General features: G+C 44.4%; 4 protein-coding genes and 1 non-coding gene across 7 annotated transcripts; 1 reads left to right on the forward strand and 4 right to left on the reverse strand.

The window, feature by feature from the left end:
* The first annotated feature begins 11,856 nt into the window (after positions 1-11,856).
* LOC121543005 (transient receptor potential cation channel subfamily V member 6-like) lies at positions 11,857-17,946 on the forward strand. Its single transcript, XM_041852676.2, has 16 exons — positions 11,857-11,931; positions 13,543-13,703; positions 14,270-14,490; positions 14,602-14,742; positions 14,828-14,926; positions 15,019-15,194; positions 15,280-15,426; positions 15,512-15,591; positions 15,690-15,825; positions 15,936-16,022; positions 16,128-16,204; positions 16,320-16,485; positions 16,636-16,702; positions 16,833-17,101; positions 17,305-17,411; positions 17,539-17,946. Exons 2-16 carry the CDS (start codon positions 13,573-13,575, stop codon positions 17,747-17,749), a joined length of 2,115 nt encoding a protein of 704 aa, XP_041708610.2. The 5' UTR covers positions 11,857-11,931; positions 13,543-13,572; the 3' UTR covers positions 17,750-17,946.
* trnat-ugu lies at positions 12,528-12,601 on the reverse strand. The gene has a single exon. It is a non-coding gene; the product is annotated as a tRNA-Thr (tRNA).
* Positions 17,947-24,079: 6,133 nt separating the features above from the next.
* Positions 24,080-43,875, reverse strand: LOC121542988 (CD209 antigen-like protein E). 2 transcript variants are annotated; one of them, XM_041852655.1, is made up of 7 exons: positions 43,330-43,875; positions 43,006-43,107; positions 26,172-26,276; positions 25,569-25,736; positions 25,200-25,351; positions 24,925-25,022; positions 24,080-24,844 (listed from the first exon to the last, which is right to left on the reverse strand). In XM_041852655.1, exons 1-7 carry the CDS (start codon positions 43,406-43,408, stop codon positions 24,718-24,720), a joined length of 831 nt encoding a protein of 276 aa, XP_041708589.1. In that variant the 5' UTR covers positions 43,409-43,875; the 3' UTR covers positions 24,080-24,717. The 2 variants fall into 2 exon arrangements, with proteins under 2 accessions (XP_041708589.1, XP_041708590.1); XM_041852656.1 differs by lacking the exons at positions 43,006-43,107; positions 43,330-43,875 and adding an exon at positions 32,742-32,899 and having other exon boundaries at positions 24,082-24,844.
* Positions 43,876-43,958: 83 nt separating this feature from the next.
* On the reverse strand, positions 43,959-47,442 carry LOC121543001 (gamma-aminobutyric acid receptor-associated protein-like 1). Its single transcript, XM_045208608.1, has 5 exons — positions 47,233-47,442; positions 45,433-45,522; positions 45,031-45,109; positions 44,703-44,821; positions 43,959-44,437 (listed from the first exon to the last, which is right to left on the reverse strand). Exons 2-5 carry the CDS (start codon positions 45,520-45,522, stop codon positions 44,372-44,374), a joined length of 354 nt encoding a protein of 117 aa, XP_045064543.1. The 5' UTR covers positions 47,233-47,442; the 3' UTR covers positions 43,959-44,371.
* Positions 47,443-47,945: 503 nt separating this feature from the next.
* On the reverse strand, positions 47,946-58,215 carry LOC121542948 (rho guanine nucleotide exchange factor 5-like). 2 transcript variants are annotated; one of them, XM_045208609.1, is made up of 14 exons: positions 56,015-58,215; positions 53,641-53,689; positions 53,332-53,381; positions 51,837-52,255; positions 51,484-51,644; positions 51,188-51,340; positions 50,911-51,040; positions 50,683-50,757; positions 50,484-50,573; positions 50,198-50,340; positions 49,903-50,046; positions 49,716-49,786; positions 49,499-49,603; positions 47,946-49,256 (listed from the first exon to the last, which is right to left on the reverse strand). In XM_045208609.1, exons 1-14 carry the CDS (start codon positions 58,131-58,133, stop codon positions 49,114-49,116), a joined length of 3,852 nt encoding a protein of 1,283 aa, XP_045064544.1. In that variant the 5' UTR covers positions 58,134-58,215; the 3' UTR covers positions 47,946-49,113. The 2 variants fall into 2 exon arrangements, with proteins under 2 accessions (XP_045064544.1, XP_045064545.1); XM_045208610.1 differs by lacking the exon at positions 56,015-58,215 and adding an exon at positions 55,226-55,440.
* Positions 58,216-70,485: the final 12,270 nt, after the last annotated feature.

Below are 70,485 nucleotides of genomic sequence, written 5' to 3' on the forward strand. Positions count from 1 at the left end.
GGTCAGCTGCTCCACTCCGGAGTCAGAGCAATCCGCTCCACCGGGGTCCGGTCCAACTCCAGTCAGCGGATCCACTCCGGAGCCAGAGCAATCCGCTCCACCGGTGTCCAGTCCAGCTCCGGCCAGCGGCTCCAGTCCGGAGGCGGTAAGGTTTGGTCCACCGTCGTCGGGTCCAGCTCCAGTCAGCGGGACCAGACCAGGGGCGCAACGGGGAGGTGGAGAAAAGGTGGTGGTCACGCCCGGAGCCGGATCCGTCTCCGAGGCGGAACGCCCACCCGGCCCCTACCCTCTTGTGTTTGTGTGGCGCGGTCGCAGTCCGCGCCTTTGGGGGGGGGGGTACTGTCACGCCCTGGCTCTGGGGACTCTTAAATGTTGAGCCAGGGTGTGGATTTTCATTGTTTAGTTTTCTATGTTTTTGTTCTAGATCGTGTTGATCTATGTTGGCCAGGGTGGTTCCCAATCAGAGACAGCTGTAGCTCGTTGTCTCTGATTGGGGACCATACTTAGGCAGCCTGTTGGCACCAGTTAGTTTGTGGGATCTTGATCCGTAAAGGTTTGGTGTGTGTAACCTCAGGACTTCACGTATCGTTGGTTTGTTGTTTTGGTTTTGTTCGTGTGTTAAGTACTAATTAAAGATGTACGCTTATCACGCTGCGCCTTGGTCCGTCTCATCTAATAACGATCGTGACACTCCTCTTGACAGTTTAAAACTTTCAGAAAATTGCCATTATTTACTATTTTACACCTAGGGTTACTATACATGATTTTAACCAATTTTATAAGAGATTCTCCAAAATTGAAACGCTCCAGGCATTTATATATAAACTCCAGTCGTACTTTATCAAATGCCTTTTCAAAGTCTGCTATGAATAGCAGGCCTGGGTTCCCAGATGTTTCATAGTGTTCTATTGTTTTTATAAGAGTCATTTTGTCATTCAAACTCGCCCTTACCGAGTGTCAGAAATTAGTTATTTGTGGTGGGACATTTATGGGAAATAAGACTGACAAATTAATTGTATGGCACATCCACATTTAAAATCTTAGAACCTCAACAAAAGACATAAATACATTTCTTACATTCACAACTTTTAAAAATAGAGGATGAGATGGGATAGTTTGTGATGTGACAATACACACACACACGCACACTGCAAAGCAACCTTGTTATTGTAAGTCGCTCTGGATAAGAGCGTCTGCTAAATGACGTAAATGTAATGTAAATGTTATTGTGCCTAAATAAAGATTATCACAAATGATTGACCTACAATTGAAGTCGGAAGTTTACATACGTTTAGGTTGGAGTCATTAAAACTTTTTTTTCAACCACTCCACAAATTTCTTGTAAACAAACTATAGTTTTGGAAAGTCGGTTAAGACATCTACTTTGTGCATGATACAAGTACTTTTTCCAACAATTGTTTACAGACAGATTATTTCACTTATAATCTGAAGTTTACATACACTAAGTTGACTGTGCCTTTAAACAGCTTGGAAAATTCCAGAAAATGATGTCATGGCTTTAGAAGCTTCTGATAGACTAATTGACATCATTTGAGTCAATTGGAGGTGTACCTGTGGATGTACTGCAAGGCCTACCTTCAAACTCAGTGCCTCTTTGCTTGACATCATGGGAAAATCAAAAGAAATCAGCCAAGACCTCAGAAAGAAATGTGTAGACCTCCACAAGTCTGGTTCATCCTTGGGAGCAATTTCCAAACGCCTGAAGGTACCACGTTCATCTGTACAAACAATAGTACACAAGTATAAACACCATGGGACCACGCAGCCGTCATACCGCTCAGGAAGGAGACGCGTTCTGTCTCCCAGAACAACAGCAAAGGACCTTATGAAGATGCTGGAGGAAACAGGTACAAAATTATCTATATCCACAGTAAAACGAGTCCTATATCGACATAACGTGAAAGGCCGCTCAGCAAGGAAGAAGCCACTGCTCCAAAACCGCCATAAAAATGCCAGACTACGGTTTGCAACTGCACATGAGGACAAAGATCGTACTTTTTGGAGAAATGTCCTCTGGTCTGATTAAACAAAAATATAACTTTTGGCCATAATGACCATCGTTATGTTTGAAGGAAAAGGGGGGAACTTGCAAGCCAGAGAACACCATCCCAAACATGAAGCACGGGGGTGGCCGCATCATGCTGTGGGGGTGCTTTGCTGCAGGAGGGACTGGTGCACTTCACAAAATAGATGGCATCATGAGGAAGGAAAATTATGTGGATATATTGAAGCAACATCTCAAGACATCAGTCAGGAAGTTAAAGCTTGGTCGCAAATGGATCTTCCAAATGGACAATGACCCCAAGCATACTTCCAAAGTTGTGGCAAAATGGCTTAAGGACAACAAAGTCAAGGTATTGGAGTGGCCATCACAAAACCCTGACTTCAATCCTATAGAAAATTTGTGGGCACAACGGAAAAAGCGTGTGTGAGCAAGGAGGCCTACAAACCTGACTCAGTTACACCAGCTCTGTCAGGAGGAATGGGCCAACATTCACCCAACTTATTGTGGGAAGCTTGTGGAAGGCTACCCGAAACGTTTGACCCAAGTTAAACAATTTAAAGGCAATGCTACCAAATACTAATTGAGTGTATGTAAACTTCTGACCCACTGGAAATGTGATGAAAGAAATAAAAGCTGAAATAAATAATTCTCTCTACTATTTTCTGACATTTCACAGGGAAGTTTTACTAGGATTAAATGTCAGGAATTGTGAAAAACTGAGTTTAAATGTATATGGCTAAGGGGTATGTAAACTTCCAACTTCAACTGTATACACCTGAATACACAAACCAAACCATGGCAATTGGAAAGTGTTTAGGGTGTCTGGGTTGTTATGTAATGTATTGATAAATGGTCATCAAATATGTGGAAATTAAAATACTGTATGACATTCAGTTTAGAATATGTGCTTTACTGCATAAGAGGATTGGTTCGTAAGAAACCAAATGTACTGTCAAGTATTTTTGTTAAAAGGAAGAACATACTGTCATAAACGGGTTAGCTGACAATGTCACGAAAACGATGCGCACGATTCAAGGTGACTGGGAATATGGCAGAATACAAACAGTGTAGTTATTCCCTCCGCATGGCAAAACGTCAGTATAGGGACAAAGTGGAGTCGCAATTCAACGTCTAAGACACGAGACGTATGTGGCAGAGTCTACAGACAATCACGGAATACAAAAAGAAAACCAGCCACGTCGCAGACCTCGACGTCTTGCTTCCGGACAAGCTAAACACCTTCTTCGCCCGCTTTGAGGATAATACAGTGCCACCGACGCGGCCCACTACCAAGGATTGTGGGCTCTCCTTCTCCGTGACCGACGTGAGTAAGACATTTAAGCGTGTTAACCCTCGCAAGGCTGCCGGCCCAGATGGCGTCCCTAGCCGCGTCCTCAGAGCATGCGCAGACCAGCTGACTGGTGTGTTTATGGACATATTCAATCTCTCCCTATCCCAGTCTTCTGTCCCCACATGCTCCAAGATGGCCACCATTGTCCCTGTACCCAAGAAAGCAAAGGTAACTGAACTAAATGACTATCTGTCATCATGAAGTGCTTTGAGAGACTAGTCAAGGATCATATCACCTCTACCTTACCTGCCACCCTAGACCCCCAAGCTTGAGGCCCTGGATCTGAACCCCGCCCTGTGCAACTGGGTCCTGGACTTCCTGACGGGCCGCCCCCAGGTGGTGAAGGTAGGAAACAACACCTCCACTTTGCTGATCCTCAACTCTGGGGCCCCACAAGGGTGCATGCTCAGCCCCCTCCTGTACTCCCTGTTCACCCATGACTGTGTGGCCAAGCACGCCTCCAACTCAATCATCAAGTTTTCAGATGACACAACAGTAGTAGGCTTGATTACCAACAATGACGAGACAGGGAGGAGGTGAGGACTCTGGGAGTGTGATGTCAGGAAAATAACCTCTCACTCAACATCAACAAAACAAAGGAGATGATCGTGGACTTCAGGAAACAGCAGAGGGTGCACCCCCCTATCCACATCGACGGAACCACAGTGGAGAAGGTGGAAGCTTCAAGTTTGAGGTTGTGGACAGGTGTCTTTTATACTGATAACAAGTTCAAACAGGTGCCATTAATACAGGTAACGAGTGGAGGACAGAGGAGCCTCTTAAAGAAGAAGTTACAGGTCTGTGAGAGCCAGAAATCTTGCTTGTTTGTAGGTGACCAAATACTTATTTTCCACCATAATTTGCAAATAAATTCATAAAAAATCCTACAATGTGATTTTCTGGATTTCTGGATAGTTGACGTGTACCTATGATGAAAATTACAGGCCTCTCTCATCGTTTTAAGTGGGAGAACTTGCACAATTGGTGGCTGACTAAATACTTTTTTCCCCCACTGTATTCTTAAATTCCATTCCTTACTTAGATTTGTGTGTCTTGGGTATATGTTGTGAAATCGTTAGATATTACTTGTTAGATATTACTGCACTGTCGGAGCTAGAAGCACAAGATTTTCACTACACCCGCAATAACATCTGCTAAAATTATATTTGATTTGATTTGATTAATGACATCTGCTGGTCAGCAATAAATAGCAGCGGGTGATTATCAGATCTACTTTTTATTTTCTCCACTGTTTTCAGCAAAACTCCTAAACTAATACAGTGGCCTGAAACTCCTTTGCGCAGTGGTAAGTCGTTGCCGTTAGTAGCCTATAATCAGTTGGAATACCAGGTCCGCATCTTACATCATGCTTCCCTGTTTTCAAAAATGGAATTTAAGGCATTATTTAGGATGCTTAAGACAGAAGCTTAAACTATATTAAACAAAACAAATTATTTGAACAACAGTGCAGAAAGTGTGATTTCACATAAATAAAACTATTTTCTAAATAGTGTGCCTTCAACAGGATTCAACCTCATACCCTCACATCCCTGAATGTTCCATAGTTCCCTACTGTACTTGCTAAGCTACCGATCAGGTGAACATTTTGGTACAAAATTGTAACTATATTTGTAAGTACAGGGTCCAGAAGAGGTCGGTGTTTGAAAGCAGCTTGGAATCGAGGAAAGCACCGGAAGCACTGAGAAATCAGTGGGATCTCACATTTTGCAACACACGGTTTGAAAAAGCATGTGACCAAACGAAGCTTCGAAGTACTTCTGATAAAGTGATACAAGCATCGGCACACCGCTTCGAAGGTAGCTGTTTAGCCATTTTGATGCATGCCTCAGAGCTCCGGTTTTAAACATAACATCACTACTTTTCAGTACCACCCATGACTGTGTTTGCTAGTGAAAGAGACGTGGTTGTGCATTAATTCATTTTCAGTTCTGTGTCCTAGTGAGATTCTAAGTGAATATGTTGTCATTATTTAAGACAATACATTACATATTTCATAAGGCCTTCTTTTGAGGGCCTAGTTTTACCCTAATACAGTGGCCTGCAACTCACATTATGCTGGCTTGTAAAGTGATGTGTAATTCCTATTGAAATCTAGCCAGAGTGGGGATATCCAACAATTTGAATATTTTAGTCACCCGCAACCTGCGTTCAGAATGACTGACAGTGCTAGGGTTGGGAAGACTAAGATATGAGACTACCTTAAACATCTAAACTGGAACAACAATTTCAGTAACTGGTGAAATAAGTCCAAGTAATACATTGGAATAGTTTAGAAAAATGTATATTATTTATATTTGATTAATTAATCAATGCAAATACACAAAAATATTGAAACAATTATTTATTTTTTAAATCAACCTTCAATAGAGCATGCTGGGACATATGATAATGATGGGCGTGGTTATGGTTCAACTCTGGTTATTAACACCAACACTGGGGTTAATTTACACCACTGAGTGTTAATTTAACTCTCTACAGTGTTAAATTAACTTTTGGATTAACACTAGTGTCACGGATTCTGCCGAGGCTGCTCCTCCTCCTGGTTCGGGCAGGCTTCGGCGTTCGTCATCCCCGGAGTACTAGCTGCCACCGTTGAGTGTTTCTATGTTTGATTGCTTTTGTCTGTCTGTTACACCTGTGTCCGTTTGTGTCTGATTACGTGTTCTATAAGTTGCCTGTGTTGTACTGGTTAGGTTGTGTGTTGTTTTTCGCCTGTCCGTAGTGCTGCGTGTTTTTCTCTGTTTTGTTGTTTTATTGTTTTACGCATAGTTTGCGTAATAGCTTGCCTCTGTTTTGTTTGAGGCCGATCGTTGTATCTTTGCCTTGTGGTTCACAAGTAAACTTTGTTGGACTAAGCTTTGGTGTCCTGCGCCTGACTCCCACACCACATACACCTCAGCCTTGACAGAACAACACACCAGTATGGAGTCAGCAGGAGCAGCGGCGGCACCCAAGTCGCTGGAGGATCAGATCAGCGACCAAGACACCATGATCCGGCAACTTGGGGCCGCCATGAACGAGGTGTCCAACACTCTGCGCCGGTTGGTTACGGGAGAGGTGCCCACGCCTTCCCACACCATACCATCACCAACGGCCAGTCCTCCTCTCCCAGCACCGGAACCCAGTGGCATTCGGCTCTCGCTCCCGAGTGCATATGATGGTTCTGCAGCCGGGTGTCAGGGATTCCTCCTGCAAGTGGAACTCTACCTGGCCACCATACACCCAGCGCCCTCGGGATACGAGAGCGTCTCCGCCCTCATCTCCTGTCTATCCGGCAAGGCGTTGGAGTGGGCCAACGCCGAATGGAGGGGAATAGACGCCGCTACCATCACCTACGCGGAGTTCTCCCGCCGCTTCAGGGCTGTCTTCGATCATCCACCTGAGGGGAAGGCGGCGGGGGAGCGTCTGTTCCACCTCCGACAGGGGAAGAGGAGCGCACAGGAGTTCGCCCTGGAGTTCCGGACTCTAGCGGCAGATGCGGGGTGGAATGAGAGGGCCCTCATCGACCATTACCGGTGTAGCCTACGAGAGGACGTTCGTCGTGAGCTGGCCTGCAGGGACACCAACCTATCCTTCGACCAGTTGGTGGACATCTCCATCCGTCTCGACACCCTGCTGGCTACCTGCGGACGTCCCGAGTGGGGGTCGTCCATTCCACCCTCCAGCACCTCCGAGCCGATTCCCATGGAGCTCGGAGGTGCTGGCGCTAGAGAGAGGAGGAGAGAGAACCCGAGGGGGGCCATCCCCTGCACCAACTGTGGCCGTGGAGGACACACCGCGGCCAGGTGCTGGGGAGGGTCTCCTGGGAGAGGGGACAACAGGTCACGCACTGGGGAGTCATTTCAGGTGAGTAGGCGCCCCACTTACCCAGAACTCTCTGTTGGTCACATGAGTATACCTGTGAGATTTCCACAGGTGACACCTCATTCCCAGCATAAGGCGCTAGTAGATTCAGGCGCAGCTGGGAATTTTGTTGATCGTGCATTTTGTTATAGGTTAGGAATTCCCCTTCGGCCGGTAGAAGCCCCCTTTCCTGTTCATGCCCTAGACAGCCGGCCGTTGGGGTCGGGGTTGATCAGAGAAGTCACAGCACCACTTAAGATGACGACGCAGGGGGGTCATGAGGAGATCATTCAGTTTTATCTGATTGACTCTCCTGCGTATCCCGTGGTGCTGGGGCTTCCCTGGTTAAGCACCCATGATCCTACCATTGCGTGGCAACAGAGGGCTCTTATGGAGTGGTCTGCCCAGTGTGTAGGGAGATGTCTAGGTGTTTCCTTAGGGGCGACCTCGGTAGAGAGTCCGAACCAAGTGCCCGAAATGCGCATTCCCCCTGAATATGAGGATTTAGCACTTGTGTTCAGCAAAACGAGGGCAACACGGCTACCACCTCATAGACAGGGGGATTGTGCGATAGATCTCCAAACAGGAGCGGCACTTCCACGGAGCCGTGTGTATCCCCTGTCTCAAGAGGAGACAGCGGCTATGGAGACTTACATAGCCGAGTCCTTGGCACAGGGATACATACGGTCCTCCACTTCCCCGGTTTCCTCGAGTTTCTTCTTTGTGAAGAAGAAGGATGGGGGTTTGCGCCCGTGTATTGATTACCGTAGTCTCAATCAGATCACGGTTAAGTACAGTTACCCTCTTCCACTGATTGCGACTATGACAGAATCATTACGCGGAGCGCGGTTCTTCACAAAGTTGGATCTCAGGAGCGCGTACAATCTGGTGCGCATTAGGGAGGGGGATGAATGGAAAACAGCATTTAGCACCACCTCGGGTCATTACGAGTATCTCGTCATGCCATACGGGTTAATGAATGCTCCTTCAGTCTTCCAATCCTTTGTTGACGAGATTTTCCGGGACATGCATGGGCAGGGTGTGGTAGTATATATCGACGACATCCTAGTGTACTCTTCTACACGAGCCGAGCATGTAGCCCTGGTGCGCCGAGTGTTGAGGAGACTGTTGGAGCATGACTTGTATGTCAAGGCAGAGAAATGCTTGTTCTTCCAGGAGTCCGTCTCCTTTTTGGGTTATCGGTTGTCCGCGTCTGGTGTGAAGATAGAGGTTGACCAGTGTGTCGGCCGTCGCGTAATTGGCAAACTCCAACCACTGTAAAAGAGGTGCAGCAGTTTTTGGGTTTTGCTAATTACTACCGGAGGTTTATCCGGGGGCTTTGGACAGGTTGCAGCTCCCATTACGTCCCCTGCTAAAGGGGGTCCGGTTCGCTTGCAGTGGTCAGCTGAGGCGGACAGGGCATTTGTCAAACTGAAAAACCTGTTCACCTCGGCTCCCTCTTTACCATTCCAAGTAGAGGTAGACGCGTCCGAGGCCGGTATTGGGGCAGTCCTGTCGCAACGGTCCGGCACGCCACCTAAGCTCCGCCCCTGTGCGTTCTATTCTAAGAAGCTCAGCTCGGCGGAGCGTAATTATGACGTAGGGGACAGGGAGCTGTTAGCTGTAGTCCAGGCCCTAAAGGTGTGGAGGCATTGGCTTGAGGGGGCTCAACACCCTTTCCTCATTCTGACTGATCACCGTAACCTGGAGTACATCCGGGCAGCTAGGAGATTGAACCCTCGTCAGGCTAGGTGGAACATGTTCCTGACCCGGTTTGTTTTTAAGATCACATACATCCCAGGGTCCCAGAACGGTAAGGCAGACGCCCTGTCCCGGCGGTATGACACAGAGGAGAGGTCCATTGAGCCTACTCCCATACTGCCGGAGTCTTGTCTGGTGGCTCCGGTGGTGTGGGAGGTCGATGCGGAGATCGAGCGGGCACTGCGTACCGACCCTACCCGAGTGTCCTGCGTACCGACCCCACCCGAGTGTCCTGTGGGGCGGACGTACGTTCCGCTCGAGGTTCGTGATCACCTTATTTATTGGGCTCATACATCACCCTCCTCTGGACATCCAGGTATTGGCCGGACAGTGCACTGCCTTAGCGTGAAATACTGGTGGCCAACGTTAGCTAGGGATGTGAGGGTTTATGTCTCCTCCTGCTCAGTGTGCGCCCAGTGTAAGGCGCCTAGACATTTGCCCAGGGGAAAGTTACATCCCCTGCCCGTTCCACAACGACCATGGTCCCACCTCTCGGTGGATTTTGTGACCGACCTACCCCCCTCCCAGGGGAATACCACCATTTTGGTCGTTGTGGATCGGTTTTCCAAGGCCTGTCGTCTCCTCCCAATGCCGGGTCTCCCTACTGCCCTACAGACCGCTGAGGCCCTATTTACCCACGTGTTCCGGCACTATGGGGTCCCCAAGGATATTGTGTCTGACCGAGGTCCCCAGTTCACCTCCAGAGTCTGGGGGGCGTTCATGGAACGCTTGGGGGTCTCGGTGAGCCTTACCTCGGGGTACCACCCAGAAAGCAATGGGCAGGTTGAACGAGTCAACCAGGATGTGTGTAGGTTTCTGAGGTCCTATTGCCAGGGCCGGCCGGAGGAGTGGTCTAGGTATATCCCCTGGGCAGAGATGGCCCAGAACTCTCTCCGCCACTCCTCCACCAATTTAACACCTTTCCAGTGTGTTTTAGGTTATCAGCCGGTCCTGGCACCATGGCACGAGAGCCAGATCGAGGCCCCTGCGGTGGATGAGTGGATTCGGCGCTCAGAGGAGACGTGGGACGCTGCCCATGTCCATCTGCAGCGGGCCATCCGTCAACAAAAGGCGAGCGCCGATCGCCACCGCAGTGAGGGACCGGTATACGCACCGGGAGATCGAGTCTGGCTCTCGACTCGGGAAACCTGCCCCTCCGCCTGCCCTGCCGGAAGCTGGGTCGGGCGGTTTGTGGGGCCCCTTTAAAGTCCTGAGAAGATTGAACGAGGTGTGTTACAGGTTACAACTGCCTATTGAGTACAAGAATATTAACCCCTCATTCCATGTGTCTCTTCTCAGGCCGGTGGTAGCTGGCCCACTCCAAGAACATGAGATAGGAGAGACCCCTCCGCCCCCTTTGGACATCGAGGGGGCCCCCAGCGTACAGGGTCCGGACTATCTTGGACTCGAGGCACCGGATGAGTGGTCTCCAGTATCTCGTGGAGTGGGAGGGGGTACGGTCCGGAGGAACGGTGCTGGGTGCCTAGGAGGGACATCCTAGATCCATCCCTCCTGACGGAGTTCCACCGTGGGCATCCCACGCGCCCGGGTCCGCGTCCTCCTGGCCGTCCCCGAGGCCGGGGTCGGCGCACGGCTGGAGCCGCGCGTCAAGGGGGGGGTACTGTCACGGATTCTGCCGAGGCTGCTCCTCCTCCTGGTTCGGGCAGGCTTCGGCGTTCGTCGTCCCCGGAGTACTAGCTGCCACCGTTGAATGTTTCTATGTTTGATTGCTTTTGTCTGTCTGTTACACCTGTGTCCGTTTGTGTCTGATTACGTGTTCTATAAGTTGCCTGTGTTGTACTGGTTAGGTTGTGTGTTGTTTTTCGCCTGTCCGTAGTGCTGCGTGTTTTTCTCTGTTTTGTTGTTTTATTGTTTTACGCATAGTTTGCGTAATAGCTCGCCTCTGTTTTGTTTGAGGCCGATCGTTGTATCTTTGCCTTGTGGTTCACAAGTAAACTTTGTTGGACTAAGCTTCGGTGTCCTGCGCCTGACTCCCACACCACATACACCTCAGCCTTGACAACTAGAAATGTTACACTGAAAAATCACTGGCCAATTTGCTGTGTGCTATGAAAGAGACACATCTGCAGATTTCCATACATTTCAAATACCTTTTAGAATTCTGAAGAACTGTAGATGCCATGTCAAAACCCCACACTTAACTCAAAGGTTATTCATCGGGCAAGAGTTCTCCAAGGAACCTTAAGAGCTGAGGAAGAACCATTTAAGAACCTTTATTTTTTAAATTGTAGATTAATCTAGAGCACAACCAGTTAAACTAGTTTCTATAGACCTGACAGGTAAGGTGTCTATAGGATCCTACAGGTGAAACAGCAAATATATGTCCAGTTAGACAAGCTCACCTCAATATGTGCAACACTAGCATTGAGACAATTGAAAGGTAGACGACTTTCGAACCGGTTATCTGAACGGTTCACTGAGAACAAAGACCAAAAAGTGTTGACTGTCATGATGTTGACATTTTTTACATGGGGGTGATGCAGGGGCTGAAAATGAGCCATGGAGGAGACCTATGAACCGTGGACCAGTCTCAGGACATCAACCAGGTAAACTGAGTGTGGCGGCCAGAGCAGTCTTTAGCGTTTGAGACGTTTTGGCAAAATGTCAAACAGCCTTGGTATACTGCAGTAAATGATTCCAATAAAATGATGGATCTTTCCTAAAGATAAAGCTTAAGTTATGATTACTACTCCTTTCCACCATTTGGCCCCTCCCTCTCTCCTCCCTCCTCTCTCTGACATCTATCCTCCTCTTGACCTCCTCCCCTCCTCTTGACCTCTTCTCCATATATAAAGATTCCCACCTGTGAATCCCCCTTCTCTTTCTCAAATCAGCTTGATGTTGCATGTTGACGTAGTGCCTGACTGTCAATTAGGAGTAAAGGACTAACTGTTTTCTTCCATAAAAGGTAAGTGGGTCATTCCACCAATTCGGTGCCTTCTGAGAAGTGTAACTTTATTTTTTTAAAAGTGATTTTACTAAATCTTTATATTCTGTCATCAAAAATGTTTTTCCCATCTCAAATAAAATAGAAAATACTATCTAAGTGCCAAATAAAGTAACAGGGTTGACAAATTCATCTTAAATCAGCCTTGTGACAGGCAAAATGGAAGCTTGTTGTGCGCAATAGAATGCAAGCTTCACAATAAAAGTGTAATTGTTAAAACATTTCTAGCCTGTCTACCTATGGGTAATAGTGTTGGCGTGTTGAGCTTGACCCGCTTAGTTTTCCACCACAAAACACCAGAAAATTGCCAAAAAGAGTAGAACCAGCTCACCTGCTTTTACAGGATGATTTGACAATTAGATGTTAAATGTTTCTTTAGAAAAAAAATTTTTTTAAAGGAATAGTTTTACCATATTGAATTGAGAGTTCAGTTCACGCAACAGGGTAGACCTTAAAATGAGGTACTAGGGCTTTACAATCATTTACATTTTAGTCATTTAGCAGACACTCTTATCCAGAGCAACTTACAGTTAGTGAGTGCATACATTTTTCATACTGGCCCCCTGTGGGAATCGAACCCACAACCCTGACATTACAAGCACCATGCTCTACCAACTGAGCCACAGGAGGCAATCATGGTGAGAACTTTGAGAAATGTTGGGGTTAAGTGGGTAACAATCTTCCTAGAAGTCACATAGGGTGCACGGAGGGAGATGTCAAAATACAGAATTTTGGCACTTTAGCAAGTCTTTATTCAAATAAAAAAAATCAGAATTATTGAATTCTACATGTGGTATATATTAAAGTGATAAGAGAAGGAAAGAATGGCCTTTCTAGGACTGTGTCCCAAATGGCACCTTATTCCCTTTTCTAGAGCACCACTTTGACCAGGGGCCATAGGGCTCTTGTCAGGAGTCTTGTACTATACAGGCTATGGGGTGACATTTGGGACACAATCTTGGATATGTGAGCGGTTGTTTTCTCGAAGTGCATCAGTTTCGTGTGTTGCTCAGTTGGTAGTACATGGCGCTTGCAATGTCAGGGTTGTTGTGGGTTTGATTCCCATGGGGGGAATTCAGTACGAAAATGTACGCACTGACTACTTTAATTCGCTCCGGATAAGAGCGTCTGCTAAAATGAATAAATATGTCAAGGGCACTTCATTTAATATAACAGGCTCTTAAAATTCAAATGGTGCACAATTTCTACTTGAAATATTGAAGGGACGCAAAAGGAACGACAAGTGTTCACCTTTTACATTTTACAGAACTGTTTAGAATAGAATAGAATAGAATAGAACATAATAGAATAGAGAAAAACTACGCTATTGCCTGTATTAATGGGGAAATGGAGACCTCTGGTTTCTGGTTCAGCTCTGGTCTGTGGGATGGTGCTGACCTGAACGATCTGTCAGTTAGTTTGCTGACAGCTCACACATTCTAGATTTGATTTTAGTCCCTAGTACATAATGAGAAGGATGTATTTCTTTATGAGTTAAGTCTGATGGTAGAACATCTTTCTGTTTCTGACACTCCATTTCTCTCACACACAAGCACCTCTCTCTCCTCCCAGCCGTTTGAAATAGACTCACCATATGAGAGGATGGCCCCGCCCTTGGCAAGATCTGCTCCAGGTGAGCTCAGCCATTGGTGGAGCCAGCTTAGGTTCCGCCTCCAGAACAGGAAGAGGTGGAAAGAGATGCTGGATGAAACTTTTTTGCTGCAGAACAAAAGGTGAGTTTCCTATTAGTAAAAAAGAACAGCTACTGTCAAGTATTGGTTGATATTATGCTGCATTCATAACAAGTAAATTATGTTTTGTTGTTGCATTTAACTGCAGAAAATGCTGTTATCGAGGTCATTTGTTAAGTATAACATTGGGCAAAAACGGGTTGAATCAACGTTGTTTCCACGTCATTTCAACCAAAAAAATCTATGTGAAAACGTATTGGATTTGGAAAAAGTCATCAACATCAGGGCATTTTGTATTTTTTTCTCCTAACTTTTAACCTAAACCCAATGACATAGAGAAATATTTTGTTGATTTCACGTTGAATTCACAATAGTTGACAACTCAACCAAATGTAAATCAAAATAAGACGTTGAACTGATCTCTGTGCCCAGTGGGATGTGACATCAGAGCTCAGCATGTGGGAGAAGTCTGAGCTCAGAGATGATAGACAGTTTCCCACTAGTAATTACCAGCTGGAGGGGCGTTCAAGTGGATTTGCTGATATTTACGAGATGTTCTGAACGCAGCATTAGATTTCTAACTTGCAAACACACTCTCTCTCCCATAGAACAAACAACGTCCCTCTCTTCTTTGCCGCCAAAGAGAACAGTGCAGGTTGCATTAAGAAACTTCTGGACTGTGCGTCCACTAATATCTTTGAGAGAGGTGCTCTGGGGGAGACCGCGCTGCATGTGGCAGTTATGAATGATAACATGGAGGCAGCTTTAGCTCTGATGGACGGAGCACCTGAACTCATCAATGAGCCCATGACCTCTGACCTCTTCCTTGGTACACACTCTCACACACAATGAACAAACACACACTATAATATCATAAAACTCACATAGACATTCAATCACGCAATCATACATTCTCTCTCTCTTACTCGCTCTCAATCAGGCATGACACCTCTCCACGTTGCCGTGGTGAATCAGAACATTAACCTGGTCCGCAGTCTGATTGGTCGAGGGGCGGATGTGGCCACGCCCAGAGTCACAGGCCTGTACTTCAGGAAGAGAAGAGGCGGGCTGCTCTACTATGGTAAAATGACTGTATGTGGTCTGTAAGGAGAAAATTAATGCATTTTGGGAAATGTGGTTGTTTGATGCTGTTTGCTTTACTTTAGGTGAGCACATCCTGGCATTTGCGGCCTGTGTGGGGAATCAGGACATCATCTCCATGGTGATCAACGCAGGAGCCAGCACCAGAGCCCAGGACTCCATTGGTATGAAACACTTCTCTTTCTTCTCCTCGTCCTCCCCCTCTTCTCTCTTCTCCTTTTTTCAGCAGTTGAATATCTCCCTCTCTCCCCCCTAGGTAACACAGTGCTCCACATCCTGGTCCTGCAGCCCAATAAGACTATAGCATGCATGGCATTGGATCTAGTGTTGGCACGCGACGTTGAGCTGGACCAGGCTGTGCCACTGGACATGGTGCCCAACTACCGTGGCTTAACGCCCTTCAAACTGGCTGCCAAGGAGGGCAACCTTGTGGTGAGGAAGGATAGGGGGATATAAAGAGAGGGACAGTGGGGAACATGGGAACAGTAGAAATATATATAAATACTGTCTCTCCCAGGCATTCCAGCACCTGGTCAATCGGAGGCGAGTCGTCCAATGGAACCTTGGACCGCTGTCCTCTAACCTCTATGACCTCACAGAGATCGACTCCTGGGCCAACAACCTCTCTGTGCTGGAGCTCATCGTGGGCAGCCAGAGGAGAGAGGTACAGTACAGTACAGTACACAAACATGATACAGTGTAATATACACTATAGGGAAACTGATGATGATGATGATCTCCTCCCTCAGGCAAGGAGGATACTGGAAGTGACTCCTGTTAGGCAGTTGGTCAGTCTCAAGTGGAACCTCTATGGAAAACACTACTTTAGGTAACAACACATACAGTGATCATGTTCTGATATGTTTGAGATTCTGCCATTTGTTTATTTCTAATGTTGTTTTAACGTTGTTATTGTGTTGTGTACAGGTTGTTGCTGCTGCTGTACGTCCTGTACATTGGGATCTTCACTCTGTGTTGTGTGTGTCGCCCTCTAAAGGATGCTCCAGAGAATTGCACTGTATCTGACAGGGACAAAACCATCCGAGTGCAGAAAACTCTGAAGGTGGGGGAGACATGAAGGCCCCTTCATATGACAGCCTGTGTGCAAATCTCAATCAAAGGTGTTCATATTAACCCTTTGTGATCCACGTGTCTTGTTCTCTGTCCCTGTAGGAGAGTTATGTGACCTATGGGGACAACTTGCGTCTGGGAGGAGAGATGATCAGTGTCCTGGGTGCCCTGGTTATTCTGCTACTGGAGGTAAAATATACATTATCCAATAGTTTTACATTTCACTTATATTTACACTGTAGATTAGATCAGATTATTGGCTGTCAATATAATCTGTTATTCCCAATCCCTAAGATCCCAGATATGCTGAGAGTGGGGGCCAAGCATTACTTTGGACAGACGGCCCTGGGGGGACCCTTCCATGTCATTCTGTACGTCAACCTTGGTACCTATGTATCCTTTATTACCTGCCTAGTGATGTTATTATTATGTCATGTCTATGTAGCATTTATACCCTGTGTAATAACCTGTGTGTTTCCTCCCCAGTATTGCCTATGCGATGCTGGTGGTGCTGCTGTGTGTGTTCAGGGTCAGTGGGGTGCAGGGGGAGGCAGTTGTCATGGCTGTGTGTCTGGTACTGGGCTGGAGTAACGTCATGTTCTTCGCCCGAGGCTTTCAGATGCTGGGGCCTTATGTCATCATGATACAGAAGGTATGTAAGGGCAGCAGACACACACATATGCACGCTCGCACACACACACACACACACAAGCATTTGCATGACGTTACTGTAGAATGTGTGGTTTTGCTGTTTTGATTCCAATATTAAACTGTTGTGGCGTTTTGTCTCATTTCCTCCTAGATTATATTTGGAGACCTCACCAAGTTCATGTGGCTGAGCTTCATCATGCTCATAGGGTTTTCCACCTGTAAGTACATTCTGTTTAAGAGAAACTCAAAAACCATATTAATAGTACAAATATATTAAACCAAATAGAATTCCTATTTTTATTTGCCAGTTATTCTCTCTCGCTCTCTCTTTCTCTCGCTCTCTCTCAGCCCTGTGGATGGTGTACATGACTCAGGACCCAGACTCTCTGCCTGCGTACCACTCCTTCCCCATCACTCTGTTCTCTCTGTTTGAGCTGAGTGTGGGTCTGATAGACCTTCCAGTGGACAACACCATCATAACGCCACCTATTGTCCATGTGCTGCACTGCACCTTCTCTGTGGTCGCCCACTTACTGCTGCTCAACCTGCTCACAGCCATGATGAGTGATACACAATGGAGAGTAGCCCAGGAGAGGGACGAGCTCTGGAGGACACAGGTGTGCCAGACACACACATTTTGACACACACACATGCACACACACACACTCAGGAACACACACACACTCAGGAACACACACACACAGTCTCTCCTACATACGCCATACAAATTGCTTAAAACCATGATTAGAGTGTATACAGCATCCCAATCAGTGCCATGTTACTGATCCTTATGTCCTCTGTCCCTGCTCACTGTGTGTAGGTGGTGGCCACTACCCTGATGTTGGAGAGGAGGTTGCCCCGCTGCCTGTGGCCCCGGCTGGGGGTATGTGGCCTGCTCTACGGCCTGGGGGAGCGATGGTACCTCCGGTAAGACAACAACACTCCTATTACTGTACTCTCTGTTTTAGGTGTGGTGGTGTTAACAGTGTTTCCCCATCCCCATCATATACAGGCTTTATATTATAATGACTCTCATACTCTGTCTCCGTTGCAGGGTTGAGGATCGCAAAGACCCACTGGTGCAAAAGATGCGTCGCTACATCCAAGCCTTCTCTAAGGATGAGGATCAGAGCAAGGAGCGGAAGGAGGAGGAGAAAGGACCTGGAAACAGGAAGTCCCTGGAATTCTGGCAGATGATTCGCCACAGCGCTCTGGGTTTAGACATGGAACAGGAAGAGCCTGAGGATGACCTGGAAGTAAGATAGGGCTGAGGTTTAAGACAGCAAAACAGATCATTATATTGTTATTATATAATATATGTGTGATGCAATCATGAATGCAGAGGCGCCATGCCCATAGGGGGCACAAGGGCAGGTGCCCCCTCCCCCATATTCTCCCTAGTAAGTGGTTCCTTCCTAGGTGCACCACTGAGCAAAGATACAGTGGGGGGGAAAAGTATTTAGTCAGCCACCAATTGTGCAAGTTCTCCCACTTAAAAAGATGAGAGAGGCCTGTAATTTTCATCATAGGTACACGTGAACTATGACAGACAAATTGAGGAAAAAAAATCCAGAAAATCACATTGTAGGATTTTTTATGAATTTATTTGCAAATTATGGTGGAAAATAAGTATTTGGTCACCTACAAACAAGCAAGATTTCTGGCTCTCACAGACCTGTAACTTCTTCTTTAAGAGGCACCTCTGTCCTCCACTCGTTACCTGTATTAATGGCACCTGTTTGAACTTGTTATCAGTATAAAAGACACCTGTCCACAACCTCAAACAGTCACACTCCAAACTCCACTATGGCCAAGACCAAAGAGCTGTCAAAGGACACCAGAAACAAAATTGTAGACCTGCACCAGGCTGGGAAGACTGAATCTGCAATAGATAAGCAGCTTGGTTTGAAGAAATCAACTGTGGGAGCAATTATTAGGAAATGGAAGACATACAAGACCACTGATAATCTCCCTCGAACGGGGGCTCCACGCAAGATCTCACCCCGTGGGGTCAAAATGATCACAAGAACGGTGAGCAAAAATCCCAGAACCACACGGGTTGACCTGGTGAATGACCTGCAGAGAGCTGGGACCAAAGTAACAAAGCCTACCATCAGTAACACACTACGCCGCCAGGGACTCAAATCCTGCAGTGCCAGACGTGTCCCCCTGCTTAAGCCAGTACATGTCCAGGCCCGTCTGAAGTTTGCTAGAGTGCATTTGGATGATCCAGAAGAGGGTTGGGAGAATGTCATATGGTCAGATGAAACCAAAATATAACTTTTTGGTAAAAACTCAACTCGTCGTGTTTGGAGGACAAAGAATGCTGAGTTGCATCCAAAGAACACCATACCTACTGTGAAGCATGGGGGTGGAAACATCATGCTTTGCGGCTGTTTTTCTGCAAAGGGACCAGGGACGACTGATCCGTGTAAAGGAAAGAATGAATGGGGCCATGTATCGTGAGATTTTGAGTGAAAACCTCCTTCCATCAGCAAGGGCATTGAAGATGAAACGTGGCTGGGTCTTTCAGCATGACAATGATCCCAAACACACCGCCCGGGCAACGAAGGAGTGGCTTCGTAAGAAGCATTTCAAGGTCCTGGAGTGGCCTAGCCAGTCTCCAGATCTCAACCCCATAGAAAATCTTTGGAGGGAGTTGAAAGTCCGTGTTGCCCAGCGACAGCCCCAAAACATCACTGCTCTAGAGGAGATCTGCATGGAGGAATGGGCCAAAATACCAGCAACAGTGTGTGAAAACCTTGTGAAGACTTACAGAAAACGTTTGACCTGTGTCGTTGCCAACAAAGGGTATATAACAAAGTATTGAGAAACTTTTGTTATTGACCAAATACTTATTTTCCACCATAATTTGCAAATAAATTCATTAAAAATCCTACAATGTGATTTTCTGGATTTTTTTTCCTCATTTTGTCTGTCATAGTTGACGTGTACCTATGATGAAAATTACAGGCCTCTCTCATCTTTTTAAGTGGGAGAACATGCACAATTGGTGGCTGTCTAAATACTTTTTTTCCCCACTGTATATGTGAAGACAGTATCATGAGTGGAGGAAGAGAGAGAATGTCGAGTGACACACAGCATTTCATTTGATTTTAGCTGCCGGTGATGGGCGGGACTGTTTGTAAATTAATTTGATCAAGCTATATTGATTCCTTCTTGATGAATAAATAAAACAAGCAATAAAGAAGTGCACCTTCAGAGGAGATGCTGATGACACTGACGAAGGCCGAAACGTTTGTCTATCTACCCACCCGTGAATTAAATAAATACTAAAAATAAACCTTGAATGTCTTTTTTGAGTGCGGACCAGCTAAACAATAAGGAATTCTATTACATTATGCTACCCGCACCAGTTCTGAGTGCAGTGGTCATTAGGGCTGTTGCGGTGACCGTATTACCGCCACACCTGTGGTCACCAGTCATGAAGGCAGTCAAATTCCACGTGACCGCTTAGTCACAGTAATTAGGCTTCTCCAAGCTCTGATTCTGCTGATAGTCATTAGTAGCCTACCAAACTTGCTAACTGCCTGGTACTCAGCACTCTATTGTCCCTCTAATCACTCTGACATCAATGCAAATATAATCTAAAATCTAATCAAACACTTAATGAGAGCCCATGAGCTCATGTTGCGCAACATTTCTATAGGCTATGCAATTGCGCAAGAAAACAGAGTGATGGCCTCTATTAAAAAGAGGAGGATCCCATCAGCTTTCTATTGGCTAGGCCTACTATATTTATTTCTCAACTTTCCTAATATTAAGCACATTGCTTCTCTTTACAACAGGAGTATAGCCTACCTGGCTGGCATGAAAATGAACCATGGGAAAAGCGTCCTCCATTCGTGCATAGATTACATGTATTTTTTCCGTTGCCCTGTTTCGAGACAGGTGCATGATAATGGTCCATCCTAAATCAAAACACATTTCACATATGATAGGCTAATTATTTAGTATAGGTAAAGGCAAGATTATAATCAAGAATAGTCTGATGGGTGACAATATTAGCCTATCACTTATTATATTATCACTTGTGAATGATGCCCAGCATAAGGCAAGAAACAAAGCTTTTTTTTGCGACTTTTTCTAATCATAGTCGCACACCTCATGTAGCCTAGCCCATAGGCCTATATGTTTTGATAAGGTTTGTATCACAACTAAATAATAAAAGCATTACATGCATAATCGCATTTGCGGTCACTTTTGATAATGGTGTTTTCCCACTAATGGAACATTTGTGCTTATAGCCTACTGCCATGTGCGCATTGCTGCACTTATAATGTGAAGAAATAGCCTAATAGTTTATCAACATTTAAAGCGAAACGTTCTGATCTGTTGTGTCAGCCACATTGCGTAAAAAAGGTTTTTTGATGCTGGTGGTTGTATTAATTTGGAATCTATCGCATCCCACAACTGTCCCAGACTATGTTTGGAATATTTATTTCTCGCACAGAATAGAATAGGTCGACTCTTGTACTATGGGAGATAGTAGATTGACAAAGATTGCTTTTGCTGTTCGTTAGGCCTACTCATCTTGTTGGCTGACGAAAAGTAAATGTGGACAGTTCTTCCAATATCTTCAATATGCAGTTGCATCCCCGATGTGTCTGTCTTCACTTCTAGCCTGTGAGAAAGACCCATTCATGTGATGGAGAGCCATGTGAATGAGAGGTGCTTCGGAGCGCCCAGCACTCAGGGAGAAGGGCACAACGCAGCACTCTGGGCCAAGGGCACAACGGCCACTGGCCGCAAAAGGCATGGATTTTTGTAGGGTGCATTATGGCCACACAAATGGGATCCCGCCGTGAAATTCGAGGCATTATCAAGTGCTTGTCAAATTGTGAATGACAGACTGATAAAGTGAGTACAGCCTGCGCCAAAAACAACGCAGAGCTCATGCCTTTCAAGCGACTTTTTTCAAATCATCGTTAGAGTCGCATCATGCAGCCTTATAATGTATTACAAATCAAAACATATAGCCCAACGTTTGTAGAACAAGTAAAGTTACATTAATAACTCTAAATTAAACATATAGGAGTACCAACAGTGCCTTGCAAAAGTATTCATCCCACTTGGCGTTTTTCCTATTTTGTTGCATTATAACCTGTAATTTAAATAGATTTTTATTCGGATTTCATGTAATGGACATACACAAAATAGTGCAAATTGGTGAAGTGAAATGAAAAAAATGCTATGTCTGGCGTAAACCCAACACCTCTCATCACCCCGAGAACACCATCCCCACAGTGAAGCATGGTGGTGGCAGCATCATGCTGTGGGGATGTTTTTCATCGGCAGGGACTCGGAAACTGGTCAGAATTGAAGGTATGATGGATGGTGCTAAATACAGGGAAATTCTTGAGGGAAACCTGTTTCAGTCTTCCTGAGATTTGAGACTGGGACGGAGGTTCACCTTCCAGCAGGACAATGACCCTAAGCATACTGCTAAAGCAACACTCGAGTGGTTTAAGGGGAAACATTTAAATGTCTTGGAATGGCCTAGTCAAAGCCCAGACCTCAATCCAATTGAGAATCTGTGATATGACTTAAAGATTGCTGTACACCAGCGGAACCCATCCAATTTGAAGGAGCTGGAGCAGTTTTGCATTGAAGAATGGGCAAAAATCCCAGTGGCTAGATGTGCCAAGCTTATAGAGACATACCCCAAGAGACTTGCAAAATGTAGATGTTCCAAAGGTCTACACCAGTGGCTTGTAGGCAATGTGTGGAAGCCAGGAGATGCTACATGTGTTTATGTTAATTAACGTCAATTTCAGGCTATCAATTAAGTTAGAATGGCTTGTCTAACTAGCTTAGCTGGCATGCCAACTGGCAAGGTTGCTAGACTTTAGGAAATAAAAACATTGCTTTAATTCTTGTGTTATGATACTATATACACCAAAAAAGTATATGGACACCCCTTCAAATTAGTGGATTCGGCTATATCAGCCACACCCGTTGCTGACAGGTTTATAAAATCGAGCACACAGCCATGCAATCTTCATAGACACAAATTGGCAGTAGAATGGCCCGTTCTGAAGAGCTCAGTGACTTTGAACGTGGCACCATCATAGGATTCCACCTTTCCAACAAGTCAGTTCATAATTTATGTCCTGCTAGAGCTGCCCAGGTCAACTGTAAGTGGTGTTATTGTGAAGTGGAAACGTCTAGGAGCAACAATGGCTCAGCCGCGAAGTGGTAGGCCACACAAGCTCACAGAACGGGACCGCTGAGTGCAGAAGCGCATAGCGTGTAAAAAATAGTCTGTCTTCGGTTGCAACACTCACTACCGAGTTCCAAACTGCCTCTGGAAGCAACATCATCAAAAGATCTGTTAGTCAGGAGCATCATGAAATGGGTTTCCAATGGCTGAGCAGCCGCACAAAAGCCTAAGATCACCATGCGCAATGACAGCGTCGGCTGGAGTGGTGTGAAGCTCGCCGCCATTGGACTCTGGAGAAGTGAAAACGTGATGAATCACCTGTCACCATCTGGCAGTCCGACGGACAAATCTGGGTTTAGCGGATGCCAGGAGAACATTACCTGCACGAATGTATTACGTTTACGTTTACGTTTACGTCATTTAGCAGACGCTCTTATCCAGAGCGACTTACAAATAGGTGCATCCACCATATAGCCAGTGGGATAACCACTTTACAATGTTTGGTGGAGGAGGAATGGTCTGGGGTTGTTTTTCATGGTTCGGGCTAGGCCCCTTAGTTCCTGTGAAAATAAATCTTAACGCTACAGCATACAATGACATTCTACACAATTCTGTGCTTCTAACTTTGTGGCAACAGTTTGGGGAAGGCCCTTTCCTGTTTCAGCATGACAATGCCCCCGTGCAAAAAGCGAGGTTCATACAGAAATGGTTTGTTGAGATCGGTGTGGAAGAACTTGACTGGCGTGCACAGAGCTCTGACCGCAACCCCTTCGAAAACCTTTGGGATGAATTGGAACACCGACTGCGAGCCAGGCCTAATCGCCCAACATCAGTGCCCGACCTCACTAATGCTCTTGTGGCTGAATGGAAGCAAGTCCCCACAGCAATGTTCCAACATCTAGTGGAAAGCCTTCCCAGAAGAGCGGAGGCTATTATAGCAGCAAGGGGGGGACCAATTCTATAGTAATGCCCCTGATTTTGGAATGAGATGTTCCACCGAGCATGTGTCCACATACTTTTGGTAATGTAGTGTTCCAGTGTAGCAGTTGTACTAAACTCCCAAGGCATAAAAGTTCTTAAAGAATCAATGTGCATCATTAATTAAAATAACAATTGAACAGGTAAAGAGGCTTAATAATTATGGAGGGGGGCTGACCATCCACCCTGCATCCTCACGTACTTCTTGCCCCCTCTAAAATAATGGGTGCATGACACCCCTGCATGAGTGTATGCAGTAATATATGTCGAAAACAAAATATTTTATTGTAGTAGCTATTGTATATAGGTAAGACTGGGTTGAAATGTAGACTAGATTCATTTTCAATGTTCTTGGACCATGTAAGTTACTTTATCAGTCCAAGTTAAGCACACAAACACTTTTTATTAAAGATTTGACTAGACAGTATATTAACTGATTCTTTATTACAGGGACAAATTATATAAAACTTTTTTTCCTTTCAGGATTGTAAATCAGAACATAAAACCTAATGATTGGTTAATGCACATAATAATGTAGATCATTATTACATTCAAAGTCATTAAAAAAACATATAGAAACATCTCACCAAAACAAGCAAATAAGTGCAATATATAGTGTTAATCTTTAACATTAGTGCAAATTCTAACTGAAACTGGCAGGCTGACTTGATTATTCTTCTTAAGGCATAACTAACTGTAATCTAGGTCATACCTGGATGTCTAATGAATGAATTATAACATAGACGTATGTCAAAAAGTATATAATCAAGGTGTAAAAGGCTATTGATAGAGATGTGTAATCATGGTATAAAAGGCTATGGAATAGGAGTGAATGATAGATGGAAGTCTAAAGAGAAGCCGTATTGCCAGTTTCTTAGTTGGCATATGGCAGTAGCCACCAACCCTGCTGAGCTACATGGTGTACAACACTTAAATGATTCAGCTAATCAAGGTGATTCATTGACTAGGTAAATCATGTGTCTTACTGGTGGGCTGGAACAAAAGCCTGTACATCATATAGCGCTCCAGGACCAGGGTTGGTGACTGCTGGCAGATGGTGTAGTCTGTCCTTTAGCGCCCCCTCTGGCAGATGTAGAAGCTGTACTGGTCACATGATGACGAGCTCCAGCTTCTCTCAGGAGGATCCCTTCCTGTCAGTAACCCACAATCCCCTTGTCTGTTGGATCCTGACCAGTAACTACCAATGAGAGGAAAGGGAACAGCTCAGTACTGTCCATACTAAAACATTACATTTGTTATCATCATCGGTTGTCTCACCTCTGTGCCAGTGCAGTGTTGTTGACCCAAACCCAGTTCCTGGTTCTCTGTCTCAGACCAATCCAGTACATCAGGTTCCCCTTCGCCGTCAGAAAGGTCTGGGACAATGATTTGTTTTTACACAGTTTTTATTGGACTATTAGTATCCTTAGTCAATCTTACTGTTATGTATGATTGTCAATCAATCACTGTTGCTTTCCTATCATCATTGTATGGTCACTGTTATACAAAGAGAAAAAAGAGGCAGAAAAGAGTGACAGTTGTAGTAGACCCACCTGCACTGTTTTGTTTGTTATGACGGCCAGATCTGCCCCTCTCTTCTTACACTCGTCCCTGCTCTCGTCCCAGTTCAATCTGTCTCTGGAGAGGAAGTAGCAGGAGCTCTCAAAGTGCAGCCAGCCTTTATCACACGTATGGCAGCCAGGGACTGGAGGAAAGGAGGGAAATTACTCTTAAAGTACAACATAAGGTTCAGTTAATAAATGTAGATAAAATAATTAGTTATTAGCATGGTATAAAGTCTAAGAGAAAACATTGTAGTGGTACAATACATCTCAAAGCATTAGATTGATACATTGACAATATGTAGAGAGATATAGTTTAATAGGCTACATTAGACTAACACACTACAGTAGTGGACTCACCCTGGCTCTGTTGCTGGAAGTATTGTGCTTGGCATGTCTGCAGGCTGCACACCTCAGTGGACTGGAACCGCTCCTCTTTAGCCTCAATCTCTTTTTCATTCACACTCCCCTCCTCTTTAGCCTCAATCCCTTTTTCAGTCCCATGACAGACCAGAGGCTGGGATGGAACTAGAGAATAATGAAGAAAGAAAGAAAGAAAGAAAGAAAGAAAGAAAGAAAGAAAGAAAGAAAGAAAGAAAGAAAGAAAGAAAGAAAGAAAGAAAGAAAGAAAGAAAGAAAGAAAGAAAGAAAGAAAGAAAGAAAGAAAGAAAGAAAGAAAGAAAGAAAGAAAGAAAGAAAGAAAGAAAGAAAGAAAGAAAGAAAGAAAGAAAGAAAGAAAGAAAGAAAGAAAGAAAGAAAGAAAGAAAGAAAGAAAGAAAGAAAGAAAGAAAGAAAGAAAGAAAGAAAGAAAGAAAGAAAGAAAGAAAGAAAGAAAGTATAAGAGAATGGTGTCATATTACACATTTGTTTAGTTATTTCTTGCTTAGAAGGCTATCTAACCCAACATGCTGGATATTCTGTTTCTAAATCACTATTCTAGAATAGAATGTCTATGATACTCACATTTGACACAGAGGATGATGATGACGAGCAGTAGAACCAGACAGATGATGGACAGTAGTAAGCACACTGCGCGGTACAGACCCACGTTCCCCAGGACCTGCAGGTCTAGACAAGGAAAGAATAGTCTTAAGGGCCATACCGATAACAATGCTTCCCACAGTTGTGTCAAGTTGGCTGGATGTCCTTTGGGTGCTGGACCATTCTTGATACACACAGGAAAGTGTTGAGCATGAAAAACCCAGCAGCGTTTCAGTTGTAGACACACTCAAACCGGGGCGCATGGCACCTACCACCATCCCCCGTTCAAAGGCACTTCAATCTTGTCTTGCCCATTCACCCTCTGAATGGCACACACACAATCCATGTCTCAGTTGTCTCAAGGCTTAAAACTCCTTCTGAGTTGACAGCCGTTTTGCACTGTTTTGCTATGGTTTTAGTCATCAATCTAGCAAGAGGGCAATATTTTATTAATGTAGTAGTGTTCCCCCCAGAAAGCTATGACCTTTGGCTTTCACATTTTAGTCATTTAGCAGACGCTCTTATCCAGCGACTTACAGTTAGTGAGTGCATACATTTTTTCATACTGGCCCCCCGTGGGAATCGATCCCACAACCCTGGCATTGCAAACGCCATGCTCTACCAATTGAGCTACACGGGGCCACCTGGAATAGTTTATTTATGTCTGAGAAAAAAACACTTTTCAACCCATATGATCTAGTACACAATACAGGTATAATAAAACATATACAAATATGAAAATAAGATTTTTTTTAAAATTGTGAATGAATAAGCCTTTTCATACTTTATAATATGTCCATATATAGTTATAATGTTAAAGGAACATCTACCCAAAATATTTTACCTTCTTTATTACTTGACCAAACATATCATGACATGTGTGATAGTCCAAATCTGTTAGATTTGTGAACGTCTAAATCAACATTTGGGCAATTTAAACAGTGTGCGTCCCTCCTATAGACAAGGGGACAAGGGCTATGTAAAGGGCTCCATTTTGTCATTCTGCGCATATGCAATGTGTCTGCCTCCGACGTAAAATGTTTGACTTCCACACAAAATTACTTCTTTACTTATTTTAGGTTGAAGGAAGTGTGTACGTCACATTCTTTATCGTAGAGCTATGAATGTTATGTATTTAGTTCCGCCGGCTCGAGACAAATTCAGCGATTGCTTTGCCATGTCTGTGCCGTGAAGCAGTCAAGCTGGATAAATGTTTTTCTAAGGACCGCCCCTTTGACCTAACGTTGCAGTGAAGTGATATAAATTGATGTAATGATGCAGCCGACCACCAGAGGGAGGCAAATACAAGTTTATTCGATAGAGGACGTTGACATGGTCCTAGGAAGGTCTGGATGGCTGTCAATAAAATACGTCATGTAAACATATACATATTTTTAAAGTAATTCTAGTGCCCGATTTCGGGGACTGTCAACTTAAGAGGTTTTACACTGCTTGAAGTGGATTTAGCAGGTGACATCAATAAGGGATCATAGTTTTCACCTGGATTCACCTGGGCAGTCTATGTCATGGAAAGAGCAGGTGTTCCTAATGTTTTGTACACTCAGTGTATAAACATTTATTTATCATTTCAATAACCGCTAAAAAGCCTTGCGTTTTGAATGCATGTTTCATTCCGAAATAATAATAATCTATCCTAGACCGGATTAGGCAACCATTTGGATTAGTAATGGGTCTTTTCTCGACAGTTGACAAGGTTCCGATAGGCACATTAGCAAGCCAGTCATTGTGTGTATTTTGTCAGGATGTATTGGCGTTATCAGATACCATCGGAAAATATGGCCTTCTTATACTGATATGCGCTGTTTGTCTTTGATCATCATTCTCCCAAATCCTCCTATATCAGGCAAGTTTACTGTGCGCTCTTCTCTCCTCTGAGCAGCCTAAACCAGCTAGAACCAAGAACCCTCCAATATAACGTTTTTTTGATTGGTTGTCAATGTTTTATCGTCGCTCTGAAAGTGATCCAAACGATAGATAGATGTCGTTATCGTTCTCCACTCTTTTTGTAGTTATCGTTGTAGTGTGAACGCTCCTGTTCACTAGAATTATAACTATTTTAATTGTTAATTGTTTGATGTTATAGTTCGTTATATAGGGTGACCATATTTTTGTTTTCAAAAAAGAGGACAGTGGGAGCGGGAGGCAGACGGACACCCGCAGTGGGTGGTAAATACAAATGCGTTCACAACCATGCAACTATGTTATTGAACTTTAATACATAAAGTAATACATCCTTTCCATTCAACTGTTGGCCCTCAACAATAGAATAATAACAACAACAACAAAAAATAGTTTAGCTTTTAACACCTTTTACATGACACTGTTTCTTTTCATGGCCATAGGTTAAAATAAAATAAAATAAACAGTTGTCATAAAAAAATCCACTATTTCAGTCAAAAATAATGTCAGTCCTCCTGATGCTCTCTGGTATACTTTCCCGAAGATCGAATCTTTCCCAACAGTCCTTGATTACCAATCAAGTAGGCATGAAAGTCTTTGCAAGACATGTTTTTAAAGTTGTATTGTGTACACAGAAGCCCCTTCAGTGACTCAACAGACAAGTGATTCCTTTCCTTTGTCCACTGGCTTTGCATCAGTGAAAAAATAAATTCTCTACATTTGCATTGTGAGAAGGAATAGCAAAGAAAAACTGTGCAATCTTCAGTAGCTCTGAATGAAAATCTATGCTTTTGGACCTTTCAAAATATTTGGTCCACTTCTTGTGTGCTTGCAGATTACTGAACTCTCCATCACTGTTACACCTTTCTGTGAATTTCTTCAGGTTGGTGACCTGATCAAAGCACTTTGCATCATCAATTGGCACCCCCTTTCCTCCCAGGTGTTTAATACAGGCTTCTATGTCATTCCAGTCAGGTGTCTCACTCAGATCCATCCACATGAAAGAGGAGAACTCCTCCATGGGTGCCATCCATTTCTCCAGATACTCCAGGCACCTCCCGAGTGGTGCAGTGGTCTAAGGCACTGCATCGCAGTGCTAGCTGTGCCACTAGAGATCCTGGTTCGAATCCAGGCTCTGTCGTAGCCGGCTCCGACCGGGATACCCATGCGGCGGCGCACAATTGGGTAGGGGAGGGAATGGCCGGCAGGGATGTAGCTCAGTTGGTAGAGCATGGCGTTTGCAACGCCACGGTTGTGGGTTCAATTCCCACGGGGGGCCAGTATAAAAATAAAAATAAAATAAAAATGTATGCACTCACTAACTGTAAGTCGCTCTGGATAAGAGCGTCTGCTAAATGAGTAAAATGTAATGATCTGTACAGACCCTGTACTTGAGCACTGAAAAGTCCATCCTTGTGCTTTTTTGCCAATAGTCCCTTAACTTTAAGGGACATGAAGTTATTGGTCTTGCGTTCAATAAGCATGGTGTGGACTTTGTTGAAAAGGTTATTCACTTCCACAATTGAATTGCTCTCCCGAATGTGTGAATGAAACACACACATGAGTGAGTGCATGTGCCAGAGGTAAATTTCACTGAACTCATCTTCAAAAAAACGTATTGATCAAGGAGGGTGTTTTTTCCTGTGACAAAAATAATGCTTTCAAGGCTAGAAACATCTGTAGCAGCCTCTCAATACCTGGGACTTCTGTATTCAACATCAACAAATTCACAGTACTCCTTCAGATTCTCTGTGCGCACAGTGTAGATGTGAAAGTATTGACATATTTTGAAGATTATGTTCTCAATATCGACATCTAGTGTGTCTGCCCCGTAATGAACACAATTGTTCAAGACGTGTGCTGGGAAGCCCACACCGATTAAATATTTGTTCTGCAATGACTTCTTTAAGTTTGCGAAAACATTCTTTCCTTCTTCATCCCGCCGGATTCCCCCGAACATTGTATTGCAGTTGTCACCTGTAAATGCAATACATTTTGAAAAAATCCCATTATTTTCCAGTGTTTCTTTGATGTATTGCGCGATCATATCAGCTGTCTCATTTGGAGTGTTTTTAACTTCGACTAATACTTTGCACGCCACCATTCTTCCAATCAAAATACTGAACAAGCAGAGGGAATATTTTCACAGCACCGTGATTGCTCCCATCAGTAAATATTGAGATTAGATATGAAAATGTACAGCATAGCCTACATTGCGTGAACACACTGGCTTGCTTTCTAGTGGATACATACAGTGAGGGAAAAAAAGTATTTGATCCCCTGCTGATTTTGTACGTTTGCCCACTGACAAAGACATGATCAGTCTATAATTTTAATGGTAGGTTTATTTGAACAGTGAGAGACAGAATAACAACAACAAAATCCAGAAAAACGCATGTCAAAAATGTTATAAATTGATTTGCATTTTAATGAGGGAAATAAGTATTTGACCCCTCTGCAAAACATGACTTAGTACTTGGTGGCAAAACCCTTGTTGGCAATCACAGAGGTCAGACGTTTATTGTAGTTGGCCACCAGGTTTGCACACATCTCAGGAGGGATTTTGTCCCACTCCTCTTTGCAGATCTTCTCCAAGTCATTAAGGTTTCGAGGCTGACGTTTGGCAACTCGAACCTTCAGCTCCCTCCACAGATTTTCTATGGGATTAAGGTCTGGAGACTGGCTAGGCCACTCCAGGACCTTAATGTGCTTCTTCTTGAGCCACTCCTTTGTTGCCTTGGCCGTGTGTTTTGGGTCATTGTCATGCTGGAATACCCATCCACGACCCATTTTCAATGCCCTGGCTGAGGGAAGGAGGTTCTCACCCAAGATTTGACGGTACATGGCCCCGTCAATCGTCCCTTTAATGCGGTGAAGTTGTCCTGTCCCCTTAGCAGAAAAACACCCCCAAAGCATAATGTTTCCACCTCCATGTTTGATGGTGGGGATGGTGTTCTTGGGGTCATAGGCAGCATTCCTCCTCCTCCAAACACGGCGAGTTGAGTTGATGCCAAAGAGCTCAATTTTGGTCTCGTCTGACCACAACACTTTCACCCAGTTCTCCTCTGAATCATTCAGATGTTCATTGGCAAACTTCAGACGGCCCTGTATATGTGCTTTCTTGAGCAGGGGGACCTTGCGGGCGCTGCAGGATTTCAGTCCTTCACGACGTAGTGTGTTACCAATTGTTTTCTTGGTGACTATGGTCCCAGCTGCCTTGAGATCATTGACAAGATCCTCCCGTGTAGTTCTGGGCTGATTCCTCACCGTTCTCATGATCATTGCAACTCCACGATATGAGATCTTGCATGGAGCCCCAGGCCGAGGGTGATTGACAGTTTGTTTGTGTTTCTTCCATTTGCGAATAATCGCACCAACTGTTGTCACCTTCTCACCAAGCTGCTTGGCGATGATCTTGTAGCCCATTCCAGCCTTGTGTAGGTCTACAATCTTGTCCCTGACATCCTTGGAGAGCTCTTTGGTCTTGGCCATGGTGGAGAGTTTGGAATCTGATTGATTGATTGCTTTTGTGGACAGGTGTCTTTTATACAGGTAACAAACTGAGATTAGGAGCACTCCCTTTAAGAGTGTGCTCCTAATCTCAGCTCGTTACCTGTATAAAAGACACCTGGGAGCCAGAAATCTTTCTGATTGAGAGGGGGTCAAATACTTATTTCCCTCATTAAAATGCCAATCAATTTATAACATTTTTGACATGCGTTTTCTGGATTTTTTGTTGTTGTTATTCTGTCTCTCACTGTTCAAATAAACCTACCATTAAAATTATAGACTGATAATTTCTTTGTAAGTGGGCAAACATACAAAATCAGCAGGGGATCAAATACTTTTTTCCCTCACTGTATGTCGACAGAATGTGGTGCTATCACAGCGTTGACAATTGCTTCGGTCTTAGTACGAGCGCTTGAACATTTTCGCGCAGTCTCGGAATCAGGGAAGCCGTTTTTAACAAGGCAGACGTGCAGTCCATTAATCTGTAGCTATTGTGATGCTTCGTGGTGTGGAATGCAAAAACTCCCTCTGCAGCAGTAACAGCATCTTCTGTTTTACCTGCTCTCACAAAATAGTCAATTAATTTACCTGACGAACTCTCTCCTTTAGCTGCAATTTTGTGTTTTGCTGAGTTTATGTGGGCTTCTAGGTCGCTAGCACCTTTATTTGACACTGACATGTACGTGCCAGCTTTGCAGATCATGCATTCTGCTTCACACGGATCCCGACCAAGACGAAAACACAGGAATTTTCTCTGTAAATCGTCTGTGAATTTACGTTTGCGTTTGGGCATTTTTACGCTGTTCTGGAGCCATGTGCCACTGTTGACAAGCAAGCTGCTGTTCTGTCTCTTGGCTGTTGCCATGGTGAGGGTAATGATTGAGAAGGCGGGACCTAAAGAGAAAGGTCAAAGCAATGCAAAAAACCCAAAACGCACACAATGAATGGCGACTGTAGAAGGCAAAAGCCGAATCCCGGACATTTTGGGCGATTTAGAAATCCCGGCCAGACACATTTTTTTAGGTCCAAAAAGAGGACATGTCGTTATAGGTATCGTTCTTGGTGTGAATGGCCCTTTGTTATATAGCAATCACTACGAGCAACAATTGAAATTCTGCCTACCTTTCTCTTGCTGTTCCTTCACTTCAACCGATAACTTTGTGTTTGCCTCATCTGGTAATTTGGCATTTCCTCCACTTCCTACAATCCGGCAAAATTTGATATACATTGCTGCTGTTCCTGACCCACACTCTGCGACTGTAAAGTACTCTGAAGGCTGAATGCGCTGCGGTTTTAAAAAAAACTCCCTCTCCGTCTCTATAGCAACGTGCCCTTTTTAGATTTATAATTAATTCCTGTAACACAATACTCAGTCTGTCCCAAAATCATTTGGCTGCTGCTTATTGTCATGTCTCAGCCTTGATTGTGAGACGGACAAACAGGTCCATTCCCGTCAGATGGCTTTCATTATGTTACACGCTAGTGTTGGGATCTATTTTCTTATAATTAGATGTGATGCCTAGCTTAAAAAGAATACATTAATGATTAAACATAATAGGTTTGTGCTGTACTGATATAGATTGTTTAACATAACAAGCTGTGACTAATGTGAGGAACCGTTAGGGGGGAGGCTGAGATAGACTTGTGACACACACACACACACACTGCCTCTTTGTTAAACCGCTCAAGGACATGTGTACTGCAACAATGAAGAGGAGGAAACTATGTCTGAGGGTTGCTGACTCTATAGACAAATTGAAAAAAAGAACTAATGCCCGGCAACAGTGAAGCGCCAAGGAGATGGGACCAGCCTGTGCGCCATCGCTGGGTAAGTTTAAACCATGCTCAGCCTCTACTCTGACAGGCCCGCTTTGAGCAGGAACTATCTCTGTCAGAGTATTAAAGAAGAACTTTGTGTTTGAGCAGTCAGTTCCCTGTCTGCCCTGCGTGGTGTTTCAGTGAGCCCGTATATACGAACATCATATTTACCATTCAAGTGTTTGCATTAATTAAAATACTAGTAAATCTTAGAGGACGTGTGTTGACCTCTTTTGTTCCAATACCAGATTCGAATGGACGCAACCTAACAATTGGTGACCCTGATGTGATCTGGTAGAGGGACTTCGCTGGAAATTGTCCAGCTGATTGGACATCGCTGTCGTTGGACGGTGTGTTTCACAAAGAGTCCGGACAACTAAAAACAGGTAAGCAGACACCTATTGTTATATAACTAAAGTTCTGCACATTGGCTTTATCCAAATTAATTTTGTGAAACACCTGTTTGATGTAAGTGAACTAATTTATGAATTATTATGAGTAAATAAGAAATATTGTCGGTATTGTGACATGCAAACCTGTGGTGAATGTGAATGTTAAACCATGGTACTATAGAGTATTGTTCTACCGGCGAGGTCCGTAACTACGAGGGTACGGCTAGGTTCGGGGAAAATACTGAAATCTCTCTGTGAGGTCCGTAACTACGAGGGTACGGCTAGGTTCGAGGATATAGGGAATAATTGAATTAGTAATTGCTATCGGCGAGGTCCGTAACTACGAGGGTACAGCTAGGTTCGAAGAATTACACCGGCGAGATCCGTAACTACGAGGGTACGGCTAGGTTCGGTGGAGTATTTTGTAGGTAAGAGGGGGAATAGGAGGAGAGGTTGGAAGGAGTAATAGTAAATTGGGAATATAAAGGTAAAAATAATGAATAACTAGTATGACTAAACTGAAACGTTTGAACTGATATAACTAAACTGTAACGTTTGATGTTTGACATAGCTTAATACTGGTTTTAAATAATTAAGTTGAAGCAATTTGGTTTACTATTTGATTTAACGTTTGATGTTTGACATAGCAAATACTGGTTTTAAATAATTAAGTTGAAGCAATTTGGTTTATTATTTGATTTAACGTTTGATGTTTGACACTGTAAAATACTGGTTTTAAATAATGAGGTTGAAATAATTTGGCTTATCGTTGAAATATAAATATGCACAGAGTTTAACTAATTAGGTGGGAATAATTTGATTTAAATAAATAGATTAACGTACTTTAAATAACGGACGAATATTACAAATTAAAACGATAGGTATATCAACGAATGTAATGTACTAGATACCGGGTATCAAGTTTGATTGTGGTTAATACGTCTGGGACTATTAACAAGACTGAATGAAGTTTGGGAGGCCAACCCAATCGTGTGAATGAAGTACATTAGATATTAGTCGGCGCACTAATATCGGTTTGAATGATCCACGGATAATAAATACAGGCAAGGTCCCGTAGCTGTACGGGCTAGGTTCCCTCCAAGGCAAGGTCCTGTAATTGTGAACATATTACAGGCTAGGTTCTAGGTTATACTGAGGAGGTTTACTGAGTGTATGTAGTACATTTGATATTAGTCAAGTAATATCGGTTTGGTTGACCTACGGGTAAATAAAAGGTTGGGGACCTGAGTTATATCATTCAATTCAGCGCTAAGGAAATAGATCACTAGGAGTAATAAATAAATTTGGATAGTTAGATCACGGTAGATTAAAATTAAATATGACCAACCAGGAGACCGAGAGAGTGCTGAAAGCATTGAAGTCAGCACTAGAAATTAATGGGGGGCAAATCCTCACAAGAGGTCCCAGAATTTACTGGGGACGAGAAATACTTGATGTAATTAAAATGGAATCCAGGGATGGAAGAAATCTCCATTATGTAACCAGGTGGAGGGAGAGGTATGGTTTTGAGGGACGTCTGGACGCAGATAAACTCGAATCCATGCTTAAACAGATACATAAGGTGTGTAAAGGAGAAAGAAGCAGTGAGAGAGAGAGCGAGAGAGAGAGAGAGAGTAGGAGGGGGCCAGTACCCCCTGATAGCCTTACCTAATCTATTGGCGGGGAATGAAAGAGGCCCCAGCAACCTTAGATGTATACAGTAATAATAATAATAATATGCCATTTAGCAGACAGGCCATGAACACAGAGGACGTGGCCAGAGCGGTAGAAGGAATGACCCACCCCAAAACAGGAATAGTAAGGTTTGGGCTGCCGTTAGAGGGCAATGGGTTTCAGGGGATGCCCAGAGGACACTTTTGCCATGGGCCGATCACGGAGAGTATGTTGGGAAAATAACTGAATTGTGTAATAGCCTCAGAGAGACATGCAATCCATCATGAGCAGAATAACAGACAGGACAGAGCCAAGAAAGAGCAGAAAGGAGCAGAGTACCTAATGGCCACTCTTGGGGAAATAGCGGGTAAAGGCAGGGAAAAGTGAAGGCTACAGCAGGGAAGGTCGATGCTTCAACTGTAACAAAGGAGGGCATTTCGCCAGAGAGTGTGAGGCCCCATGCAGATACTGTGGTAAGACAGGCCATAACTCTTTTCAATGAAGACCCAAAGGAAAAGGAAAGAAAGAAAAAAGAGAAGCCTAACAGTCGTCTATTTCCCAGCTTTGAGCGTGAGGAAGAGGAAGATATGGCGTGACTAGTCCTTGAGGGAGAAAGAGTAGACTCTAGTGAGGGGAAAACTAAGGAACCCTTTGATCCAAAGTGTGAGGTGTTTGAATTGGCTACTATTGATTTAACAGTTCAACAGGAACAGAAACCTTATTTGACATTGACAGTAATGGGTAAGAAAATTAAATTCCTTTGTGATACGGGAGCCTGCAGGACAGCAATCTGTGCAACAGACAAGCCAGATGGAGTCAGGATTGATGGGGAGAAAATCATAGTGCGATCTGCCTCTGGTCATCAATTTATTGAAAGGTTATCAGCCCCAATAACCCTAAAACATGACCAATCAGGAGGAGAGGCAACCATACCCATCCTGATATCTAAGCTGTGTCCGGTAAATTTACTAGGACGTGATGTAATGACTAAATTGAATGTGGCCGTCATTTCCACTGAGAGGGGAATGAAAGTACACATAGTCAGAGACAATATGGTGGTCTGTGGGGAAGGGGAGCCATGTTATTGGTATAGTCAAGATTTGTTAAGGGGGGGAATAACTGATATTCCCCGAACCTTGATGGAAGTTGCTGATGATGTAGTACCAGGCCCCACTAAAATGTCCCCCGATGACCTACACTGTACTCTCTGGTATAACCAACACCCAGGTCCAGATGCAATCTATGAGGAAGCATTATTTAAAACCACAGAAAGGACTATAGCCTTGAAATGGTTTCACTATGACAACACCCACGCAGCAGTGGAGGTGGAACTAGGGCCCCAAAGTTCAGGGAAAGATGGAGCCCACGTGTCCCTAGCAAAGGAGCCAGCAGAAGACTGGAAAGACATGGGCCAGTGGGTATCCAAGGGTAAGAGGATCACTGATTGGGTCAATATTGTGAGTGGAGATCAACACAGCCCATCCACAGATAGGTATCGTCGGAAATTGAATTGGAGAGCCAATTCAGTTCCCGGAGTACATTTAGATGAGAATAGCAGATGCTGAGGAGAGGAATACCTGTTGACAGAACAACAGGAGTCAGACTTAAAATAAGTTCCAGAGCATTTGTGGTCCCGGGGTCCAGCAGACGTAGGATTAATAAAAGGGGTAATTCCAGTACAGGTGATACCCAAATCTAATCATAGGCCATATCAGAAGCAATACCCTATGAAACCAGAAGCAATAAAAGGTTTGCAGTTTACCAAGAGCAGATTGGGAGGGACCTTGAGGGAGGGCCAATTCTCGGGGAGATAGTGAGGCCAGAAACAAAGGTGCAGTGTCCTGGAAATCACAGTCTGGTTTTTTTGTAGTTTTTTTTCAGTTCTGCTGGGAGTACATTTGATGATGGGGTTTTGTGTTTAATTAGAGGCTAGAGACTTGATAAAATAATAATTGGAATAATAATTATATATTAACTTGCTCACCCAAACGTAGACATAAGTCATGGGTGAGACATAATTAATATAATATTGTACCATTAAGGAACGTCAATCACTACATTGGATATTAATACTATGGAGATAAAGTGGCACAACTCTGTGATAATCTGAGAGAATATTATCACAGACATGCCGACTTCTCCAAAGTCCACAAGTGTAAGCAGGGAGACAGTGAGACTATTAGTGTTCAATGCAAACATTGGATTTATTAAACAGTAGGTTTATATTTTAATCAATTAATGCAACAGGTTTAAATCAGTAGATTACCGGAAGGTGGTTATGGGTTTATTATTTATAGGTTTTGTGAATTTAATGATACGTGGAGTTATCTGATGTGTTCTGAGGGGGGAGTTTTATTTTTTATTTTTAAGAATTGAGGGAAATCCCCTACAATATCAGGAAGATAGGAGCAATAAAGAAGCAAGGGACAATCTCAAAAATAAATAAGGGATGGCAATTGGATGATAAATTACCAATATTACCTAAGTGATTGTTTAGGTAGGTGGTAATATTGACACATGGGCAAAACATGTGTCAAGAGGGGATGATAGTAGAAATAGAAATTGAGAGCTGAACACGTGAGAAGATAGTTTATTAACCACACCTGTATGTCAGAGGTTTTGTGCCCCACAGGTGAACTAAAGGAGAAGGTGACCCACTCTATATAACCTGGAGACTGGGTGTGGATCCAATCCTTAAAGAAGAAAAACTGGAAGCAGGCCTGTTGGGAAGGGCCCTATCAGGTTATATAGGTCACTGCCTTTGCCAATAGAATAGCAGAAAGAGCAACCTGGGTCCACGTTCCCCACTGCAAAAAGGTAAGAACACATGCAAGCACCACTGAACACATGCAGAGTTAGAGAGAAGAACTGGACCAATAGGGTCTGGGGATCACCTCTGTTAACGAAGATCTCCTACCCCGACCTATCATCACTGTAGTGTGTTCTCAGGGTGTGAGTATGGGGTAGTACCAAGCAGAAAGACTGAGGACAGGAGAGGGTTGGCGGTTTTTGGGAATATGGGTGACTTGAGCTGCATCATAGTCTCGGCAATGGTCTTGATATGTCAAGATCCACCACCAATTACACTATGCCCTTAACATTGTTAAGAAGTAAAAGAGAAGAGAAGCGACCCGACATACTGACCGTCAAGGACGAGTGGCCTACAAAATGGGAGTCAGAGAAGGGCAGACTGTCAGATTCAAAATAAGGGTTAGGGACGTAGCCAACGGGTGGGGTACATGTCAATAAGCAAATTTGGATTGTTTAGACACACTTGGGGACGGGGATATGAGACCGGGCGGGACTGAACATCCAGATGGGGGGTAAAGAGAAACAAAGACATCACCAATTATCAATTGGAGATAGTAGTAATGTGATGGACTTAAGTTCGGAAGCACAGGAGAGAATTCTAAACCTTACAGCCCCTGTAACCGATGTGTGGTGGGCGTGTGCCAGTAAAGGCAGTATAAGGCAGAGAATTCCAAAAGGGTGGCTAGATACGTGCGCCCTGGTTCTACTGGTTCAGCTAGTTAGAATTAGTCACCTGGAACCAAGGATTAAACAGATGTAGGAGGAGTTTTAACAAGAAGGAGAATAGCCCTATTTAGATGGATGCGATTGGGATACCAAGGGGGGTATCGGATGGATACCAAGCTATGAAACAATTAGGGGAAGGGTTTACTACCACGTTCTTTTGGTGGGTGACAAACAAAATTGTGGATTGGATTAATTATATCTATTACGACCAACAACGATTTATTGGCTAGGGATGCAGTAAAAGGGATCTCTGAACAATTATCCGCCATCTCACTCATGACTTAGTAAAAGAGGTTGGCTCTAGATCAGGCAGAAAGGGGCGGTGTCTATAGAATGGTAAGCCATTGTTGCACATTTATCCCTAACAATACCAGTCCTGACGGGAGTATCTCTAAAGCCCTAGTTGGTTTAGATAAACTATCAGCTGAAATGAAGAGCATGGCTGGAATAGAGGGAAACGGACTGTTCTCCTAGTTGGGGGAGTGGTTTGGTAAGTACGCTGCACTGGTGGTTACTGGATTTCTGACCCTAATTGTTGTATTTGTAATTTTGATGTGTTGCGCTGCCTGCATTATCCCTCGTCTGAGAAAATCTGTTACAGATGTCGTGCATGCCGCGGGTATGATGCCCTTACTGGAAGCCCAGGAAGGAGCAGACACAGAGCCAAACCAGGATGATCCTTGGTTTGCCGTTAAGGAAGTAATTGAATAAAGCTTATTTGAAATGATTTCACATGTATTGAATGTAGCAGCAGGTGGATGTGAAGGTTTCAGGTTCTGGGACAAAAATTTTGGTGCAGCCTCTGCTGCAAGAAGGTCTTCTTTCTTATTTTTTACAAATCTTAAAAGCTTGTGATTATTGTTATTTTTATCCTGTGTATTTTGAGATTTTGTCTTTCCGTATGTGAGGGTTTGAATTTCCTGGGTGGCTGGTAGCCAACCTAGTACAAGTTAGGTGTAGACGGAAGACATTAGGGTTTTCATATACAGTGGGGAGAACAAGTATTTGATACACTGCCGATTTTGCAGGTTTTCCTACTTACAAAGCATGTAGAGGTCTGTCATTTTTATCATAGGTACACTTCAACTGTGAAATACGGAATCTAAAACAAAAATCCAGGAAATCACATTGTATGATTTTTAAGTAATTAATTTGCATTTTATTGCATGACATAAGTATTTGATACATCAGAAAAGCAGAACTTAATATTTGGTACAGAAACCTTTGTTTGCAATTACAGAGATCATACGTTTCCTGTAGGTCTTGACCAGGTTTGCACACACTGCAGCAGGGATTTTGGCCCACTCCTCCATACAGACCTTCTCCAGATCCTTCAGGTTTCGGGGCTGTCGCTGAGCAATACGGACTTTCAGCTCCTTCCAAAGATTTTCTATTGGGTTCAGGTCTGGAGACTGGCTAGGCCACTCCAGGACCTTGAGATGCTTCTTACGGAGCCACTCCTTAGTTGCCCTGGCTGTGTGTTTCGGGTCGTTGTCATGCTGGAAGACCCAGCCACAACCCATCTTCAATGCTCTTACTGAGGGAAGGAGGTTGTTGGCCAAGATCTCGCGATACATGGCCCCATCCATCCTCCCCTCAATACGGTGCAGTCGTCCTGTCCCCTATGCAGAAAAGCATCCCCTAAGAATGATGTTTCCACCTCCATGTTTCACGGTTGGGATGGTGTTCTTGGGGTTGTACTCATCCTTCTTCTTCCTCCAAACACGGCGAGTGGAGTTTAGACCAAAAAGCTCTATGTTTGTCTCATCAGACCACATGACCTTCTCCCATTCCTCCTCTGGATCATCCAGATGGTCATTGGCAAACTTCAGACGGGCCTGGACATGCGCTGGCTTGAGCAGGGGGACCTTGCGTGCGCTGCAGGATTTTAATCCATGACGGCGTAGTGTGTTACTAATGGTTTTCTTTGAGACTGTGGTCCCAGCTCTCTTCAGGTCATTGACCAGGTCCTGCCGTGTAGTTCTGGGCTGATCCCTCACCTTCCTCATGATCATTGATGCCCCACGAGGTGAGATCTTGCATGGAGCCCCCAGACCGAGGATGATTGACCGTCATCTTGAACTTCTTCCATTTTCTAATAATTGCGCCAACAGTTGTTGGCTTCTCACCAAGCTGCTTGCCTATTGTCCTGTAGCCCATCCCAGCCTTGTGCAGGTCTACAATTTTATCCCTGATGTCCTTACACAGCTCTCTGGTCTTGGCCATTGTGGAGAGGTTGGAGTCTGTTTGATTGAGTGTGTAGACAGGTGTCTTTTATACAGGTAACGAGTTCAAACAGGTGCAGTTAATACAGGTAATGAGTGGAGAACAGGAGGGCTTCTTAAAGAAAAACTAACAGGTCTGTGAGAGCCGGAATTCTTACTGGTTGGTAGGTGATCAAATACTTATGTCATGCAATAAAATGCAAATTAATTACTTTAAAATCATACAATGTGATTTTCTGGATTTTTGTTTTAGATTCCGTTTCTCACAGTTGAAGTGTACCTATGATAGAAATTACAGACCTCTACATGCTTTGTAAGTAGGAAAACCTGCAAAATCGGCAGTGTATCAAATACTTGTTCTCCCCACTGTAATATTTTCATTAGAAGTGAGTGACACCCTAGGGGGTGTCAAATGGGGGAATCCTAAATTTCCCTGATATTTCTTATTTTGGGTTCACACCCAGCGGGTGTGAAAAGGGGGATTGTTGGGATCAATTTTCTTATAATTAGATGTGATGCCTAGCTTAAAAAGAATACATTAATGATTAAACATAATAGGTTTGTGCTGTACTGATATAGATTGTTTAACATAACAAGCTGTGACTAATGTGAGGAACTGTTAGGGGGGAGGCTGAGATAGACTTGTGACACACACACACACTGTCTCTTTGTTAAACCGCTCAAGGACATGTGTACTGCAACAATGAAGAGGAGGAAACTATGTCTGTCGGTTGCTGACTCTAGAGACAAGTTGCAAAAAAGAACCAATGCCCGGCAACAGTGAAGCGCCAAGGGGCTGGGACCAGCCTGTGCGCCATCGATAGGCTGGGTAAGTTTAAACCACGCTCAGCCTCTACTCTGACAGGCCCGCTTTGAGCAGGAACTATCTCTGTCAGAGTATTAAAGAAGAACTTTGTGTTTGAGCAGTCAGTTCCCTGTCTGCCCTGCGTGGTGTTTCAGTGAGCCTGTATATACGAACATCATATTTACCATTCAAGTGTTTGCATTAATTAAAATACTAGTAAATCTTAGAGGACATGTGTTGACCTCTTTTGTTCCAATACCAGATTCGAATGGACGCAACCTAACACTAGATAATATTCTCCCCTAAAACTAGACATTTTCACCCCATTATTTCATGTTTCCATGTCAGAAATATAAAAATCCTGTTATATGGACATTTTGGAATATTGACATTCTGTTTTTGTAATAACAACCTCACCTCACCTGTAACGTGCCTTATAAGAATGGGCAATTAATGACCTACTCAACAGTCTAGACATGCAGATGCAAACTGCAAGCTGCACACCACACACAACATTAATAGTAGGCTAAACCGAGGAAATGTGTCCGTAATCAAAATTCGGAACTGGGAAAACTATAGTTACACTGTAGCACTGACCGCTATGTTTCTCTCTCTCTCACACACACTCTTTCAGTCTCTCTCGCTATTCCTCTTTTTCCTCTATTCTTCCTCTCTTGCGTATTAAAAGTAGAAATAATGTTTATTACTTTAATAAGACATTTTTAGACCTCCATTTATATAGGATTAGTTCAGACATATATAATAATAATAATAATAATGTAATAATCTTATAATAATAATAATCTTTGGGGTTTTAGGCCAGATATCTGTAAAGCACTTTGTGACATCTGCTTATGTAAAAAGGGATTTATAAAATATATTTAATTGATTACATTTGATTAATAATATAATAACAGTGCTGTAGCCACCTGTACCTGTTCTGTCTCTGGCAGAGGGCTGGGCAGGAGAAGCTTCAGCATAAATGTCCTCCGATGGATTATTCCGTTTGGAGTAGACTGTAGATTCAGCTTCCTTGACTGACAGACATGCAGACACACAGATAGGTTATGTGGAAGCTTAGGACCAAATTAATATTCTCAGAACATAACACAAAATACCATATAGCTTAAGATGTTTTTTTTTTAAGGATTGAACCTACAGTAAGAGAAATGAAAATATGCTGATGTATTCTGAGGAAAGTGGTGCACATTTACCCCATTAGCCCCAAGTTTGGTGATGAAGATGTTCTCTTTCTTTACCTGAGGTTTCCAGCATTCTCTGACCCTCGTCCACTTCCACCACTCTTTCCTCCTCTCGGGGGATTTCTTGCATCTCCATGATTCTCTTGTTTTCTGTCTGGGTCTCTAACTTTCTATTTCCCTGGAAAGCCTGTTCAGCAAAATCTCCAGAAAGTTACTTGTGTAGTAAGTCTCCCACACACAAACCAAATAGATCTATTTAAATTATCTCCCTTAGTCTCTATAGCTAGTGTCACTTGAATAGAAAATAAACAATGTACAAAATGATCCCTCTTGTCATTTACAAGTTACACTTCCTCACTGATTTATCTTTGGCTCACTCACTCTTTTTTTATGAGAGACGTTTCGTCATTCCCACTCACCATTACTGAGTGTCAGCAATTTATTTGAGTTCGGACATTTACGGGAAATAAGATTGACAAAATTAATTGTACGGTATATCCAAATGTAACGTCTTAGAACTTCTGCAAAAGACAAATAAATGTCTTACATTCACAACTTTAAAAAATAGAGGATGAGATGGGGACAGTTTGTGATGTGACAATACTTAAATTTGCCCTCTCCCCCTCCCCCTCCCACACACAATCTTGCCTGAATAAAAATGTTTAAAAAATGACAAACTGCAGAACTAGAAAACCATGCATTTTGGATTTTATTTTCCACAAACACTCCATGATATTAATTTACAAAAAATAATAATATTTGCATTAAATACAGATGACTGGCTGAGAAAGAAAGGTGGAAATCAAGAGCTTTCTCCTTAACACTCTTCTTTCACATCTGAACTCAAATCTCTTTTTCACTCCCCCTCTTTCCAATTCCCCCCTTATTTTTCAAATTCAGAATGCCTTACCATGATCACCCCAAAAATACTGACAAAACTTATACAAACCCTCCCCACCAACTCTCCTCCCCACAGCCATCTCCTAAACACTTAATAAAGAATAATAGTGGTGAAACGTTACAAAGAGCTCTCTCCCATATCCTCTCTTCATCTCCTGTCTCTCTCTCTCTCTCTCGCTTTCCTCCTTTTTGTCCCTTCTCAGGCACCGTAGACGCTCTCATTACTGTAGGTCATGTATAGGAACAGATCCTCTTCATGGTGCTCCTGAGAGGGACCGGGTAGGACAGGGACAGAAATAAGGATTTAAAATGGCCAAAGCAGAACTGTTGATAATAACTGAAGTATGTACATTGATTAAAACATTTTATTTTAATTGTATTTGTTTATAACATAGGCAAAACCCGCTCAGCACAATCTCAATGTAATGGAGCTGTGTCATGTCACTGACAGTGAGAGAATCCCTGGCATCTGGCGTTAGGGGGTCATCGGGGTTGGATAAAAGGTTGCGTCGGTGTGAGTGTGTGTTTACCTCATAGACAGCAGAGAGAGGAGAACTGGATGGGGGAAGGGAGTTGTTGACGAAAAAGAAGAGAGCTTCCTCAGGTCTCATAGACACACGCTGTCGGATCAGGAAGCACAGTTGACCCACTGAGAGAAAAAGAGAGAGAGAGAGATGGTCAGACAGGGACATACAGAACAAAACTAACACATTAGCTAGACTTTCATTTGAAAAGAAGAGGAAGTGTGGCGCAATAGTGGAGGGAAGGGAGAGAGGGAAGAGAAGAGGGTGAGAACAAGGTCATGAGTTGGGAGAGAGGAAATAATTGTGAGAAAGAGAGACATCTCATCAGTTTCACCTGTGAGGTCAGAGGGCACGAGGTACTTCTTCTTGTCCAAGTCAGGAGCTCTCGACCTGGCAGCCCTCTCCACGATGATCTGGTTTAGGAGGGAACACAGTAATTACCATCATGTCCCATTCAACTGGAGCCAAGAAACTTCGCATGCAAGGCTAACATCCATGTATTAAACCCTATCTGACCTTAATAACACCTTACTAACTTCCTTTCCCTTCATCCTATGCCAGGATCACTTATCAGCTAATAAAAGGGATGGATAGGGTTTTTAGGCCCTGGAAATTAATTCACAATCATATAATGAGTGTGATGTCCTTTCAGATTAGTAGCCAATGGTCATAAGAGAAAGGAGTTAAGGAAAGGAAGCTATCTAACACTAGTGGTAGTTATTCTGTTGACACTTACCGGTATCTTGTCGGGATGCTTAGCTCGCACCCTCTCACCCTCTGCCCTCCTCACCTCCAGTGGTACAGAGCGCTGGTACTGACTGTCCATCTACAGAGACACACAGGGACGGGTCAACAGTGGTCAACATGTGATAATACATCATATATGGATGCACTGTAATCATTGTAACATCACATTTACATTTACGTCATTTAGCAGACGCTCTTATCCAGAGCGACTTACAAATTACTGTATCTGTATATTGTTGTTACTTGCAGTTGAGCATATAATAATGCAAGACAAAATATGTTAACTGACGTTCTTCAAACGACTTCTATTCTTATGTGTATAGTCAATTTAAAACTAAAATACAGCCTAACCAGCTCTGGCTGTATGAGAAGCCTGGAGCCACTTATCAGCTGTAAATACCACCCTGTCCTGATATCAAGGTACACAAGACCATGATGACATAACAACAACAGCATGTGCACCGTAGATGGATCAGGTACACAAGACCATGATGACATAACAACAACAGCATGTGCACCGTAGATGGATCAGGTACACAAGACCATGATGACATAACAACAACAGCATGTGCACCGTAGATGGATCAGGTACACAAGACCATGATGACATAACAACAACAGCATGTGCACCGTAGATGGATCAGGTACACAAGACCATGATGACATAACAACAACAGCATGTGCACCGTAGATGGATCAGGTACACAAGACCATGATGACATAACAACAACAGCATGTGCACCGTAGATGGATCAGGTACACAAGACCATGATGACATAACAACAACAGCATGTGCACCGTAGATGGATCAGGTACACAAGACCATGATGACATAACAACAACAGCATGTGCACCGTAGATGGATCAGGTACACAAGACCATGATGACATAACAACAACAGCATGTGCACCGTAGATGGATCAGGTACACAAGACCATGATGACATAACAACAACAGCATGTGCACCGTAGATGGATCAGGTACACAAGACCATGATGACATAACAACAACAGCATGTGCACCGTAGATGGATCAGGTACACAAGACCATGATGACATAACAACAACAGCATGTGCACCGTAGATGGATCAGGTACACAAAAGCAAACTGGTCAGGGAGAGTCAGATTGGCTACTGTATGTTGTCTTGACAACTCAATCATTTGAAATCATGTATTGTATGTAGAGTGGTCTACAATGTTTATACGTTTTTTTTTCTTTAAACTTTATAAATGTGATATGCATATATAATATTATATTTGCACTTGCTTGTAAACTAAATATTGAGATTATATATGAAAATGTACAACATAGCCTACATTGCGTGAACACACTGGCTTGCTTTCTAATGGATGCATAAATTAGCGACATCTTATTTACAAACATCATGTGATAGCCAAGGTAACGCTAGCTAACATGTATGATCATAATAGCAACAGGTTAAAGTTTGATTCTGCATAGCCCTGTTTCTATCACAGCCAACTACTGTAGCCTACTGTTGTGGTTTTTCAGACATGGCAAGGTGGCCACGTCATTATTTACAGTTTTGGGTTTGGTCAGCTGATAGGCTAACGTTGACGTTAGCTAGCTACAGTAGCTAGCTTATGTTGCAAGCGAATGTTATGGCTAATCCTTATTGCTGTATAAAAAAACGCATTCACATGGCATCCAAACGAGAGCCAATACATGCCAACAAATCGATCAAAGCCAATGAGCTTTTTGCGAGATTGAGGGATATGCTGCACGAAGTCGAAGCGAAGACAAGGAATCAAGAGTCAAACACTCACTCACCTTTGGGAAAACGGAATAAAAACAAATACAAGTGAAAATTCCACACCGATCTTTCCCACCGACTCTTCACGTAACCAACGCTATCATATAATGAGCACAACGAACAGTAATTTTCGATTCAATTATATCAACGGACCTAAATTAAATATATTCTTAAATAGCCGACTGTTCTAACTAGCTAGATACTTCTTATGCCCCAGAAACAACAACATATACAGTAACGCCCAATTTGAGTGATTTAGACCAATGAACGTTGTTTGCGCTGATGGACAACGTTTTTAACCACTCGGGCAGAGTTGGGGGACGGCGTTTTATTTTGTTTATAATGCTCCCGTTGGAGTAATAGTGCTGTTTCCCGACTCTCTGACTCGGTTTTTGCTTGATTTACGTTTTAGTCAACCAATTAAATTGTTGTAAAACTGGGCCAGGAGAACCTTCCTCTACGTGCCAGACGTTGCATACGTGCCAGACGTTGCATACGATGTGTCCTGTAAAAAGTACACTTTAAGTCAGGGCTGAAAACATAGTTGTGTTCAGTCTATCCAAGTCCGTTGACCAGGGTCTACTATTGATTTAAGGCCAAAAGTCCTTAATGTAGGCCAAGTTCTCCTGCTGTTCCAATTTCACTATTTGCTATCAAAAACAATAGTCAGAAAATGAATAAAGTATTTCACACAGGCCTACATTAATTTATAGGTGGAGGACCATTAATATTCATGAGAATCATCCTTTATTTCCAAAGCATACTTTCTCAGTCTGCTCAACACAGACAGAACATATTATTTTGATCATTGTACCTCTTTTGCCATAAAATTGTGTATGCAGTCCTGGGAATGTATTGCACTTCAATTGTACTTACAGCACTTTCAACATTCTTAACAATGTGCATACAACCACTCTCTTTATCTCCTACTCTTCTGTATCTCAAGGGGGATTAAGTACCCTTGCCTGGCTACTCAAACTCCTTGTTCCAGCCAAACGCTACGCCATGCCCACGGACATTCGTTTCTTCTACACAATGAGTTTGGATCTGAGTACCTCCCCGACGATTTCTAGAAAGCAAACACATTATAACCATTCTGATTGGTCCCAGAAACCAATGGGTTGGGAAGAGCCAGAGCACATGTGGGTAAAGCTGCGCTAAAATTTTTTGTCATTGGCTTTGATACTCTGATTGGGTAAAGATTATCCAATCGCTGATTACTTTGTTTAGTACAACACCCCTCATTTTGATGTCACCACAAACGACTTCAACAATGGCAGTCTTAGACTGAAGTATGTAGCGAACATAGAGCAGTGGAATAATTCAGTTTGAGTCGTCATCCAATAAGTACCCACCATAAAAGTAATTTATGAAAATCTTTGTAATAAACACAAATAATAAATTGACCTGAATATATAGAAACATTTTATTTAAAGACAAATTTCCCTTTAATATAACCTCTATTGCAAAACACTCCTGTCCACTGACATGGTGTATCATACCATGTATTTACAGTCTTAGATGGCTGATTTCCAATACAGCCTGTAGCAGTCCATCGACTTTCATTGCCAGGGTTTGATTTACAAGGCTACCCTAGACACTCCCAGGCACCTCCAAAAGCCTTCCAACTATTTACGTTGGCACTCCTGTAAGTGTTACAGGTATTCATGTCAGTCCAGTGCCTCTCTCTAAGGCACCCCCGTCTAAGGCACCCCCTCTAAAGCCATTCATCCCCTTGCCGTTCATCCCCAATAAGCAGGGTGAGGCCGGGAGGGACAACTCCAGTCTGAAACACTATGTTTCATCCACTGTCCAAATCCACAGGACCACAGTAACTCCACTCCATTGATACACAGTGACTAGGATTCCCCCAGTGCAGTCAGGCAGTGGTTGGTTGGTCATATTGCAGCCGTGGCTGTGGTAATTTTGAGAGCATCCAACAGGTTGCGCTGTCGGACCCTGAGGCTGGCTATGGTTTCCAAATGGGACTCAGGAGTCCATCCTCTGTGTCTGTCTGACAGCCTGGTCCCCTCCACCCAACCTGAGGAACGACAGAGAGAGAGAGAGAGAGAGAGCGAGATAGAGATAGAGATAGAGAGGGAGAGCGAGAGAGGGAAACGGGGAGAAAGAGGGGGAGAGGAAAGAGGAGGGAGAGAAGGGAAAGAGTTTTAAGAAAAAGCAACTAAAAAAGTAACACATTTTCAGCACACAAAAACACTGAGGTATGGAGATGTTGTGTATTCCCACAACCAATCAGGGAGTGGGTGGTTCTGTCCTCCTTACCGTCGCTGCTCTGCTGGTGGACCAGAATGACCTCAGCTTTCTCCAGGGACAGCTCGTCTGATTGGTGGGCAACGAAGGCTCGGATGCACTGCATCTGTGTGAAGTCTGTGAGTGGGAGAGAGGGTCAGAGGTCAAATACAGCAGGGTCATGAGGGTCAAGATATCACTACTGTCTGGCCATGCTAGGCTGGATGGCAATATAGCCATTTTTACCCACCTTGTGCTGCAGAGTAGTCAATAACAGGATGGGGCCTGGAGACAGCTGAGATCCAACGCAGTTTGTCACCTCTGAAAGATCACAAGAAAACACACTTTTTAGACACACCTGTGGATTACATTACTCTCACTCTTTGTAACACACGCACAGGCACACACTCACACACACACAACCCTCTCTGTCTTACTGTGTGTCGGTGCTAAGTAGCAGGGCTTTCTTGTTGAGGTAGAGGCGGAACAGGTTCTTCTGTAGAGAGTGCAGTTTGACCCGACAGTTCTCAGCACGCAGCTCTGACACCGGAGCATGGTCTATCACCGTGAACCTGCCCCCTCTAGAGCGAGGGAGGAGAAAAGGAGAGGAGTGGAGAGGAGAGTTAATAATGCCCAATGATGAGAACATTGAAAAATGTATCAATAAAAAGTGATATCAGTCTAGATTTCCTAATGCTTGGTTTGCTTTGATTGTTGTCAGAGGGGACTCACTCTTTGTGCAGTGACAGCAGCAGGTAGTCATTGAAGAGGTGCAGGTAGACACTCCTCTCTGTCTCCCTTAGAGAGAAATCCATCATCTCAGTCACTGGTCCCTCTCTCACCAGCCTACGAGACTGACTGACCAGGGGAAGAGTCTACAACACACATACGTTAAACTCGGTTAAAGCTTGCTGCTGTACTTGTATTGTAACTTGTTATTGTGATCAGTTCAACACAGATATGTTCAAGGGACAGCATGTAAAGCAGGGGATCATGGCAGATGTAGTTTATTACTCACCCTGCATTCAAAGTCCACTCTGGCACTGAGAGAGACCAGCGACTCAATGCTCTTCATCTGAGTAATACTGTCATTGCTCTCCTGGATCAACTGAAGGACAGAGGGAGAGAAGAGAGATGGTTAACAATTGTGTTATCTCTTGGCTACATCATGTAACAGTGCACCACCAGAAGGAGGGGAGGGGGGTGGGGTTACATACCCTCTCCAGTAGCTTCATAGCTTTGATGGCCTGGACCTCCTCCTCTGTGTCTTGGGCTGTTCTCTTCACAATGTTCTGAGAGAAAAAGACAAAGAGAAATGGAGGGAATGAGAGAGATTGAGAAGGGGAGAATGAGACCGTGTTGAAAAGAGGATTATAAGGAGTCACATACTTAGATTGTGCACTTAAAACATACACACACGTACAGAAACAGTCACACACACACACCTGCACAAGGAGCTTGATTCGTGTGATCCTCTGGAAGGGGAGGATGAGGAAGGAGCGAAGAGGAAGACGCTGACACACTGCACTGCGTTCCAACTTCTCCACTACCCGCCTGAACCCTTGGTTCTCATCCCTGCAAGGCAGATAGAGAGAGAGAGAGAGAGAGAAATAATGTGATGTGCTGTTTGTAAGTCAATGTAAACACATATAAATGTGCAGTAATACAAAGAGTCTGTCAGAAAGAGTCTGTCCAATCAGTGAACAGTGGGGGAGGACTCACATGAGTCTCTGGTAAGTGGCATCCTGATATGATTGGTTGGTGAGGTAGGGCACGTAGACCTTCTTGAAGCGTTGACAGTGGCGAGCGATGATGTCGCACACGGTGAAGTGCATCATATCAGATTCCAACCTCTCTTCCAGCTTCAACAGAAAACTAAGAGAACAACAAATACAGAGAAAGACTATGAGGTAAACGTTGACAGAAAAAGAGAAAGAGGGGCTTAGAGAGAGCCCATGACCTTCAGCCTGTAGGTTTGCTAGTTTGAGGAACAAACAAATAAGTCCCAGTCCTCTCACCTGTGGCTGATGGCTCGGACGTCGGCCAGCCTGGAGAACAGCCAGTTCCTGTCCTGAGTAGTCAACAGCTCCCCGAGCTGCTTAGACTTGACAAAGTGGTCCACCACGATGTCCAGACTACGACAGTACGACGCTTCCGAAGTTACAACCTCAAACTGCACCTGACAGGAAGAAGAAAAAAAGAGGAGTGGTAGGAGAGGGGGAGATTACAAGCACTGTTCCAACTACCCCGAGAACCCACAGATCCAGGCTCCAGAAAATCAACATTAGCTACTAGGCAACTGGCAAATGTCATCATCGACATCGCTGGTTGAAGGGTCAACTGTTGTCCTGCTGTGTTAGTTTTTGTTTACCTCCTGCAGGCGTCTCTGGTCTTCAGTCAGCTCCCCAAACTTAGCACTGTTCCTGACCTCAGGGATCTCCTGCCACAGGCTTGGGGACTGGGTGAGGGAGATGGAGAGGCGGGGAGAGGAAGGCCTGGCTGGGGGGGCCGGCGTGGCCGGGCGGGCCTGGGGCGGCTGTGGTAGGGGCAGGAACTTGGCGCTGGTGCCACTGGACGTAGAGCCAGAGTGGGACAGAGAGTGGGGGTGGATGACTGGGGGGAGACAGGGTAAGGGTCTGCGGGCAGGAGGGAGCGAGGGGGCCAGGGAGGAGGGTACGGGGGACAGGGGGACAGGGAGCTCCTCGTAGATGGAGAGGGTGTCAGAGCAAGACTGACTAAGGATCTCCCTGTTCTGAGCCGTCTCACTGTACTGCTGGTAGAGCTGGGAATCTGAAAGGAGGTAGGGGGAAGAGGAGGTAGAGGGAAGAGAGAGAAAGGAGGAGAGGTGGAGGGGAGGCAAAGAGAGGGGAAGAGAGAGATGAGTAGAGTAAGAGAGAGAGAAAAGTTAAGACAGGGACAGAATGGGTATAGATGAAGAGGACGAGTGAGAGAGTGGCAGAGAAAGAGAGCAAAGGACAAAGTGGAAGACAGTAAGAGGACAGTGAGAAGAAAAACAGAGTTAGGGGAGAAATATCAAGAGAGGGAAAGGTAGAGAGAGACAGAGAAGTGGGTTAGCCAGAGTGTATGGTTTACATTTTACATTCCCCCTACATACACTTCTTGGAATGTTATGTTATAGCAGCGGCAGCTGGTTTTTATTGGAGTAAAGAGATATGAATACCTGTACAAACCTGCCTGTGGCCCTGGAGTGTGCGCACACACACACACACACACACACACACACACACACACACACAACTGCCCCATTTCATACAATTACACATTGACTCATAGGCCTGCAAACCTGCTGCAATTTTGGTATGTTTAAATTATTGGGTTGGAAGCAGAACTGAAAATGAAACCCTACAGTTTATAGGTTCCATGGAGGAAAACTACAACATGTTTGAACTGGAAAATAATCTGGGAAAATACAGAAAGGGATCAAGCATGCACTGTATACATGAGTAAGGCATTCACAGGAAGAAGTCTGTCTAGGGACTCACAGTACACTGCTATACAGTCATATCTAGTCCCAGATTCAATCTGTCTGTGGACACGTTTCATTAACAGCACCTTTACTGGTAGATGAAATCTGTCTCTGGAAGTATCTTGTTTGATTTTACTGACTTTTTCATTTCTAATTACAAGGAGCGTAGTTAACCTAGAAATAAATGTGCCTTCACAGATTCCATACCCACATAGCCATAAACACAGACTAGCTCTCTCTGCTCATTGTAGCATACAAGGTGCTATTGAACTAATATTAATACATATAAAATACATTTCAGAGAAGTGGATGTGTGAAAGTGCATGTGAGTGCCACAGGGATGAAGGAGAGAAAAGAGAGGTAGAGCAGAGATACTCACTGTAAAATTTGGAGTTCCTCCTAGCCATTCCGATGGTATTCGTGACATTCCTGTACAGAGGGAGAGGCAGGAGTCAGGACAGGGAATCGTCAACACTTCATCTACAGAAGTAGTGTGGTGCATTTTATCTCTACTCTTTTAACTCAGGCACTAACACAGCCTAGTGTTAGGGTTAAATGGCAGACTGACTCTATACATGGCAAGTGGCCATAAAATATGACAATGTAATAAAAATGCAATGTCACTGTGGTAGCCCAGTGCACTAACATAACATATGCCCCCTCCCTCCCCCTGCTATCTTCTACTCACCTCAGGTCCACGTCTCCCCAGTTGAAGCTCACCTCCTCCTCATCATCAACTGGAAGCAGAACATATTGGTTCCAGTGTAGTCCAGAGAGATAGAGCAACATAACCCAATAATGTAATATACTTTGGCTCAGAACAGTACAGGCAGAGCAGGTTTTGTTACAGAAACAAGGATTAGTTTGTTTGCTAAACTCCCCTAGCTGCGCTCCTCTCTAGACAGAACGTACTGAAGTGAAGACAGAGCTGGGATAGAATAGATAGAAGAGTCAAGGAAGAAGAATGAGTAATGGTTCCAGACACTCTAACCCAGCCTATTTATTGCGAGATTCTGGAATTGCCACACTGTCCCCAACTCCACTTTCCTCCTCCCTTTCTCCCGCCCCCTTCTCATGTCAGTGACTCAGGTGATGGCAGTTTCTTGTAAGTCTCCTCATAATGAACTGATGAGAAATTCACAATTCAAGATTAAAGGAAATTTAAACGGCAAAACAGAAGTCCACAGTTGTGGTAAGGTTGGGTTAGTTAGCATCAGAGGTTGGATCTCCTTAAGATTTCTGTGAAATCCCACATGAAAAAATACTACAGTTTACTATAGAATACTACATTACTTACGATACAATTCTGTAATAAACTGTAGAATACTATACTACACACTGTAGTATCCCTCGATCATGTGTAGTACTTACTATAGAATGTTGTAGTATACTGTAGAATACTATAGTAAATACTACAGTATTATCCAGAGAAAAATACTGTAGTAAATACTACGGTAATGTCCACAAAAACACTAGTCAGCAAAAACACCACAGTAAATACTACAGTATATTACAATTAGAAAAAAAACACTACATGAATTACTTTAGTATATACTACAGTTATTTTACTACAGTATTTATACTATAGTTAACTGTAAATACTACAGTATATTACAGTATACTACAGTAAATACTACAGTATTCCATGTAGTCCGCAAAACACTAGAGCGAATACTACAGTAAAGTTTGCAAAAAACCCTACAGTGAATACTTAAGCAATAAGACCCGAGGGGGAGTGGTATATGGCTAATATACCATAGCTAAGGGCTGTTCTTATGCAGGACGCAACGAGGAGTGCCTGGATACAGCCCTTAGCTGTGGTATATTGGCCATATACCACAAACCCCTGAGGTACCTTATTGCTATTATAAACTCGTTACCAATGTAATTAGAACAGTAAAAAGTAATTTTTTGTCATACCCGTGTTAGACAGTCTGATATACCACGGCTTTCAGACAATCAGCATTCAGGGCTCGATCCACCCGGTTTATAATATAGTATTTATACCATAGTATACTATAGTATTTTTTCATGTGGGTATCAATCACTAAGAATTAACGTTTGTTTGTATAACAGTCTTCAAATAAAAAAGTATGAACTCTTCTGTCTGGCGTTCTAAAAGGTTAGGTTAGGTTGACAAAATTAGATGATTTGAGATCATGAAATTAGTTGAGTATTAAGATCATAATTAGGTTATTCTAATGTTAATCTGTGTTAGGTATTGAGTTGCTTTTCTCTTGATTTATTCCTCCGTCTCTTTCTGTCTGTCTCACCTGACGCATGGAATATTCTCGTTCTGCGATCCCTCGCAACTCCTCCTTCTTCTTCTTCTTCCTCGTTTCTTCTTTCTGTTGTCTTGCGGAACCCCCGCCTCCTATACCGAACATCGGTGCCCAAATCTTGGAAACTACAAGTGCTCTTCACCCCCCCACCTCCCGTTGTTTTACTCTCTTCCTTGCCCTCCCCCATCCTCTCCTCTTCCCCTCCTACCCTCTTCTCTGCCTCCCCTTCCAGTTTCCTCTCCTCAGTCGCTTCTCCCAATTTCCCCCTGTCCTCGGCCCCATCCTCTATCCTCCTTTCCTGCTTCCCCTCTACCACACTATTCTCTTCCCCCTCTCCCACAGTCCTCGCTTTCTCCCCTTCTTCCTCCATCTTTTCCTCTATGGTGGTAATAGGTTGTTCTGAGTCAGGGTTGTATATAAGGCTGGGGCAGCTGGTTGGTTTGTACAGGGTGTTGCTCACAGAGAGAAACAGATCTTCCTCTTTCTGGGCATGCGCTTCTTTCTCTGCATCCAGTATATGAACCTCGTCCCCAACTTCACCCCCTTTCTCCATCTCACCCTCATCCTCTGTCACCATCTCTACCTGGATATGTATATGACTGTCTGTTTGTCTGTCCGTACACACATTGTTACCCTCCACCTCCTCTCCCTGTCTGTCTGTAGGTGTGTCACCATGAGTAGTGTCTAGGGTTATGGCAGCTTGCGTGTCTGTGGGTGCGCCATCACCAAGCATAGCTTTGAGAGCCTCAGCATGCATGTCTGCTAGTTTCTCCCCTGTACCTCTCTCATCCACCACCTTCCCTGGCTCTGCCTCCCGCTCAGCCAGCTCCGCCTCCACCGACTTCCTACCACACTTCGTCCGCTTATGAACCGTGGCGTAGACGGGTGATGCTCCTCCCCCCTCTGGCGTCTCGTCCTTTTCTTCCTCTATCTCCTCTTCTACCCTCTCGGTCCCTCTCTCAGTCTGGCTGACCTCTTGACCTCCCTGTGACTCTGGCTGGGGGTCGCCGAGGGCGTGTTCCTCCGAGCAGCCAAGGATCTCGCTCAATACGTCATTGGCCCACTTCATGTGTGAGGCCTGGGAATGGCGCTTGGCCTCCTCTTCTGTGCTCCAGGCTCCACTTATACGGATCTGGATGGCCACAGCTTCCTCTGGGCTCATCACTCCAGGGTTATTCTGGTCAGAGGTGGCTTGGTCAACTACAGAGATCCCATGCTGGTGGTACTCTCCACTGGGGTGTGATGATGGACCCATCTCTGGTTCTGTCCTCCTTCTGTCTGTTGGGTCCCTCTCTCTTGTGTCTGTGTACTCTTTATGTCTTTCTCTCCACTCTTTGAGGAGTTTTTCAGTCTCAGAGTTCCTCCTTCGGTCTATCTCAGCGTATGGGTTCTCCTCCATGACCTTCAGTCGTTCTCCGCTCTCTCGTTCTAGGGTGGCGTGACTGACGTCCACTATGGAGCTCTCTTCTGTGTCTGTTCTCTCCTCCTTTGGCACGTGGATCTCATCCCTCACTCTTTTTCTCTCATCCTCTGCCCCTTGGTCTCCACCTCTGGAAGGGTCATCATGAGGGAGGTGTGTGATGTCACCACTGTCACTATGACCATATCCAGGATTTTGATTGGTCGGCTCTGATTCCATGTCACCCAGGACCTCTGTCTGATTGGGTATTGACCTGGGCAGTGTTTGTCCAATCACACAGAACACGTAGGTGGGTTGCTTCTTCCCCTTTCCGTCATTCACCTCTCCCTCCACTGCATCTTCCTTTTGCTCTGTCCGTTCTTCTGTTATTTCTCTCTCTCTTTCATGTCTTCTCCCTCCACCTCTCTCCATCTCTCCCTCGCTCCCCTGAAAGCCAACAGGTTGCCTGGCAACATGATTAGCAATCCCAACTTCCAAGAATTCCTTGCAGTCCTCAAACTCCTCTTCTCCACCGCTGGACACAGTGAAAAAGCCGTCCTCAGAGGAAGGGATTCTATCCCTCTCTCCTTCCCACTCTCTCTCACTTCCTCCCTCGCGCTCGGAGTGTGCATATCTATCACTTCCTCCTTCTTCCTCTCTGTCACCCTCTGTCACATTCTCTCTCTCTGTCTCCCTGTCCCTCTGCCAGCGTTCCTCTCTCTCTCCATCGCTATAAGTCTGGTGTTCCTCTCCTCTGCTATCACTCCTTCTCCAGGCTTCTGTCTCATCGTCTTCATCTACATTTAACTCTATCTCTGTTTCTCCCCCTGTCCCTCGCTCCAAATACCTCTCTCTCCCTCCCTCCCTCTCAGTTTCTCTCTCTCCGTCTATGGACATTCTTTGTTCCGCTGACCTATCCTCTTGTCCATCTCCCTCTGTCTTCCTTTCTTTTTCTCCGCCTGTCCTTTGTTCCACGGATCTGTCCTCTTCTTCACTTCTCTCTCTCCATCTGTTCATGTGCCTGTCTCGGTCTCTCTCTATAACCTCATCCTCTACAGAGGAGTCTTTGTTATATCTGACCCTCTGTGGTTCTAACCACATCTTCCGCTGCTCAGGGCGCTTCGTCTCCTCCTCTCTTCCTTCTCTACCCTTCACTCTATCGCTACGCTCTCTCTGCCCCCTGTCCACATCCTTCTCTACCTCTGACTCTTTCTCTTCATGACTGTTTCTTCCTCTTCTCCTGTTTCTTTCGCTCTCTATGTCACTGCTCCATTCTCCGCTGCTCTGGACTCGTGGTGGCACCCTTGGGGCTGTCTCACTCTGCGATCGGCTACCTCCGTCTGCTCCTCCCTCCCTTTTGGGATCTGTCTCTCTGTCTCTCTTCTCCCTGCGCCTCCTCTCTTCATCCTCCCCCTTGGAATATATGTCTCTCTCTCTGAATCTCTCTCCGTCCATCCGCTTCCCTCTCTTTCCTGTTACATTAGGCTGTGTTCCCTCCATCTCTTTCTCCGGGTCCCTCCTTTCCCTTGGTCCGTCCTCTCGCCTGCCCCCTTCTCTCACCCCATCCCTCTCTCTCTCCACTTCCCTCGCTTTTCTCCTGTCCCTCTCTCTGTATTTCTCCATGTCCCTCTCTCCATCCCTGTCCCTGCCCCCGTCCCTCACTCTCTGTCTATAAGCATCTCTCCCTCCATCCCTCTCTCTGTACATCTCCCCCCCTCTCCATTTCTGTCTCTCCTTCTCTTTCTCCCTCACTCTATCCCATGCTGCGTTCCCCTCATTGTCCCCCTCACTTTTACTGTGCGGATGTTTCAGTTCTCTTCTGTTGTCATCCCTCACTCTCTCTTTCCACTTCTCTCCATCACTGTCTCCCTCGCTCCTGGTGTCCCTCTGTCCCTCTCTATTTCCTTCCCTCCTTCCATCCCTGCCCTCTCTATCCGAATAGTTCTGTGAATCTCCCTCTCTCCCTCTAACTTCCCTTTCTCCCTGCCAGAGTTTTGGCCTTTCTCTCTCTCCATCCATATACCTCTCTCTTTTGCTCCATAGGTCATTGCCCTTTGAGTCCCTCTCTCTCCTCCTTTCTCTAAAATCTGGGTCCGCTTCCCTCGCTCTCTCCCTCCGTCTCACTGTCTTATCATCCATGGGCCTCCCTCCATTTTTCTCTCCCTCCTCCTTTGCCCTTATTCTCTCCCTCTCTCTGTATCTTTGTAAGTCCCTCTCTGCGTCTCGATACCGCTGTATCCGTGCTGCTGTCTTTCGTTCTCTCTCCCTGTCGTCCATCTCTGTTCCCTTCTGTCTCTCCAATTGTCTCGTTCCTTCTTTCCCCACATCTTCCTCCACAAATGCACTCATTCTTCTGTCTCTCTCGTTGCTATTTCTTGTCATTCTAGGAAACGTGTCTCCTTTCTTTCTCTCCTTTTCTCTGTCTCTGTCGTTCCCGATCTCCATATTTGAAGTAGGTCTTCCGTTGGCACGTCTCTCTCCCGCTCTCCCCCTTCCTCTCTCTCTCCATTCCCTTTCCTCCTCCCTCCCTCTGGATATGGGGGCACAATCCTTCTCTCTGTTCCTCTCTCTTGGTCCAGGTTCCATCTCTTTTCTTCTATTTCTTGTTTTGTCCTTCAATCTCTCCATTTCTCTTTCTCTCCTCCATTCCTGTTCTCTGATCCTCTCCCTCTCTCTGTCTATCAGGGCCATAGTTTCAGGTCTGGGACTTGTTTCGCGGGAGATCTGGCTGATTGGCTGAGGGTTCCGGTCGGAAGCGCTTTGATTGGATAGATTAAATGTGTCAAAGGGATTCAGACTGAGGCGTTTGGTCCCCATGGTAACATACTTTTTTCAGAACCTGAAAGATTACAATATTCTCTCATTAACTTATAATTCAAAACAATCTGGACATTCTGCAAGGATACTGCTACAACCAATATAATCACTTGAAGTAGCATCACTTTCAATCACTAAATGGGGTTAAAGGAATGTTGAGATCAATGAAAATGGAAGGTGAAGAACAGCATTAGGCACACTGTGGCCCTCAACCCCTGAAGCTGAATAGTGGCCTAGTGGCTTTACCAACCCTGACCAATGCATCACTATTCATTTATTCAACTGGGTAGTAACATGTTTTTGTCAATTACAAAGAGGTGAAGATACCATACAACGCAAGTCCAAAGTGTTATAACTGTGGGTGTTATGATGATAAGAATCACAGGCAACAATGTGTTTATGCGACCAGTTTGAGACCACAGCGTCACAACCTTTGGTCAGACAACACTTAAAAAATAACCATTATAGCCAACCCTCAATACACTTTAACTCAATGGATTATACTGCTAACTGCTTGAGTTAATTTAAAGGGAAAAGCCACTCAAAAACTATATTTTGGTAAAAATATAGTTTGAGTGGATTTTCCCTTTAAGCTTGTAGCACCAAGTATCTATACAACAACAGAGCCAACAGCAAAGTGTTGTAGAAATATAGAAACAGCCCAGCAGATTATGTGACACCTGGGAACACTGATTTATTGAACGCAGCACAGCACACGTCTGCATAGCACAGTCCACATAACATCGCTCAACACACCAACTAACCCTAAAACAGGACTCTCTTACACACAATGAAAACATACATGTAACACATAAACCACTAGACAAATTAGCCATGAATCAATGTTAGAACTGTAGATTGACTGGTAGATCAGCAGAGAAACACAGTAAAGAGATCTGAGGGACTCACATGAGGTTAGTATGCCGGGGCGGTCTAGTCTCTCTTCAGCTTTCAGTTAGTTCAGTAGTGTGAACTAACAAGGATTTCAAAGTTCTATTCAATTTTAATCCAATCCTGACCCTCTGTCTCTCTCTGCATCTCTCTTCTTCTCAATCTGTCTGTCCCGCTAAAACAATGAATGTTTACGCCTCAACCTCTCCCCTCTGCTCTTCTCTCTCTCTCCTTCTCTCTCTTGCTGTTTCACCCCTCCTCCCTCCTTCCCTGCTCAAATTCCCAAACAAGTCTGAACGGATTGACACTTATCTTCACCCTCCTCTTTTTCTCTCTGACATGTCTTCACAGCCACTGTTAATTAACAGAGGAATCTGGACAAACCAAACGAAAGGCTGCTGACTTTATCCCACAAATCAATCTGTTCTCCTTCCTCCAACACTGACGTGATCAGTTACTGTTGACTCCGAGATAAGGCTTGCCGAGACTCACTCTCACTCTCTCTCTCTCTCTCTCTCTCTCCTGCTCCATTCCTCTCTCACCAAACACAGGAAGAACACCTCCTGGGTGTCTCTCCCTTTTCTGTGATTGGTTGATGCAGGATAGCCGGGTGTGTCTGCACAGCACACTTAAGGCAGGTAAGGGCTGTAGATTCTAGAATAAAGGAAGGGGGAGGGGAGGCAAAGAGGAGCGAGAACACACTCACACACTCACACAGCCACTCAGCAAACAAACACAGCCTACGCAGGCTTATAAAAACGTCCCTAACATTCCCAGGAGAAAGGAAAGCTTCCACAGAAAAGGAAAGCTAGTTCTTTGGATCACAGTAACAGGATTGGGCAATAACAGAAAAGGGAGAGGGACTATGTCAGCTGTACTGTCAGTGCTGCTAGGGCCAGGAGTTTACCCTGAACACTTGACCTGACTAGGAAACCTTGGGGCCTGAGTCATTACAAATATCAATTATTTAAGTATGCAAACAGAGTCTTTTTATTCTCCATGAGGAATTACTGGAATCTGTAAGATCACTAAATCATGTAAATCCATAAGAAAAAGTGTCAGATAAATGTATTTTAATGCTCCTCTCCATTTGTATTTTCTGGGCTGGGGTTCAATGAGGGTGGGGTGTCAGAGTGGAGGGAAGCTACACCTCCTCAGGATGGGAGACAGCAATCAATGGCAATTTAATGATTCAAATAATTTTTGGGAAAGAAACTAATCATCAAGTCTGTTCCAAAATATTTGTGGAGAAGCAACTGTATTTTCACATCTGTCTGTTCCACCTCTAGATAATCCTATTGTAGCCTCATCCCATGATCAAAAATACTTGAAGTGGTGTGCTATCTTTTGTCCTTTCATGTAAATGCATGTAGGAGTGTGCTGATTAGGTTTCAGTGACAATCAGACAAAGCAGAGTATTTTGTGAGGGGGAACAGGTTTGGGCTATATCACCATCACCACTCAACACAGTGATCAGTCTGTGAACAGCAGGGAGTGCTGTCTACTAGAGGGTGACAGACACAGTGAAGAAACTTTGTTGATCCTTGAGCATACCCTTTGTCTATTCCATTGTGAGCTTGATGTAGTTATTTCACTGTCAGTTGAGTTGAGTTTCCTCTGAAGAGTGGAAACAATGGTCATCATCTTGAAGTTAGTGACACATTCAGCCATGGTAGACGTTCATGTGACTTCACCCTACATCAAACATCTCTCTTGTTTTAAACTGTGTGTATGCTATCAGACCTCTGATCTGTGTGATGATGTCTGGTTCATTCAGGCCTTAAACATATTATTTATAAATTGCCTAATTACTTGTAAGTAAATAAATATAGACAGCCTTATTGTATTTTATATCCTGTATCATCTGAAGCTGTGCATAGCTGAAGCTATCAATGTCGTTTCCCAGATTTACACTGGCTAAAGTAATGGGAAAACATGAGAGAATGGCGAGGGTTTAAATTCAGAACATCACTTGCTGTGTGATGTTTGTTCGTTCTTGCCACCCTTACCAATAACTTCCCAACTACAAATTCCCAAATCAGCTGACAGGGTTGTGAAGCCGTCGAGGGAGGAATATGACAACTACTGTGCTGCTCCACAGCAAGCGAATCGAGGAATCCAGCAGAAATAGGACGTGTTTAACTACTCTTGTGGGGACCAGAAGTCCCCACAAGAATAGTAAACAAACAAACATTTGACCAACTGAGGACATTTTGTTAGTCCCCACGAGGTCAAATGCTATTTCGGGGGGGGTTTAAGGTTAAGGTTAGAATTAGTGTTAGGGTTAGAATTACGTTAAGGGTTAGGGTTTGTTAGGCCTACTGCTGCTAGGTAGCTCTCTCTCTCTGCTCTCTCCCTCCCCTCTGTCTGTCCTGATTGCAGGAGTGGGAAGTCTGGTGTGCGGAGTCAGGGTTCCAGCTGCAGCTCATTCACCATAATCACCTCAGCCTTTAAGACCCGGTCAAACTTTCCACTCATCGTCAGATCATAGTCAAGACAACCATGTTAGTCTCGCTGCCGACTCAACCTGTCTGTTTTCGCTCTTGTGTTTTTGGACTGTTTATTTACTTTTTTTCTCCTGTGCCACAGATATTTGGAACCTGACTCCTGCCTCACGCTTCACTCCTGCCACCACCATCCTGCTCTCCACTATCGGGCCTCTCCTTTGGACTCATCCACGGACACTAGGACATACGGTACCACACCTGCCCTGACCTGGATCTGTACCCTCCCTGTAACCTGGACTTGCTCTTCCCCATTTATTGGAAACCTGGACTATTGAACATTATAATAAACCTGTTAAAACTTCTCTGGCTTGGTGTACTTGTCTGCATTTGGGTTCTATCCAGTTAAATCATAACAGTATGATCTGACCAACATGAACCCAGCAGACAGTAGCTCGGATACCACCCCAGAGTGTGTGACAGGTTAAAGGACATATTCATAGCCTGTTATACACTAAAAAGTATTAGTAAGTTCATGGTATGTAAGGATCTTAAAATATCTAAGGTTAAAAAGATAATGCATCCAGTATTAGTTCATAGAGATTGATAAAATGCATAAATGTGTTTAAAATCCGTCAAGAGTCAAAGGGTTAATATTGTAAGAGGAATGTGTAAATGTTATATTGACTACTTTATTTTGTGGTGCCTAATTTAAGGGTAAAAGTGTTCATCTGTGATCTACTAAATGCTCTTAATCTATGAGCCTGAGATCGATTGCTCTGGTCTCCACCCAACTTCCTGGGAAATCGCGGTCTTTTTTCTCATTACCCTAAATTTGTCAGTGAGGAAACATAACTGCGTCACGTTCGTGATTATTTCTTCCCTTTTTCAGGTACGTTATTGATATGAAACGAGTTAATTTGAATGTAATAACTTGTAACCTGTGAAGAGAGTTTAAGGTATGTGTTAGTAACATCTTGAGGAAGTTAGAGTTAAGTTGAAGAGAGTTATTAGGTGCGTGTGTGACTGTAATCTGCTTGGTTGCAGCGATAGCTTCGTACTAGAGAGTAGCTGCCATTTTATGCTAATTGTGAATGAATATGTGCGTTGTTAAATATAATATTTGGGGTTATTTGTATAATGTGTTTCGAATACTTTGTTGACATGGTTGATAAATGTAGTTATGGGTTACTGAGCTAAAGCTACTTTGTGTTTGACAGTTATATTGAAACATTTGTATATGTTTTAGTGAATTACAGTTTATGCTGTTGTGACTTGAATAAGCTTTGTACCCTACAAAACTCTGGTTCCTGTAGATCTGTTGTTCTGTAAAATGTGGTATTTTTGTAAAATCATTACACTAAATTTGTCAGTGAGGAAACATAACTGCGTCACGTTCGTGATTATTTCTTCCCTTTTTCAGAGGTGTAACATTTTGGAGGCTCCGCTGAGATTGCTGCTCAGATGTCCGGCTTCCACATCCTGGTCGCTTGAATTCGAGCCAGCTAAATCCCTACATAACAACCCAGGCAGGCTGCAGTGAGGAAAGTGTTGCTGTTCGAGGGGAGCTGGAAGTTGGGGGTTAAGTACGTGTCGACTGAGGCCGTTGAGAGACCATCAGAGACAGTAAGGACCATCTAATTCAGAGTCAACTCCTGCACAGTAAAGGTTCCTCCTGTCCTGTCAACATGACAACCGCCTTGGAAGAACTACAGGAAGAGGTAGTAGGAGAATTGCAAACCCTGACTAAAGACAAGTTACTAGACGTATGTGATTTCCTTGACATATCAGGCGAACAGAGAAGAGTTGTTCAAGACAAATCCCGGCATATCATTGATGACTCACATTATGATGTTCCTTGAAAGAGAGGAAGTTGCAGAGTTAGAAGATGGCGGCATGTCGGAATTATTGTTACTTAAAGACAAAATGACAGAGATGATCAGTGGCATAGATAGCAAGACAGGGCAAACTGACCATGATATTGAAACAGCCAGAACACATCACAGAATAGAGGGACTGAGAACTGTAACCCCACAACAAGGGGTGGGAACTGAGCAGAGTACTGCAGACCAAGCCAGTGATTCTCTGCGCCAGCCCCAACCCCTGCCCATCTTCAGAGGAGCATGCAGCTCTCACCCAGTGCACAGCCCGGCTCATACTGGCGCAAAGAGTTAAATTTCTGGTCAGATAGGTGAACCGGGCCAGAAAGATAAACTGACTTTTTCCAGCCTTGCCCATCAGATTGAAGGAATGGACTTAACAGAGGCTATCCTGAGGTAGAAATAGTAGACGCAGTAATCAGGGCTATTTCTCCAGGCTCACAGCTACGCAGCTACTTGGAAGGTAAACCCCAGCTAACTCTTCCCACACTTAGATGCATCCTGCTCGTTCCCACTTCCAAGAGAAGAGTGCAACAGAGCTTTACAAACAGCTAGCTTCAGAAGCACAGCATAGCAAGGGAGACCCCTCAAAGCTTCCTGATGCGCGTCTTAGAATTGAGGCAGAAAGTACTATTTGCGTCCCCAGGAGTCAGAATCAGGGCTTAAGTATGACCCTGCTCTAGTCCAGCGCATGTGTTTACACACAGTCCTTACAGGTCTCCAGAGTGAGCAGTATCAGGATAGACATGCAGCCTCTCCTGCTTGATAGCGAAACATCAGATGAGGTTTTGCTAGAGAAGCTTAACATTGCTTGTGCTAATGAGATAGAAAGACGAAACAAAAAGCGTTTTAATGCCCCACAGCCCGCTACAACTGTAAGTGTAGTTCAGTTAGAAGATACGCCATCTGCAAAGTGTCCTGTGAAGGAAGCCAAAGCTAAGATACCCGCAGAACTGTTAACAGAGTTAGTTGAACTTAAGACAGGTGTAGCTTCCTAAAAGGTCTCAGTGCAGAGATTGCTCAGATTAAGGAGACATTACAGCAGCCTATGTTTCAGTCATCGCCCCTTATGCCCATGCCCCACTTCCAGTTAGGAGGCCAGATAGGGACCCCCAGCCACCTGTTTCCCAGCAGCAGTATTACAGCAACTACAGTCAGCCCCAAGCACCTAGACCCTCAGCAGTATCAATATGCACCTAACCTGTGCATACCAACCGCTCTGCTCAAGCTCCAAGGAGGTGTTTTGTCTGTCAGCAGGCCAGAACAGATGCACGCTGCACACACTGCTTCCGAGTGGGGAGTGGGGAACATTTTCAAGCTGGATGTAAAATCCGGGAGTCAGGACCATCCAAAGAGGCCCCTTTAAACGGGAAGGGTTACCGCTGAGGGACAAGTGTTAACCGTAGCTACCAAAAAGTCCCAGAAATGTGCAAATTGTGCCAGAGAAGATTCATTTGAGAACCTGAAACAATGTTCATCATGTAAAAGAGACACTGTACTGTTCCAAAGGATGTCAAAACCAACATTGGACTAAACATAAGGAAAAATGCACTCACCTGAAAATGGACTCTACCTGTGAAAAGCTTTCCTGTACAGAAGAAAATGCCCACTCTTTACCATCCCTAGCTCAAGGTTGCCACCCCCATAAGGTCACCTCGCTAGTCGGGTAGACAGTGCCTTGTTGAGTGTCACCTGAATCGCCACCACCTCCAAGCTCTATGGGACACAGGCTCTCAGGTATCGGTCATTGATGAACGATGGAAAGCGGAATCTCTCCCAAACGCAAGGCTGAGGGATGTTTCAGAAATTCTGGACTCACCTGATGATCTAAGATTGACGGCAGCAAATGGGACTGAAATGCCGTACCTGGGATGGATTGAAACAACTTTTCGGCTAGCCTCTGAAACTGACCAAACGAAGGAACTGATCATCCCAGTGCTGGTAATGAAAGGCTGTCACCTATCTCATCCCATCATAGGTTTCAATGTTATTGAGCTACATCCTGACAATGACCGAAAAGACTAAACGGTACAGTACAGTGAAAAAAAGCTTTCCCAAGCCTCAAAAGAAATAAGGTCAGGGCTTTTTATACAGGCTGTTAGCGCAGAACAGACAGATGAATACGCAGTGAAGACTAAGAAAGAGAAGGTTGCTGTACCAAAACACAGTAGCATTCAGATTGAGTGCCGGGTAGCTTCCCAGCCTTTCAAAGATGACATGACAATGCTTTTCCAGCCAGACCTGAACCCGCAGTGGCCAGATGAACTTGAGTTCTTTGACACACTAGTCAGAGTTAAGAAAGGTGTTTTTCCAGTTGTCATGCTTGATGTCTCTAACCCCACTGACCACGACATTGCCCTGCTAGGACGAGCACCATAATCGGTGCAGTACAAACCATTATGACTGTGTTACCTGCCCAAGTCTTTGAAAAAGCTGTCACCCCAGCCACAGTGAATCACACTAGTGTTCAAACTCCATGTACTGCTACTGAACAGTGGGATCCACCAGTAGGTTTAAGTCACCTAACCAAGAACAGAGAGAGAGTTGTTAGGAAAATGCTTAGAGAAGAGTGTCACTCCTTCTCCAGATCAGACAATGACATTGGCTGCATTGAACGATTGAAAATGACTATTTCTCTAAAGGACTCTGAACCAGTCAAGCGCACATCACATGTCGAGTGCCCAGGCCACTGTATCAGGAGATGAAGGGTTACCTTCATGACCTCATAGCTCCCCAGGGTTGGGTTAGGAAGTCAAACTCTTCATATTCTTCACCTGTCGGTGTGCGTTAGGAAGAAGGGACGGGACCCTCCGGTTGTGTATAGATTACAGAGACCTGAACAGAAAGACACATCCAGACCGCCAGCCCATCCCTCGGGTCCAGGACATCATGGACAGTTTAGGTGGTAATTCCTGGTTCTCCTTTTAGATCAGGGAAAAGCATATCACCAAGGGTTCATCTCCTGAAGAAAGCAGATCACTGACAGCATTTGTGACCCCATGGGGACTCTATGAGTGGATACGTATGCCATTCGGCCTCATGAAGCTCCTGCAGCTTTTCAGCGTTGTATGGAGGGAATGTTTGGAAGGAGCTCCGGGACAACATCTGCATTCCTTATCTGGACGACACGCTAGTTTTCAGTAAAACTTTGACAGCCATGTGAATGAGTGTGCAAAAGGTTTTGCAGCGTCTCAGAGAGTATGGCATCAAACTCAAGCCAAGTAAGTGTGATCTCTTTAAACCCCAGGTCCGTTATTTGGGCAGAACAGTGTCTGCAGACGGCAGTAAAAGTTGACCCAGCGATTTTGAAGCAGTAAGAGCATTGAAAGAGATCAGACCACAGCAGACTGTGGGCCAGCTCAGAAAAATGCTTGGTTTACTCACTTACTACAGACAGTACATCAAAGACTTTTTCTAGGAGGGCCAGTGTCTGTATGACCTCCTGAAAGCAGATTCAGAGAAATTACCTGACCACCCACGGAAAGCTAAAAAAAAAGAAAGTAAGTCATGTGGTGCCCTCAAACAAGCCAATCCTGTGGACTGACCAGCATCAACAGGCACTTGAACAGCTGATTGAGTGTCTGCTTCACCCACCAGTCTTAGGTTTCCCTGACTTCACTCAGCCATTTGTTGTACACACTGATGCGTCACACCAAGGCTTGGGAGCAGTTCTTTATCAAGAGCAAGATGGGAAGCTTAGGGTCATTGCTTATGGCTCTCGAACCTTAACAGCAGCTGAGAAGAACTATCACTACCACTCTGGCAAGCTAGAATTTCTAGCTCTAAAATGGGCAATCACTGATAAGTTCCATGATTATTTGTACTATGCTTCCGACCTTCACTGTATACAGTGATAACAACCCGCTGAGCTACATTCTGTCTACTGCAAAACTGAACGCAACCACTTCCAGGTGGGTTGCAGAATTGGCTGATTTCCCACTTTACAATAAAGCTACAGGCCAGGCAGAGAGAACGGTGATGCAGATGCTTTGTCGAGGATGCCACTGGATGTAGAGTCACTGATGAGAGAGTGTTCTGAGGAGCTTCCACCAGACACCATTGCCGCCACTATACAAGCAGTAGAGGTACAGAAAGAGCCTTTTGTGCCTTGGTCAATTTCAGCTGCATCTATGTCAGTATCAGCTGAAGGTGAGACAACTACAGCAACAATCAGCTCGATCCCAAAAAGAGGGGATAAGAGAGGCACAAGAGTCTGATCCGGTCATCCGTCCTGTGCTCAGATTTAAGCTGTCTGTTTCCAAACCGCCAGTTAAAGAGCAAAAGGAATTCAGTCCCAAAGACAAAATGCCTATTCAGAGAATGGGACAAATTGACAATCGACAGTGATGGTATTCTTTACAGAATCACTACAGCCCAAGCAGTTAGTTCTACCAGAGCAGTACAAAGGTAAAGTGATGGAAGAGTTGCACAATAACATGGGACACCAAGGTATGACCGCTTTACTTATCACTAGTACGTGACCGCTTCTTCTGGCCTTATATGCAATCTGACATTGACACTATGTGACTAAAACTTGTAGCTGTGTCAAGCAGAAAAAGCCAGGCCATGAAACAAGAGCTCCTCTGACAAACATTGTGACAACACAGCCATTTGAACGGTATGTATAGATTTCCTCCATTCTCGACAGATGCAAAGGGGGATATGAGTACATCCTCGTGATTGTTGATCATTTTACACGTTACACTCAAGCCTACGCCACCACATCAAAGTCATGGGGAAAAACTGCTGCAAATCTCTCATCTTCAATGACTTTGCCCTGAAGTTGGGTTTCCCCTCCGCATCCACCATGACCAAGGGGGAGAATTCGAAAATCAGTTGTTCCATCAGTTAAAGAAACTCAGTGGCATGGCGGGGTCCAGAACAACACCCTACCACCCGATGGGGAACGGTCAAGTGGAACGAATGAACAGAACATTTGTTGCAAATGCTAAAGACACTAACTGAGACACAAAAAGTCAAACTGGAAGGAGTCTCTAAACAAACTGGTTTATGCCTATAACTGCACCTTCGCGTTGAAGTGACTGGCTATTCACCATTTTATCTTCTGTTTGGGAGATCACCCAGGCTTCCAGTTGATATGTTCTTTGGATTGTGCACAGAGGCAGGTTCCAGTAACCAGCGCAGACTACGTGGGAGAACTGGAAACGAGGAATGGAAGAAGCATACGCCATTGCGAAATGAAAATGCTCAGAAAGCTGCTGAAAGAAGTAAAGTACTATGACACTAAAGTTAGGGAGTTCAGTGCTACAGCCTGGCGAGCGAGTTCTGATTAAAAACCTGACACCAAGAGGAGGACCAGGCAAACTCCGTAACTATTGGGAAGATCAAACCACACAGTAGTGAGATAAAATGGGTTCAGACCTGCCCGATTTATGAGTTGAGACCAGAAAAGGGTAGGGGACGCTCCAGGGTCCTGCACAGAAACCTGCTCATGTCCTGTGACCACTTACCTTTTGAGAGACAACCAGAAAATGACTAAAGATGACAAAAGTAAGAAAAAAGAGACATCAGCCTGGATCACAGCCTCTAGATTCTGATGAAGACAGCGGGGGATGAATATGACCCTTCATCATGAGCCGCTACAGGTCCCCACATCTCCTACAGTACCTGAGAGGTATGCTGAACCAGCGAGAGAGTCGGAAAACAGGCCCCCACCAGTGAAACAAACAGTTGCGGTGCCAGTTCCTGATACGCTACCAGCACAGCCTCTTGTTGAAAATCAGCTGAGGAGAAAACAACAGTTATAGAACTGCCTGCTGAGGAGATGAACTTGCCTGCTGAAAATGTGCTGGATGATCG

This window comes from Coregonus clupeaformis, chromosome 28 (genome assembly GCF_020615455.1).
Source record: "Coregonus clupeaformis isolate EN_2021a chromosome 28, ASM2061545v1, whole genome shotgun sequence".
Taxonomy (NCBI): Eukaryota; Metazoa; Chordata; class Actinopteri; order Salmoniformes; family Salmonidae; genus Coregonus; species Coregonus clupeaformis.

Bases quoted from the DNA above. Each gene is read 5' to 3' on its own strand.
- LOC121542988 (XM_041852655.1), bottom strand. From the start codon at position 43,408: ATGGAGATGCAAGAAATCCCCCGAGAGGAGGAAAGAGTGGTGGAAGTG. The intron at 43,108-43,329 runs GTAAAGAAAGAG...CATGTCTGTCAG, and splicing joins GAGAATGCTGGAAACCTCAG to TCAAGGAAGCTGAATCTACA. The intron at 26,277-43,005 runs GTACAGGTGGCT...TTCCTTGTCTAG, and splicing joins CTCTGCCAGAGACAGAACAG to ACCTGCAGGTCCTGGGGAAC.
- LOC121543005 (XM_041852676.2), top strand. From the start codon at position 13,573: ATGGCCCCGCCCTTGGCAAGATCTGCTCCAGGTGAGCTCAGCCATTGG. The intron at 17,102-17,304 runs GTGTGCCAGACA...CACTGTGTGTAG, and splicing joins ACGAGCTCTGGAGGACACAG to GTGGTGGCCACTACCCTGAT. The intron at 17,412-17,538 runs GTAAGACAACAA...TCTCCGTTGCAG, and splicing joins GGGGAGCGATGGTACCTCCG to GGTTGAGGATCGCAAAGACC.
- LOC121543001 (XM_045208608.1), bottom strand. From the start codon at position 45,522: ATGGACAGTCAGTACCAGCGCTCTGTACCACTGGAGGTGAGGAGGGCA. The intron at 45,110-45,432 runs GTAAGTGTCAAC...CTCCTAAACCAG, and splicing joins AGCATCCCGACAAGATACCG to ATCATCGTGGAGAGGGCTGC. The intron at 44,822-45,030 runs GTGAAACTGATG...TTTTTCTCTCAG, and splicing joins CGTGCCCTCTGACCTCACAG to TGGGTCAACTGTGCTTCCTG.
- LOC121542948 (XM_045208609.1), bottom strand. From the start codon at position 58,133: ATGGAGGGAACACAGCCTAATGTAACAGGAAAGAGAGGGAAGCGGATG. The intron at 50,758-50,910 runs GTGTGTGTGTGT...TTTTTCTCTCAG, and splicing joins GAATCAAGCTCCTTGTGCAG to AACATTGTGAAGAGAACAGC. The intron at 50,341-50,483 runs GTGAGTAATAAA...TGTGTGTTGTAG, and splicing joins GAGTGGACTTTGAATGCAGG to ACTCTTCCCCTGGTCAGTCA.